The 70,165-nt window shown below is 33.5% G+C and overlaps 4 protein-coding genes across 7 annotated transcripts in view; 2 read left to right on the forward strand and 2 right to left on the reverse strand.

The window, feature by feature from the left end:
* The first annotated feature begins 40,262 nt into the window (after positions 1-40,262).
* On the forward strand, positions 40,263-43,520 carry LOC117691277 (uncharacterized). The gene is made up of 6 exons (XM_066080843.1): positions 40,263-40,810; positions 40,958-41,231; positions 41,483-41,681; positions 41,813-41,874; positions 42,675-42,750; positions 42,844-43,520. The coding sequence occupies exons 2-6, from the start codon at positions 41,202-41,204 to the stop codon at positions 43,092-43,094; spliced, it is 618 nt and encodes a 205-aa protein (XP_065936915.1). The 5' UTR covers positions 40,263-40,810; positions 40,958-41,201; the 3' UTR covers positions 43,095-43,520.
* A 3,332-nt stretch (positions 43,521-46,852) lies between these two features.
* Positions 46,853-50,172, forward strand: LOC117691224 (piggyBac transposable element-derived protein 4). Of its 2 annotated transcripts, XM_066080725.1 has the most exons (5): positions 46,853-47,612; positions 48,090-48,204; positions 48,610-48,772; positions 49,387-49,541; positions 49,990-50,172. In XM_066080725.1, the coding sequence occupies exons 1-5, from the start codon at positions 47,105-47,107 to the stop codon at positions 50,009-50,011; spliced, it is 963 nt and encodes a 320-aa protein (XP_065936797.1). In that variant the 5' UTR covers positions 46,853-47,104; the 3' UTR covers positions 50,012-50,172. The 2 variants fall into 2 exon arrangements, with proteins under 2 accessions (XP_065936797.1, XP_065936854.1); XM_066080782.1 differs by lacking the exon at positions 49,990-50,172 and having other exon boundaries at positions 49,297-49,426.
* A 4,690-nt stretch (positions 50,173-54,862) lies between these two features.
* Positions 54,863-56,396, reverse strand: LOC105324036 (uncharacterized). Its single transcript, XM_066087253.1, has 5 exons — positions 56,073-56,396; positions 55,865-55,945; positions 55,589-55,648; positions 55,381-55,461; positions 54,863-54,877 (listed from the first exon to the last, which is right to left on the reverse strand). Exons 1-5 carry the CDS (start codon positions 56,394-56,396, stop codon positions 54,863-54,865), a joined length of 561 nt encoding a protein of 186 aa, XP_065943325.1.
* A 12,176-nt stretch (positions 56,397-68,572) lies between these two features.
* Positions 68,573-70,165, reverse strand: part of LOC117689029 (uncharacterized) — a 7,661-nt gene continuing 6,068 nt past the window's right edge. For all 3 annotated transcript variants that reach the window (XR_010712671.1, XM_066080930.1, XM_066080897.1), the window contains one exon: positions 68,573-70,033. The gene's annotated coding sequence lies outside the window, so the exon portion shown is untranslated. The remainder of the gene's footprint in view (positions 70,034-70,165) is intronic.

The raw sequence follows: 70,165 nt of genomic DNA on the forward strand, positions 1-70,165 counted from the left end.
ATAGTTATGAACAGAATAATTTATAATATACTATAATTGAAAGTTGGAAGTCAAACTTTGACACGTTGAGGAGAAAATGTTACAACCTTTTACTTGAAGTTGTGTATTATGAGGTTGTAATGCAACTAAATTTACTTACAAGGTTAGCTACAGCCAGTGGAATACTAATTTTAGGTGAACAATGAATACCCAATATATTAAAATACAAGATAAATAGTTTCCAGAACTATAATACTATGCATGTGTATATTAAGGTTGCACCCTCATTTGTATGGCTGTAGGTGAGGAGGTAAAGCTGTATCGATATACATACAATGTATGACTGCACATACGGATTCCGGACCGTGGCTACAGACGATACACATGATAGTATTTTAATACATCAATGCGCAGTTTGATCTAGAAACTGACCAGTTTCATAACTTCTTCGAATTTCTCTAACACGGACTGTCTAATTCCTTCCCAGAATTCCAATTTACGCAAGCGCAATTGAAGTTTTTTTTTCAATTTTATAAATCAACCCACTGACATAAAAATAAAGATTTTGCATATTATTACATCGTCGAGAGGGGTAATATTCATTTCTGTAAATAAGGTTATTTGATTCACGTTACATAGCGGTGTCTCTATGAAACAGCACCATCTGGTGTAAAATTTAGATGCTCGCTTTTGCATAAATTCTCCCTCTTGTCTTTTTATGCTGATTATATTTTATTTTGAATGTCCAAGTCTACTCGTATCATTAAAAAATATCAGACGACACACATTTCCCTATAGAAAAGTTCAGAGATGCCATCAATTTTGACTAATTACTAAATTTTGTCAGCACGTAACAATTCTAAACTTGCACATAGTCTTCCAAAATTTAGAAAGATTTAAATAAATAAGTTATCTTAGAGAAAAGGTTACGTGTTTTGTAGGCGTGTTCGATTTAGAAAAAAATACAATTCTTAACATGAATCATGAGTACATACTGTTTATAACAATGCTTGCTACCCTTTGAAAATTTAACTCGCCATTTAACATCTCATTTTTTAAAGAATTTTTGAAACGATTACACAAACTGTGTTCGACAAATAGTTTTCCTAAAACATTTTCTTCCTTTCTTTTTCAAAACATGTTTTATATACAGGCTTTCAATCACAACACGTTTTTATAACAAAAGCAGAACTGAAAGTTTAGTCATTACAATCGTTTGACACCATATCACATATATTTTCAACCCACAGCAACAACGGAAGACCTACTCGTGGCTTTGCCACGAGCTCTGCTCTAGTTATTACTCCTACTGTACATGTGATCCTTGATTGTGCTTGTGTTCATTGGTATAAACTGATTTTGAACCTCAAATACCAGTGAAATGGTCTTGAGTGAATAAAAGAATTGAAAATCTTAGGCCATTCTTTTTTTCCGTTTTAAATGCTGAATAGGAAATACCAAGTTAGAAATCTTAAGCTGAATGTAATAAACTCATGTGAACAAAATATGACTCAAACCTAGGCGAACTGTGAGCTCTGCATCTTGCTCATAATTCTACGATTGACGCTGAAATTTTGGTTGAACATTAGAATTTCTATATGAATTAGAGTATGTTAATTACTTGTACATTGTACAAACAAAAGAAACGAATGATATTCTGTATATACCTACTCTCTGGGGCCCCCTCTTTATACAATTAATAATGTGAAATCTACATCAATTTTGATAGTTTTTCAGACACGAGTAAATAAAAACGACATCTTTAAAACAGTTTCCATAGCTCTGACACATTTCTGTTGCGGGGAGAAAGTATAATTATCGCTATTCCTAAGAAAATATCACAGCGGAAAATTATCCTGGTTTGTACGCAAAGTAAATAACAGTCATTTAATTATAATGGAAAAGACAATTAAATGTTTGAATGTTTTAAATTTGAGAAAATGAGCACATTGAGGTACAATTTTCTTCTTCACATCTATACATGTAGGATTTTTTAAATAAAAAACAATAACTATTATATATATATTTTTTTTAATTCAATTATTAGTAAGTAGTTGATGCAAAAAATGTACCTATATGCTCTCATATATTTTGATCGCTTTACAAAGAGGAGGGGTAGGGGGCAGAACGAAAATATAGGGAATTGGAAGTTAACAACTTAACAGTGTACCCCTACCAAATGTTTAGTTTTATATCTTGCGTAGGATTTTCTTATTCTGGTAAAAAATAGTATTTCATGAAGGTTCAATGTCAAAGATTACGTGTATGCAAAAATAAGTGTTAAATTCGAATACTTTACAATATTTATTTTTGGTAATTCTACCGATGGACCATATGGCACAATATCTTTTGAACGCCCATTGTTGCTAAGGTGAGCGATGTGGCCCCATGGGCCTCTTGTGTTAAGGAATATACGTAAGCTATTTATAGTTGTCACGTGATAATGCACCAATGTGGCAGTTATGTATTACCCGATTTTATTGCACTGACATCCATTTTAAAGAATAATACTAAGTTTTTGTTCTTATTAAAAAAAATTATCTAATTTCACGATTTTGAATATAACAGTCAAAATAAGACGCTAAATTGCCCATATGCTTCCTTAAAACCCCCGCGTAGATCAATAATCCTACAAAGATTGAATGCCCAAGTCTTGATCATTATTGAGACCTCAATGTCACAAGCTTTTTGTCGCAGGACAGGAAACGGACGACAGGAAATGAACTTTGGAAAAGATGAAATACATTCCTAAGGATGTAATTTTGTTCTATCACTCCTGCAAATTTCAAGAAAATCTATCGAGCCATCTCTGAGAAATCTTAGGGACAAAAAATGGGGATAAAAATTCGTACCCAATTTTTGAGCCCAAGTAATCTCCTAAGAATGGCGCCACTGGCGTAAAACAAAAACAATAGACTCAACTTCATACGATGGTCTACCTATCCTGAACATTTCATATTCATGTCTATGATAGTGTCAGAGTTTTAGTGTGCACAAAATAGGTCGTAAAAATGAACAAAATGGCTGATAAATTGGTACCGGAAGTGACGACAAAAAATTATTAAAAATGTATTAAAGTTCATATCAAGTCTAATCATCTGTGAAAAAATAGTGGAAATCGGTCGAATAATTTTCGAGAAATCGCCTGCACAAAATTTTTGGAAAAAAAAATTAAAATACAAAGAAACATTACGAAAAATATAAGGTCTTCCGTTGGAAACGGAAGATTTTAATAAGAAACAGTTCGAAAACTATAGGGTCTTCCGTTGGAAACGGAATACTTAAAATGTCTGATCCTGCACATTCAACGAGATTTTAAAAATTTTATTTTGCATAATGTATATGTATAAGCCATGAACCTCTTGTTAAAAAAATAGTGAAATACATGTATGTTGGGGGAGGGGGTCCAAACAACCCCGCTGAATTCATCACTTCATTCATTACCTCACTCATTCGCAGAAAGGACATATTTCATTGTATAGTATATAATTGTACTCTGAAGGTTGGGTTATGTAGAAATAATTATTTTTTCCAACGTGTGTTTAGACAAGTACGTGCATGTATTCCCATTTTGTTTGTGTTTGATCCGTGCCCGTGTGTTCAACGCATTTATATATCCACAAGCACCGTATTCGTGACGAAGTTATCAGGAAGTGACGTTATCAAATATGGTGTAAATATTCGAAGGTGGAATGATCATTATGATGTGAATGAGATAAAAAATATTATAACGCTACATTCTGCATAGCACCGGTACATATCACATGTATGAATAAATCACGCATGCAGGCAGTGTCATCAGTATACATGTGAAATTAAGATAAACATAAGGCTGCCTTGTCAGTAGAGGATACCGATTATGGGTGAAGCCTTTCTCGCTAGTTATAGATAGGGGGTATTTTCCTGGTTATATTAAAATGACTTCTATTTACATGTATGGACACCTGTTCATATAGTAAGGAGTAGAGACCTGGGCTGCGTTTTATAAAAGAAATTACGACAAAGTCATAAATATTTTTAAACACATGAAATGATAAATAAAGAACAAAACTTAAACAAACTCTATTTATACAACAACTCTGATGTCCAAAATAATATTCTACAGCCATGAGAATAAAACATTGATTAGTTTGTGATATATTAGCACTCATTAATTTGGTCGCAAGTTCTTTTGCAAAACGCAGCACAGCCTTCTTCGGCAAAGTTTTTATATATTTCTTTTTTTGATTAAATTTTTTGGGAAAAATTGCCAATGCAAAGCATAAAAAATACACACAATACTTTGAGTCAATAGCCAACGATTTATAAAAACCGACAGACATGAGTGCAGTGATGCAGTGGAGAGGAGGTGATGCAAGCAATCGACGGGCCCCTGGTTTAATTCTAGTCTTGGGTGTTTTGATTTTTTTCATTTTATTTTTTTTGAGAAAAACCGTTTTCAATACCTTTAATGTCTTGGAGTCATTGAAACTTGCGACAGAATATATATTATTTACTTATCTACCGTACATGTTCATGTATAATTTCTCCTGTTAAAATGTTGCGTTGTGTGTATAGACATGCTTTTCTATCTTTGTGTACATCTAATTAAAATCTATTGTTTGTTAAACCTCAGAAAAACCCTGGAACTAACACAGAATATACAGGATATACACAACAGGATTGATTTTTGTCCCGACGCACGGCCACGCTTTTTAAAAAAATAATTACATCGCATATAGGTTGAATATTTTTTTCATTAATCACAGCTGATTAATTGTTTTAAAGTAATTAAAAACATTTTCTAGGTTAATTAAGCACAATATTTAAATAAGAGGGTTTTTTTTAAATTGCCAAAAGGTGGCTAAAAAGAAGTTTGGACATTACGGACCTAACCGTTGTCCTTAAAAGGTGGCTTAAAGGTCACTTAAAGATAGTCTTTAAGTTAACTTCAAGCCATCTTTACGCACCACATATAGCTTAAAGGTGGCTAAAAGATCGTCATTAAAGCTGACATGAATTCATAAAAGCATTTGATCGCCATATTAGTTTCGATCGCTCCTCTCCTGCCACTGGGGTATATATACCGGTTGAGAAAGTTACGGTCGGTTGCTTTCCGATCGAGGCATTCACGTTGCACGGACTTCTAAATGCATGTACTACACATTGTAATAAAATAAAGTAATAAAGAAAAAAGAAAACAACAATCAATGAAACACAGATATATTTATTCTTTGAAAAGATGTGCAAGGTATCCGTATTATTTTGCACAGACAGTGCTGCCTTACTTCGCATGTACATCGAACACGTGTGTCGTTCATTCAGAGTGCATAACGTCTGCATCTTCTTGAAAACCCAGTCGACACTACATCCAACACAGTAGATAAATGATAGTAAATCCAAGAAAGTAACAACGTTTCCATCCGTTCCTACAAAAACTCCCCGGCGTTTATAAAATCCATGCGATAATTGAGATTGCTCGATCTGCCACAGTGTGTAGTTTGCGCATGTGCGATGTTATAACATACACAGGGAAACGGTCTACAATTATCGAGGAATTTTTGAAGGATCTGCGCCTGGATTTCAGTCTCTCTTGTTTTGTCGTTTATTTGATATATCTTGCCAGTGAAGTGGTTGTCATATTATTTTTGTTCAAAACGCGTTTTTACAAGTCTTTTCGTCCAAGGTAACGTGTTCGGGTACATGAAATTCATGAATGCGGTGAAGCAAGACGAGGGCTCTCGGCCTTATATAGGGGGTGTGTAGCGATGAGCAGAACAATAGAAATCGACAACTAATATGGCGGTAGTCGGAGATAAAAGGGAAATAATGCGTAATTATGAATTCATGTCAGCTTTAAGCTACTTTTAAGCATCTTTTAACTATCTGTAAGAAGAACGTAAATATGGTATTGCATCCTGGGTACGAATCAATAAAAATCCGAACGATTTAATGAACGTAATAACAATAAAATATGCCGAATTAGTTTTAATGCGATCTATTAATTTCTTTAATTTGTAAGCTTTAGTTTGAACTGTAAATTATTTTCTTAACACAGACCGCGGACTTTTTTTTTTTCGAGAACTCGATTGATAAAAACCTCGATATCTTTGAAATGTATTGTTTAAATTTAAAACAGATTTCCTATCTGAACTCGGCATGATATTGTTCAGATAGATAACAACGAAAAGAACGTTTTTTTTTTCGCTTTAATAATTATTGTTAATTTTTGCGCAGTAGATATATAATAAAAAGCTTTAGAGCCCTCCTGGCTCCTTATTTTAGGGATCAGCCACTTTTCGCGATATCAAATGAAAGTCTTGAATATATTAACATAATTTGTTCAACCAGTGTTCAGTAATTGTTTACGGTTCTATGGATATCTGAACAAAAGTGAAATAGAGCCGGCCCTTTAAATACTAGGTAGGGCCATGAACAAACGACTTTAATGTAGAATATTGTTAAGTACAGCATTTTGAGCAACTTTTGTTCTAAAATGCTGTTCAAAACATTTCTTTTTTTTTAAGATATATCTTATCAAAGTTTTGGACATCTGCCCCTTGAAACCCCTTTAACATTTTTTTTCTATGGATCATTATAGATAGAGAGCTATATAATGAACATTTTTGCTCCTATAATCTTGAACAAATAATTGCTCAGTAAAGTGTTATAGTAAAAAAAGAGCCCTACTGGCCCGTAGTTTAAGGACCCAGTCCCTTTGTTTGACATTAGATGGAAGGTCCCGTAAATATGCACATTTTTAGTTCAACACGTACTAGAGATTTCTAAACAACTGAATTTTAAGACCTGACCTTATAAATCTTATCTGATGCCAAGATTAAAAATATTATGCTAGCATATTGTTTACTAAGTACACTATATTCTAAGCAACATGTGTTCCACGTCGCTTTTAAAAATATTCTTTTTTCCTTCTCTTGATTTTAGTGATACAACTTTGGAAATGTTGACCCCTAAAACCCTTACTTATATAACTTAATATTAATAAATTTAGGTAATGTATAGGTAATAAGCTGTACAATGAAACTTTATTAATTTGTAACAAATTATTACTCAATAAAGAGTTATAATAGGAAGACTTAAAAGACTTAGGCCTCCAGACTAAAGAATCGACCCCTAATTCTATAAATCAAATCAAAGGCTGGTTTGATCAGTTATTGCTAACATATTTTTACATGAAAAGACAAGACAAAATCATGTTTCAATATGTATGAAAAAGGAAGATAATTAGCAAGCGGATATAAACTTTCCGACAAAAAGTTGGTTGCAAAGAGAGAGTCATTGATAAGGGCATGGTCACGATTTTGGTAAAAAAAAAGTGTGTCCGATTTTAATGTTCACAACGCTTTATTTAGACATTCCGAATAGGCAACCACAATTTGAGAGTCATTCGGTGAGTTTTAGCTAGTTACAGAGCTTACAATTCTTTGCTATGTAAACAAAGCTTTTGTATACATTTTCGATGTTGAAGTCAACACTCCAGTTTTAGACCTAACATAGATACGTTAATCGTTAAGGACATTTTGTCCTCCGCCGCAACGCGGTGCGGGGACATAGAAATGCCGGGCGTCCGTCCGTGCGTCCGTGTGTCCGTCCGTCACACTTTTTTTGTAAGCGCTCTCATGCCTACAAATTTTGACGGATTTTCATTAAATTTATACCAAATGTTTATACCACTATTACCTTGGTCAAGTTCGAAAATCAGCATTGGTCGATACTTTTTGTTGGAGTTATGAGACTTTGACCACAATAATGACTGTTTTATCCAAAATTGACCTCGTAAGCGCTCTCATGCCTACAAATTTTGACGGATTTTCATTAAATTTATACCAAATGTTTATACTACTATTACCTTGGTCAAGTTTGAAAATCAGCATTGGTCGATACTTTTTGTTGGAGTTATGGGACTTTGACCGCAATAAAGACTCCGTTTTATCCAAAAATTGACCTTGTAAGCGCTCTCATGCTAACAAATTTTGTCGCATTTTCATTAAAATTATACCAAATGTTTATACCACTAATACTTTGGTCAAGTTCGAAAATCAGCATTGGTCGATACTTTTTGTTGGAGTTATGGGACTTTGACCGCAATAAAGACTCCGTTTTATCCAAAAATTGACCTTGTGAGCGCTCTCATGCCTACAAATTTTGACAGATTTTCATTAAATTTATACCAAATGTTTATACCACTAATACTTTGGTCAAGTTCGAAAATCAGCATTGGTCGATAGACGCGATACTAGTATACTGCTTGACCGGCGGGGGACCCAGGAATTCTACTCTTGTTATACTTAAAATGAATGAGAAGATGAACAAATAAGCTTGAAAAAGATTTTGTACCAGTATATTAAACTAATGTACACAATAACAGATCATGAGTCTTTTTTTATATGAGAAAGATTTGTGAGTCCTGTATCTTGCTTAAACTTTGGGACTGACTCTCAAATTTCATTTGATCGTTAGAAAGGCATTCCTAAAGCATTGTAATGAATGTGTTAATCGTTATGATATGTTTCTTCTGTTTTTTTCTGCTTAAAATGAATAAGAAGATAGACAAGATCAGCTTGAAAAATGTTTTGTACCGGTATATTAAACCAATGTACACAAAAACAGGGCACGAACCTTATTTATATGAAGAAGAATTGCGAGCCCTTTACCTTGCTTTAAACTCAACGACTGGCACCCAAATTTCGATTAATCATTAAAAATGCATTCGTAAAGCATTAAAAATAACACAAAGGGAAAATAAAATTTGACCAAAACCGTTACCATGCCCCTTTAGGACATCATTCCTTTAAAACATATCAAAATCGACGGAGAAATGGTTGAGAAAATAAGGGTGACTCCCAAGAACGATAAAAATAGTATAGAGAAAAATGAGAAACAGTAAAAAACAGAAATGTCTTCTGCTGAAGACGCAAGACCTTAAAAAGAAAAGCGACAAACACAATATGTCTCCCGTTGGAAATGGGAGACATAATAAGGAATTGTTTTTGTGAAACATAGTTAAATTTGAAAGATTTTTAAGTCTTATTGTAAATTCCTACAATGTGAGATTTACGACATGTTCATATTTGATGACCAACTTGTGATGACAAGAATCAATCCTTAACATTGAGATTCTCATATCATAAATAGATGAATAATGTTTCAATTTATATTGCTATTGCGCATAACTGAGATAAAATTGATTTTGTAGATCCATGTGGTACCTTTCCATCTACAGGGCGCAACCAAACCATTAGTCATTAAATTTTATGATATTCCAGGCATTGGTCGACATAATGATGTTCGACAAGAAGAAATAGAAATGATATTGAACGGTGAATTAAAACCAGGATTTAAGGTATTTAATTATGTCATATTTAAAAATTAAAAGAGTCTACTCAAAGGGCCATTTAGGAGGCCGTTTCTCGGGGGGTGGGGGGGGGGGGTGTTCATAAAGATCACAAAAACGACATTGACTATTTTTTTTAAGATATGGAACTTTAATATTTTGGGAAGTTTAATTACATCTACCATGTGGCTCTCTTTAGGGACCATATCGAAATACAGGTGCAATTACAATAGGAAAATTTAGAAAACTGTCATTTCTTCGAAGCAAAAAAAAAAACAAAACCCTTAAATATCAATGAACCTCAAATTGTAAAAATAATTTTCAACCTTTCATTTAAAAAAAAATACCAAAATCCTTTCAAAAGTTTAAAATGCATGAAATTTACAATATATCTTTAGTAATGCAAGTGAAAATTGGTACAAACAGTCATTCAAAAATTACAAATATAACCCTGATGATAGCATTATTTTATGAGTACATTTCAAGGATGTAGATTTCTGATATCTTATGAAAAAAATACCAACTATTCAACTTAGTCATTTTCACGCAATGAAGTGCATATAGTGTACCCCCTTTTTACAGATAACTCCTCCTACAGTTAACAAGATAGGAAGTTGGTTGCTCTTTTGAAAATCAATTGTACATATATCAGAGATGTGCATATTGCTAGGATTTCGTTTTCTAATAATTTATTGAAAAATACCAGCTTTTGAACTTAGTCATTTTTTGGTCAAATATTGCATACATGATACTCTCATTGTACGAATATCTCCTCAAACAGTTTTCAAGATAGGTAGTTGTTCTTTTGCAGATAAATGTAAATTTCACTAGAGGTGTGCGTTTTTCTAGGATTTTGATTTGTGAATTTTTTTTTTAAAAACCCAGCTTTTAACTTTGTCATTTTTTGGCAAAATATTGCATGTAGGGTACCCTCATTGTACGGATTACTTCTCCTACAGCTTTCAAAATAGGAAGTTGTTTTTGCATATCAATTGTACAATTAACGGATATGTGCATAATGCTGGGATTTGGTTTACTTATAGTTTATACAAAAACATCTTCGCTAGCCAAGGATTTTCGGTCCACTCTGTTCCCCATAAACCCTTGGCGGATTTCATTACGAAAACTCGGTGATGTGGTGGCGCTATCTAGCGAGCAACTTGAGTTGCGCCCCTTGCATATTTACATTTTAATCGAATTAAACAACGGGTTATATACACACTGCGGCATTATATTTGACCAAAAACAAAATAGGAAATGTGCAATCTTTATAATTACACAAAATACAAACGTCTTCCTGATTATTCTAAACATGATTTGTCAACGCACAAACATAATTCAAACGTATTGAACGATTTTCCAGAATGTAAGACTCGCTTCTTTGCAAACACTGAAACGTTTTAATCACTAAAACCAAAGTTCATCTTCATGTATTTCCACAATTGACTTTCCATCTCTTTGGTAAGACTCCTTGATTCGATCAAGACGCCTTATCCTTGACCCGTCGCTTTGGGAAGCTTGCTCTACTTGTTTACAAGGAAGAGTCTGAGTACTTTTGTCTACTCCATTGGAAGGGAAGGATGCCTGCACGCAGCGATCCTGCATACTAGTAGGAACCGATGGAACATTCTCCTTCACAGTTGTCATGGGATGGTTGAAAGGAGTTGGTGCAACTGGCATCATAGAGCGCTTGTTCAACAGCTTAGATTTTAGAGTGTGGACGGGATCGGGTCTCGTTGGTTTCCCCTGTGTCATCTCTGGAGAAGTTGCAGAAGCTGTTTCACCCACAACATCCGAAAGAGTCCCGGGATCCAACTGTTCCCAGTCTTCGTCACTCTCGCTGTCAGCTTTAGCGTATCCGCCATGGCGCGTCCGGCAGTGCCTGTCCATGTCGCTCTTCTTGTTGGTTGCATATTTACAATGACTGCACTCAAACCGCTTTTGTCTCCGTTTTCTTTCACACTCAACCACGTGCTTATCCCACTCTGATTCTTTTTGAATCCGCAATGAACGCATGGGGCAGAGATGTCCTTCTTTTCTTTTTATGGTTTTGGTGTTTGCCATGATCTACAAAATACAACAATCAATAATCATCACAAATATTTTCTGAAACTCAAATAAAAACGATAAGTCTCTGCTTAAAAACAATAATATCAAGATCAAACAGCCTAACACTTATACTCTACAATATAATCATCATGCCATGTAGGTGCATCTTTAGTGCGCTTTGGTCTATCTAAAACGCTATCGCTCTTGTTTACACTGATTTCAGTGTAATCTTCATTTTTATGAACTTCAAACATTTCTGGAATTTCATATTCCTCACTGTTTTCACTCTAATATATCAACATCATTTTCCCGTTACAGTGTCTGCGCTTTACACTTCCGCATGCGATCGCAATGAATTACAGTGCTTTTCCCTTTTGTTCCGCATGCAACCTAATATAGGACGTCAGACAATTTTTCTTCAATTAAGGTAGGCCCTTTCCAAAACGATGTCAATTTAGGAGAACATCCACTCTTTCTTGTGGAAAAGAACACATATACCATTTCTCCGGGTTTAAAGGAGGACCGTGACAGTTTTGTGTCATGGTATCTTTTCTGGCGCAACATTTCACCTTGTATGTTTTCTCTGACCAGCTTATGCGCTGACTCTAATCGTTCTCGTAAAACCCAAACCCACTGACTAGCTGATATATCTTTTATGTCGGGAGGCATTTCATACATTACATTTAATGGAGGGGTCTCTTCGCGTCCCAGCATGAGCATATTTTGTGAGAATCTAGTGGTCTCGTGCTCAGTAGAACGATAGGTCATAAGTATATAAGGAAGTTGCAGATCCCAATCACGTTGGTTTTTTTGTACATAAGTGCTTAGCATGGAGAGCAACGTGCGGTTAAAACGCTCCACCATCCCGTCGGATTTTGGGTGTTAGGGTGTTGTACGGGTCTTCTTGATCTCTAACAGCCGACACATCTCTAGGAAGAGTTTGCTCTCATATTGCCTTCCTTGGTCCGAATGAATGTTGAAGGGGATACCAAACCTTACAAAAACGTCCTCAACAATAGTGCGACCAATTGTCTCAGCTTCCATATTTGGCAGAGCAAATGCCTCTGTCTACTTTGTTAAGTAGTCAGACACAATCAAAATGTGGCGATTGCCTCTATCAGTCTCAGGAAGTTCACACAATATATCGGTCGCAATTCTTTCCATTGGCACACCTGATCCAGTAATCTGCATTGATGCTTTATGACTTGGATTTTTACGCCTAGTGCATTTGTCACAACCTGTAACATACTGATATACGTCCTTCTGAAGTCCTGGCCAGTAATACCTTTGGCGTATCTTAGCCAACGTTTTTGTCACTCCCAAGTGCCCTGAGGTCTGATTGTCATGACACATTTCCAAAACGCGTGTGCGCTCTTGGTCAGATATAATGGCTTGATGAGTTTCTTTAATTGAGGGGAGCAAAGACCACTTGCGCATTAACAGACCATCTTTCATAACGAGTTTAGGAAATTGATTCCACAGAGACTTTACTACATAGCCATACATAGAGATATCACCGTATTTTGGGCGCTCACCTTTTCCGACCCAATCTTTTACAAGCTTAATGTCTCTATTCTGCTCTTGCGCTTCCTGCAGACAGATATCAATCTGGTCGCATTTCATCTTTGATTTCTGCACAGTTCTCATGGAAGATTCAATTGTCAGTGTATGGTTTTCTGAAGAAGGGTCAAAACCACATTGAGCGCATGGCACTCTACTGAATGCATCCGCATTACGATGCTTTTTACCGGGTCTATGTTTTATTACCATATCGTAAGTACTAATGACTTCCAGCCACCTGGCTAACTGATCCTCCGGATTTTTAAACTTTAAAAGCCATTTCAATGATCCATGATCTGTGCGGAGGAGAAACCTTTTACGTCTGTTCACTTGCCTCGTATAGTCTTATAAACACCATCACCAGTCCCGTTAATTCATGTGGTGCACTTTGTTTATATGTAAACATGGCGACTCTCGATCTCGATGTAAATTCAACGTACTTGATTTCCGAGGTCGGTAGCGTGTTTCTATGAAAGTCTGAGGCAAATAAAGAGGCGATATCAGTGGTAAATTGCATGAAGAATTTAATGGTACTAATTGTTTTCACAGAATTTGCGTATAAATAAGGTAAATCAGTCGAAAACTAGTGCACGTTTTTCTGCGCAATAAATATACATTTTTGTTCAATGGGTGGCCCTGTAGCTCTCCGGTCTGTCAATATTTTTTTTCCCTGAGAGCTACAGTTCTGCAGCTACCATCAATGTTTTGAGACAAAACGGCACCTATTGCCTCATTGCTAGCATCCGTATCTAATACAAATCGTTTTGTAATATCCGGAAGAGCTAGAATTGGCGCTGTTATAAGTTTATTGCGCAAAACCTCGAACGCTTCTTGTGCCTCTTTATTCCAAAGAAATTTCCTACCTTTCTCTGTGAGTCGACGCAGTGGTTTTGCAACTGCGGCAAAATTCTGTATAAAACGCCTATAATAACTACAAAGACCTAAGAAAGATCATAATTCAGTGACAGTAGCCGGAACTGGCTACTCAGCCACTGCTCTCACTTTCTCTGGATCCGTCGAAATGCCATCCTTTGATATAATATGTCCGAGATGGATACCCTTGTAGCAAACACATTACATTTCTTTGCCTTTAATTTTAGACCGGCCTGTTGCAATCTTTGAAAAACGTGTTGTAGGTTTTCAATCATATTTTCAAATGATTTGCCAACAACAATAATGTCATCAAGGTATACGAGACATTAATCCCACTAGGGTCCTGCAAGCACAGTTTCCATGAGTCTCTCAAACGTAGCAGGCGCACAGCACAAGCCAAAAGGCATTACCTTAAACTGATATAACCCTTGCCGAGTTACGAATGCAGTTTTAGGCTTATCGCTCTCCTTAATGCTAACTTGCCAGTATCCGCTGTTTAGATCAAGGGTAGAAAACATCTCGTGTCCTGACAAATGATCAAACGCCTCGTCAATTTTTGGCAGAGGATAAGCGTCCTTTATGGTTACATCATTCAGTCGACGATAGTCTACACAAAAGCGCATTGAACCGTCTTTCTTGCGTACTAGGACTACTGGCGATGCCCAGGGACTGTTTGAGTGTTCTATTACATTTTTCTCGTGCATTTCCTTTACTTGGGCATCAACCTCTTGAGTCGTATGAATAGGAATTCTCCTAGGAGCTTGCTTAATGGGTTGTTTGGCCTGTTCTGTGTTGATCTTGTGGCGCACTACATTTGTCTGTCCTAAATCGTAGTTAGCAGCTGCAAATAAATAATGATTTCTGCGCAGAAACTCCTCAACCTTTGACACTTGTTCAGGCAAAAGGTTAATTATACTTCGATTAAGCAGATATTTTAAATCACTGCGCAGTTCCCCGCTTGACTGCCCAGCAAAAGTTGTCAAATTTAGATTTTCCTCGACTGCGGTCATTTTACCTATCAAAGTTCCTCGGTAAATCTTCTGCACATCATATGTGACGTTCATCAGCCGAAGAGGAACCTTATCATTACCTTTCACAAGAGTGCGACCTACCAATGCACGCCCTGATTCTAAAAATTTAGGTTCTGGTTCTACCAGATAGTCCGCTCTTCCGTAATTATTCTTTTCTGTCACACTGGCAGGATTAAAAATCCCACTTCTTGGTGGAATGCAACTGTCATCTGCTGCCGTAACCCTGTAACATCTTAATGTGCCTTCCCAGGAAAATGCACATTCTTCATCATTCAATCGAAGCGAACTCGCCTGCAGATCTATATTTCCATTACATTTCCTAAGAAAGTCAAGCCCAATTATTCCGTCAACAGATATATCTGCAACGATTGCGTTTAAAACTTGACTCGCTTTCCCAATCTGAAAAGAAAATGTTCCTTTGCCATTGTGAGACACCACAGAACCACTTGCATTTAATATTCGCTGCGCACTCTCTGTTAACTCGGGTCTTTCCTCATTTTGCAATTTGTCATAAAATCTCCTTGAAACAAGAGTAAGAGATGCCCCGGTATCAATCACAATTTTTGCACTGCTCCCATTCAAGTTTCCCTGAACAAATATTCCAGCTTCATCGCATAAATTGTTTGCACCAACTTGACCTTTGATATAATTACTCTTTCTTCTGCGCCTACTGCGGATCTGACATGCGCTTCCGTTATCTTTCTTTGTTGAATTGCCCCTTTTCTCTTTTTCCTTATCTCTGTTCTTCAATTTTGGGCAATTCTTTCTAATGTGCCCCTCCATGACAGTAGTAGCATTTCACACTGTTACTTCTTCGCCCTCTTTGATGATTTTGATAATTACTCTGAAAAGGTTCTCTGTTAAATTTAGTATGTCTCTGAACCTGTTTCTTCAAGTTTTCTAGTTTGTTTTGCATGTTCTGCATCAGCGCATATAAATCATCAGAATTTGCAGTCTCCGTATCCGCTTGTTCTTAAGATTCAAATGCCCGAATGTGGCTTCTTTTCTCTGTCTTGTAGTAAGCGTCGAGCTCTACTGCCAAGCGTATAGCTTCATTAAGACTCTGAGGCCGACTCTGTTTTATGCGCAGTCTCATATCGGAGTCAATCAAGCCATCTATGAAAGCTTCTTTACCAAGGGTTTCTTTTACTTCGGCCGGTGCTGAAGGATTGGCAAGATATGTTAATCTTCGCACCGCTTGGCCTAACTCGAACAATGTTTCTGATGCGCGTTGCCGCCTTTCTTTTAGTTGTGCACGGTATAACTCTGTTTGATTAGGTGGCGCAAACCTATCGTCAAGCGCTTTGACTAGCAAGTCATACTGTTGTCCGGTTTCTGAAGACATGTTTCCTAATATCCCTTGTGCCGCTCCTCTTAACGACACAGCTAGGTATAAACCCTTTTCCTTATAATTCCAGTTATTGAGAGACGCGCTCACATCAAAATGGGATTTATAATCTAACCATGAATGAGTCCCATCAAACGTTGCAGGCTTAATATTACATTTGGCTGTAGTTTTTTTTATCTTGGCATCTCTTTTCATTATAATTATCCTCAATGCGGTCTATCCGCCGATGTAATGCGCTCTCTGCATCAGCGTTTACTTCAAACCTCTTTGTCCGTTCTAACGGCCTGTGTGCATGCTAAGTTAACAATAAGTTTAATTTATTCGTGTTTAATGAAATTAACTCATAACGTAACGATAAATTTCTTGTGAAATAACAGAATTCGATGAATAACAAATGTGTACCACTCTTCCCAGCAGGAAAAATATTAAAAATATTAATTTTTTTTTATATTTTGAATTAAACTCATGACACTCATGTTCAATTAAATATGAATTACTTCACTGTTCTGTAGATAACAAAAGCCTCTGAGATGAAAAAAAATACGGATTTGTTAAGATGTGACCCAGATCAAAGGCATACAATACACTGCATTTTGTATGTAGTAAGAGCCACAACTAATACGTCCATTGAGATGACGGAAAGTTTGAAAATTATGCAACAAATTCGAAAAAGCAAAAACTTGGAAGGTAATTATATTAATTGATCAACTGAAACAAAACTACATGTAGCACTACAACAAAACTATGAAACTAGCATTATACAGTACCGATCAGACCCAACCTAACCGAAAGTTACCCTAACTAAACCCTGTGTTTACTCTGGCTTTACTCCGGGTTTACAGGAGTGAACCTAGAGTGGAATTAGGGAGTAAACTCCGATCAGAAGTATACCCCTGAAAGCAGACGCTACATAAGTATTCGAAATTTAGAAGAGGCAGGAATTACAAACAGTAAGATGGTACGATAAAATACCGATCTGCCTTACACTTTAGTAAGTACATTTGACTCCAAAGGTAATTCTCGAGTAAACCCAAAGAAAAAAGCCCGAATGGACCCAAATCTTTCAAAAGCAAACTCGGAATAAAACCAAAGTAAACCCGGGGTTTAGTTTAGGTAAACTCTGGTGTTAAGTTGTGTCTGATTGTTATTGTAATTAGATTTGTTTTTAAATACTTTATTGAATGGAAAATCCAGCCAAAACTGCGGAAAACTGTATGTAAACTTGTTGACATTTGCCGGTACGTTTAAGCACCGAACCTTCAGGTTTTATTAACATTTTGTGTTTATATTTTATCAGAGCAGCATGGAATAAAATAAATATTTCTTTCTGTATCCACGACGCAATAGTTTTCATAGTAATTTTTTCTGGTAGTAAGGTTAATTTGAGGTATTCCATCCTTATTAGGACCTACGTTTTCTAATCATGAATATCTATAATGAATTGAATACTCTGATATTAATCAAAAAACATTGTGGCTATAAATAGCTACGGTCTATTGCTACGGTCCTGATAGGAAGAGTATTTCTCACGGGGACCCTAGCAGATAAGGAACGATAACTCTGTTCGGTATGCAGTGTTACACGCAATGTTTTATCTATATGTCGATTTCAGTATGAGAACTAATTTTAATCTTATCAGATATTTTAAGCATTAAAGCTGCTAATCATTTTGTACCTATATTTAAATATTTTCACAATAATCGCTTCTTGTTTTTTTTTATGATGTAAACAATTGTCAGAAACACACTATTTAAACAGTTTTGCCATTTCATATTTCAGCAATTATGCTTCATCGATAAATTCAGTCATTTTCAACGCATTAATTTTAGTTGAGGCAGAATATTTTTTTGTTGTTGTAGCTTATTCTTAAGAATTCACAACAGATACTGACAATGAATATTACATAAACTACATTTTATTGAACTTAAACCGATCAATGGCACACTTTCTTCTACAAGTGTCCATGTGTTTTTAAACATACAAAAAGCTTGAAATTTATGATACAAATGTGTTTAATTTTGGTCTGACCTGTGATTTACCTAATTTTGTAACCCACTCAGTCTGTAGGAACATTAATTTTATTACAGGCACCTCAATATTCATCAGAAAATATTTACTACTGATGTTGACGCTTTACTTGCTGCTGACTTTCTCTCAAACACGCTAATCGATCGGCCTCGGATTGTAAAATTCTCGTGCAAATCAAGTCGCCATTTTACAATTTTACATGTATACATGAATAAACAAACCACATTTTACGATGTTTCAAAGATTTTAAGTTCAGATTTTTTTGTTAGCAGATAAGGGATTAAAGACATGCTGTAAAACGTCTTATGGATTTCTCGGCGTGTCAGCTCGTGTATCTCTAATTTGCAGCAAACGCTAGCTTTTTGTGAGAAAAAACAATCGGTTAAACTCATGCAATATTCCATATACATTTATGGTACATTGTGAACGGTAATGTAAGATATTATAATTTTGTTCACTTAACAGTTTCTGATGAATTGTTCACAGTAAACTGAATAACGCAATTCGATGAGCGAAGTACAATTCGGACTTTAATCCATATGCGCCCATCTCTGCTTTTAGATAACCTTTTCTTTGGTTTTGGGGGATTGTGTCGCTAACAGATAACATTATTACACATGTATGTAAATATCGCCCCTTTTGTTCTCAAATAATTTTTAACTCGCGAGTACAACTCTATTATGAGCTATCTTAGACATTTGTTTTCATTTATAAATAGGCGGGCCTATATAAATGCGTCAGTTTGCAATCGAAATACACACCTGTCATCACTCAACGAAATGCTACATCGGCCGTAGCGTATACATCCATGCTATATTTGCGATAAATAATGAAACATGAAGGTAAAAAATGTGCTTCATAGATGACTTAAGTATTCTGCTGAGCTACAGAACTATGTAGCTTTCCGAAAATATTGCCGGGATTTGCAAACCCTAGATCTATTGTATACATGCAAAGAAAAAAATGAAATGTATATACACAGCTGTACGGTCAGAAAAACATGCGTTCAACTTGGATTTTGTTTGTTTGGTGTTTTTAAAAACTAATTTTGAATAATTAATCGATATTTGTTATAAGTTTACTAGAAAAGTTTAATGTAGCAAGTAAATTATGCGTGTTAAGTGTACTGAGAAGCGATAAGATGTGACTTTCCCAAATTCGTTCAAATGATTTGAATAAATCTATAGCTAAATACAATAAAACAAATGTACTTTAAAACGTGGATTAATGAAACTGCCGCGAGTGAATATTGTATGATTTTTTTTAATTTTTATTCACTTTCGTTGCGAGCAAATGGAAATAATCCACTTAAGTCCAAGATAAAATATTGATTGACTCTTCTGTTTCATGATGACGTGCATTCCAGAAGCAATACCAGTTTTCTCAAACAGGTTCATCGTTTCTGTACACCTAAATTTATTAACTGACTATGAGAACAAAAGCAAGTGTGATGCACATGGTCCACAAGCAAGTGTGATGATGCAACTTTTTCCCCGTGAAGAAATTGAGGAAAAATGCTGTCGAGAGGGACAATAACCGTACTACATGTATGCCCAAATAGTTAGTAAAAACCTGATCAGTATTTTATCATACCAAAGTTTTATTTGTTCTCGTTATTTTGAGAAATCTTTAATATCTTTAAAGCACAATAGTCCAATCCACAATTTTCAACCAAAAGGTCAAAAGGAAAAAACCCAAAAACTCCCCTTCTTTATACAATCAAATATTTGGGCGTATACTGTGATAAAATCGCTTTGGATTGGAATTAATCATTTGATATGTGGTGGCAACCCACATATTTAATGAGTCATTTTGGGGCAATCAAAATACGTACATGTAGTACATGGTTAACCGAAAATGTGGTTTTAATGTCAACTGATATAGATACAAACATATAGATACAAACTTCTATACTACAAAGGCTACTATGATAAATCTATAGGTTTTCCCCTAAAGATGACCATAAAGAGACACAACATTTGTAAAGTGTGGATTGTGATCACAACTACGATTTACACAGAATTATCCACGTAGGAAACTCACGACCAGTTCTGCGAGTAAGCGTTAAGTATTAGTACACGTATGAGATGCTGGCTGTGGATTTTCGACAACAATAATTATCATACATGTAATATGCCACTTTCAAACGGCGCCACCGTCTAACAGTACTTTCAGTACTTTGATTAATGAAGATTGTATTGAGGTATCTGGGGACAATAGCTTAAAAAAAAAAAGAAAATAGTAAGCGGTAGAAAGATGTATTTTATCATAAGGAATACAAAAACTATAAAATATAAATTTTCTACCGAAAAACAGTTTTTTTTTATAGTTTGTTTTTTTCCCACTTCGAAGAAGAGAGCGCATATTGCTTTGCTGCTGTCGGTCGTTCGGTCCACCAACAGTTTCCGCTCATTTTCTTCGCAGAGGGTGAACATATTAAAATTAAATTTCGTATACAGGTTTATCATGATAATATCTAAGTCATATCTGCAGTTTCCGCTAATTTTCTTCGCAGAGGATGAACATATTAAAATTAAATTTAGTATACATGTTTATCACGATAATATCTAGGACAAGTTAATATTAGGAACGATCAAGCAATTTTTGACAGAGTTATGGTATTTAGCTCATTTATTCATATGCATTTCAGTTTTTGGTTTCTGTATTGCGAAAACAATCAAGACTAAAGTATCTACTGACTTCATGTTAAACCAAACGAATAGTTGCTGAATCGAAATACTGCAGAATCATAAGATTAATTTTAATGAAATTCGTTGGCACATCTCGTTCATTAATAAACAAGCTAGAGTTATAGAATCATAATTTATTTGTAGGTATAAATGACTATACAATATAAAGAAACTTCAGGAATACTCGAAAATTGGTCCAACAAATTTTTGCTCTCGAGCGTTAGCAAATACGTTACTCTTTTTCACTGTAATACGCATGCTCGACTCCATAGTAGGTGATTCTAGGAATACTGTACTACTGTAGATAAACTGTACCATTTGAATTTCGTTTTATCATCTTCACATGAAGTTTTGTGTTTGATTGAAAATGTCAAAAAGTAACAATAGCATAGGTCGTATAATGCATAGTTATTTTAAATATTGGAATAAATAGCTAACTTTATCGTAAATTTATTGAAGTTAGGAAAACAACCTCGGATATGTTTTTCGAGCTTGCCGGAAAGGCCCGAGAAGATACGATTGCTACAAAACAGAGCTAATGGTACTTGAAAATTTTCACCTCGAAATTGAAATATAATGATTAAGGCACAGCCAATATGATATGCCATTGCCAATGTGATGCCCACTCTATATCGATATCCCACTCCAGCACAATTTCAGTAGACAACTGCGCCTTTTTATTGTAAATTAATCGATTCAGGAATATAAACCAAAGTCTTAGAAATCTGCTTCTATGTTTTAGGATGGCTACGGCGCTAGCTCACCCATCTTTTTTTAAAGATAAGCTTGTAACGATTTTACAGGAATGGTTTCAGCATTTTGGAAACAATACATGTAACTTTAATTTCAATTTTAACAATATTTCATATGGTTTCTTTTCTTTTTAAACTATATTTTCATCCTGTGATTACATTAAGTAAGTCCATAGGAGGGTCTTGAACAATTCTTCATATATCTATAAATATTCAAAATTACAAATGTAAAAATTGTATTTGATAAGTTTAATTTGTATCCATACCGCTCATGCAACCTTTTTTGTAGATGATGTCAGACAATTTGCGTTAGTAACAGCAATTGATGAAATCGGGGTCCCAAATGACGATATGGAGAATGCTTACATATACCCGTGCATAACAACCATCTGCGAGAAAGTATGTACTGTTCTTGATCTTGATCAGCGACACGTCTTTCCCGTGTCAAATTATTTTGAAGAAGAAACGTCAACATCAGAAAAGAACGCAATGTCTCTATTAGCATTTTGGCGAATTTGTAGCTCTGGAAGAGATTATATTAATCGAAAATGGGGCAAAAGAGAAAGTTTTGACGATTTTGAAAATTAGATTTTCAAAAATACCTGACTTTATGTATATAGATATAATCAAGTTAAAACTAAAATAAAACTTTTTATTAAGTTGTTTTAGGTGAATACACTTTTAAGATTTGTAATAACAAAGCAAAATAAATTTTTAAATGTAGGAATTATTACCCAACCTTACACTGTTTTTGCAAAAACTGATATTTTAAATATTTAAGATATAGTTTTCAACCATACTTTGTATTTGTCAACATACGTTTCGAATGAAAAATAGCACTTATGTATTCCTTACTTAAATTATAATAAACACTCAATAAATACTTTTTTTTAAAGTTTTCGTCTGGACTTATCCCTACATATGTTCTTGCATTATTTTTGACATGCTTAAGTACATTTAAACATTGAGATGAAATTTTTTATATATGCTTTTTTTTTTTTATTGCAAATAGTCATTTAGAGGTCTTAAATATTAAAATAACTTCGCTGTTTTTTTTTAATTTGATCTATACAGTATACCTTTTCCTTAAAGAATATACAGGAAGAATCGTATTCCACTCTTGTAAGACTTTAGGAGATTGTTCATGTATTTTCATACATTTTAAGGGCTTACCTAAACCATACTTTACCATAATTTTCATGATCTGTAGGTGCTGCATCATTTTTTATCGCCATGCAACATAGAATTCAGATATAATGCAAGGTCAATATGAATGTAAGCTAGGTTAATTTCTCGCATATTGAATGAAGTGGACTTTTCATATTCAGTAGATGGTTTTTTAGAGGTGTGTCTAATGGCAATAATTTTATATTCGTCTAATGTTTTCATTATAACCCTTAAAATATACTTTTAAATCTGTCACTCTAATATTTAATATTTGCTACCGTCTTCTATGGCTTAAAGAAACCGGTCATACGTTATTAAACATAATACTTAAGGTTAAGGTAGACCATTTTTGAACAACTTCCGGATTTTTTAGCTTATTCAGTTACTACTTATAACATGGTTTTTGATATCTTTCTATGTAGCAGGCGGGTTGATTACATCTGAAAAATTATTGTACAATCCATTCATTCGTCGATACATATATGAAAATTAAATCGTCTCGATATTTGCGCTTTTTGCGTTTAATGTAAATATTAAAGACCAGAGACTTTATAAAGGTCTATTCTTGAAGAGCTCGTTTTAACTGATTGAAAAGAAAAATTAAAACATAGGTAATTACAGATTACAAAGCTGAACGAGACGAGGCATCACCTGTATGAGACCACTTTTATCATATTATATGAAAATCAAAGTTGATTATATTGGATATACATTGATACTGTTTTGACACAATATCGTATTACAATATCATATCTTAAAATGTTTTATGATAATCGTATGTTTATGTCATACGGTATTATAAGATACAATGCTTATCAATACAATAATATAAAAACACGATAAAACATCCTATGATTCTCACAATATTTATCATAAAATACAATAAAATACTGTAATAGAATAATGAGGCAATATAACTTTAAAAAATGATAGGACATTGTATATTGTTATACATGTACATTATTGTATTTGATCATATAATACAATATCATACTTTAAATGATACAATATAGTATTTTATTAAACAATATCATATTCACATAATACATCACAATATTGTATCATATTTGATACATAATATGATATTGAATTATATGATACACTATAATTTGATACAACATTGTATCATGTCATATTATATAAATAGTGCCTGTTTGGGAGGGTAACAGTTGAAATTGACACCCCGAGAAAACCATTGTCAACCGACGCGAAGCGGTGGTTGACAATGGTTTTCGAGGGGTGTCAATTTCAACTATTATCCTCCCAAACAGGCACTATTTATTTTGTTATACTTAATGTCTTAATTTTTAAGAAAATTTTACTGCTTTTATATAGGAATAACGTGAATTCTACGGCGAACCGTACGCGCATAATTTTCGCGCATGTAACATTTTTTAATGTTACCCGTTGCTAAGTGCGTTGCTAACGCTGAGGGTAATAGAAAATATTATTAACTGCGTCTTAACCAATCAGATTTCAGTATTTAACATGAAAGTATAACAAGATAAAATATCATGTGATATAGTAAAACGTTTTATAATTCAATATCATATTATACAATGATATTATATTATACAATATCATATTGTATGAAACAATATTTAATTATTTTTATAATAAAGAATTATAAGCTCTGTATCTTGTTGAAAACTTTGACACTCAAATTTATTTGATCAGTAAAATGCATTACTATATCCGTGTAAAAAATAAAAATAAAAAGAAATTTGACCAAAATCGTGGCCATGCGCTCTGTTAACTGTACAATATCAACACTTTATAGATACATTTACAGAACTGCCAATGGAGGGCAAGGACAATTAGTAGACTAATTGTACATGGTAAATGAAAAGCCCTACACCTTTTCAAAATAGATTAAAAAGTTCCCAAAACGTCGACAAAAGTCTAAAATGAATGATGGACAATCATGTATTTCAGCTCAGTGGTAGACAATAAACTGAGAGGAAACGTAAACTTAAATCAAATGAAATCGGGTTCATGCTTTCCAACTCTGCAGTGCATTTTAATGTAATATTTTAGACGATATATAAAAATGGACAATTTGTTATTCCTTACAGAAAATCAAGGAATGTTGCTATTGTCACTGATTTTTAGTCAATTCAAATTCAATTTGTAACCACCCTCTATTTATTTGCCATGTAAAAATATATATGTGGGATGGGGAATTTAGAAATTTATAAAAAAAAAAAAAAACCATAAAAACTATGGCATGTCAAACGTTGCAATATTCGATATTTTCGATTTGTAATGTGTAAATATTCATTTGTATTGGCTTTCAGCTCAACGTTCACGTATATTGACGACGTGTTATCAATTAACAATTGTTATTTCCATACTTACGTCAACTCGATATATCCCAGTGAACTTGAAAAAAGATACCACAGAATCTTCGTCATCTGTTTCATATCTGGATGTTTTACTGGAAATGGACATTGAAAGTAACCTAACAGCTAAACTTGATGATAAAAGCAATTTCTCTATAGTCATCTTTTCTAACTAATTTAGCAATATACCTTAATCACCTGCATATGGTGTTTTTGTCTCTCCGTTGATTCGATACGCAAGGGCATGCTCTTCGTATGAACGGTTTCTAAGTCGAAGCAAGCTACTGACAAACAAGTTGATAAAACAGGACATCAACAGTCTCGTTTAAAGTCATCTTTTCGTAAGTTCTAAGGTCGATACAACGACCTTGTCAGCAAATACAATCTTCTACTGGGTCGCATGCTGACTGTCGTTGTCATACTAATTGTAAGTCCATAATTAATAACCTTAATGTCTACGGACTTTCCCGTTTTTCCCCCCGATTACGACAAAGAGCACACGGCGGGTGTAACCGGTCAGCAGAGGATGCTCACTCCTCCTAGGCACCTGACCTACCTTTATCTATTTGGCGGTCCGTGTTGCTCTTCTTTGAATTTGTATTTGGTTTAATGGATTTTTGAGATGGTTTACGGTTCGTTATTGTATAATTTTCCATTTGTATTCTATAATTTTCCATTTGTATTGTAAAAAAATTCATTTGTATTGTATAATTTTCCATTTGTATTCAATAATTTTCCATGCGCTTTGTAAAAATTTCATTTGTATTGTGTAATGTTCTATTTGTATTGTATAATTTTCCATTTGTAATGTATAATTTTCCATTTATATTTTATATAATTTTTTATTTGTATTGAATATGAGGGTCAATCAAAAAAATACGAAGACAATGTGACTGTCTATCATATATCTTTTATGTAAGTGATACTTAACAGATTATTATGTGCACCAACACTTATGTTATTTATATTCGAAGTTTTAGTCCATTTGATGAAACGGTATTCTTGTTACCCCTTTTTTAAAACAACATGTTTTGTCACCACGGGGCACGGTAACGTTTAAAACATGACGTCAACATTAAACACGCACAGTTTATAGATATACCCCATCTTTATATCACGCTGATCAATTATTTACAGATATTCTACTCTCTTTCGGACTAATTATATTCAAAATACAATTACCACCACCCCCACAAAATCTATTACAGTTAAACACAGACTTGCAAATAATTATTGACTTATTTTTGTACCATTGAGCATTTTTACAGCTTGTATCAGCTTTTTCCTGAGTTAAATCCATTCTGTTTATACTTCTCGTTGCTCCGTGACGTCCGGTGACGTCGATGTTTTAGTCAATACTAAAGAGGACTATCTGTCTTTAGTTACTAATATATGTTAGACAAAACAATATATCCCGTCATTATTTGGTACATAGAATACCATGACTATACCTAATTTGAGGTTTCAATATTATTTGATTTTAAGCCCAATTTATAGAGATATTACTTTTAAACATTAAATGGTTTATTTTTGACATTACACACATTTTGACTGTACGCCGTGACCTCATTTTAGCAGGATTATATTCTTAATTATTTTAAGAAATAAAGGATTTTATTAACATTTTTCCTTGCAAATCGTTTGAAACTATTGCTAAATTATGTCTACCAAATTTAGTAATGATATGACGTTAAGTAACATAATAATGACAAAAGTCTTCGTATTTTTTGATTGACCCTCGTAATTTTCCATTTATATTCTATAATTATGTCTCCCCTTTCAAAGGGGAGACATATTGTTTTTGTCGACTTTCTTATTAGGGTCTTCCGTTTCCAACGGAAGACCCTCTTGTTATTTTTCGGTTTCTTTTTATTATAATACTTTTTTTTTTACTCCTTTTCGGCTTCATTACTAAAAAAGAATTAACCGATTTTTATGAAACTTTCAGAGATAATGTGCAATTACAATGCCTCAAAGATGTTAAAGTTTCTATAGCAACGTCACTTCCGTTTTTACGTTACGTCATTTTTAAAAATGTCAAAAAGTCATTTTTTCCGCGGCATCATTAAGCCCTTCGGGCTTTATTGGATTTGATCACGCCCCGACCAAAATTTTCACCTTATAATACTCAAAGAATGATGCCTTATATATTACCACAAGTCGAATATGTTCCCTCCCACTGGTTTCTATTGACACTGTGCTGTTATATGTGACCCTCCCCCCCCCCCTCCTATATTATTTGTTGTACGGTGATTTTTCTGCCTAACTTCCCTCTTTATTCTACCAAAATAACTTTTAAATACCCCCTCCCTTTAACTCATAGCAATAACATGGTGCAACACTAACACTGTAATATCGGTCTGCGTCATTAATTAAATACATTAAACTAATAACATTAATGACCATTTTGATTCCTTTCTTTATTCTAAAACAACTTCTGTCCGTGTACTTAATTTCACTGAAACTCTTATAAAACATTCCGTTTTCAGCTACTGCCTCTAAAACTTCTGTAAGATGAGTCGATTTCTATATAGCCCAAGTCGTACTCCATTACTTGAATGCACTTAATCTCAGATATGTTTTTTAATTATTTCGAAGTCATAAAAAACCACAGCACAGATAATACAGTTAGTACAATAAAGTGCTTTGTCGTGTGGATGCATTTAGTCTCACACATTTCAATTATATATTGAAGCTGTCATCGTAAATTTTAATGATATTTCAAAACCAGTCATAAACAGTAACATCTATTTCATATCAGGATTAAATATTTATATTTAAACACAGGAAAAGCTAATTCCATAATAAGACAGCTCATCTTTAATTCATATCTCATTTCTATGCACATTGTGGGTCATATTGACACCAATCATCGTCTGGGGCTATATCTAATAACCCTCCCCCTTTACCAATCATAGTCTGGGGCTATATCTGATAACCCTCCCCTTTCTTTCATCTTGATGACGTAAAATTGGCCCCGCCCCCTGTATTCCTAGGGGGCTATACAGACACTATTGCAGCACTTGGGTCATCCTACCAACAGTCAGAGCATGATCCTATAACACATTCAAGAAACCGTGGCTATCGACAGTAGATTTGCATAGCAACAATGCATTATTATACCTAAATTAAGAAAACGGATTTGGGACAAGTACACTTGAGGTCACCTTAGTTTGCATAGCAACAGTTAAAGAAAATAAATTAAAAAAATTGCCGGTATCTTTTTTTTGCTATTAAAAGGCCTAGTTTTGAGATACTGTTTACAACCATCCCATGCAATCAAAAGATTCAAGTCAACTGAGTTAGTAAATATTATTTTATTATCATTTTATCACAAAATATGAACACAACTTTGCGGATATTTCAGAGACATAAGTTGTACATGTATCAATTATCAAGTCTAAATTAACATATTAATGTATAAACTACAGCTAATTTTTGTGATTCAACGGTAATGACGGTATTTAAATTTTTTCATAAAGTCCTGAATATAATTAACTATCATCGAAGTTTGTAACAGGTCCATTTGGATACTGTCCACAAGCTCATTTAGGGCGTTCAGTTCCTCTTTAAGAGGAAACTGGGTGGGTATTTTACAAACTCCTGCTGCTTCGATCTTCGGGAGTCCCGACGTTTGAGTTCGGGTGGTTAGAGGGATGTCCAGTGGAGATGCTGGGCTGTAATCCAGCAGTGTTTGGGTGGGCAGAGAGATGTGCAGTGGAGATGCTAGGCTGTAAACCGGCATGGAGTCGGTTGGTGCTTATGTCTCTTGACACATCGTTGTAGATGTGCGTTTCTATGTCAGTGAAGATTCTTGGAAAATAACGTTCGCTTTACCAATCTTTTGTATTTTGTAGGGTTTTCCTCTCTGTTTCAAAGAAAGTACATGTAATGGTATCTACATAAACAACCATATCATAGAATTTAACCTGTTAATAGATTAACAATGAAAATAACAAAAACTAGACACGATCAACGAGGAGGTCTTCCGTCCGATTTTTAGAATATGGAATGACCTTACGCTTGATCTTCGTCAACGGAGCGTATCCGGAAAATGAGGCGGGATCTATGAGTGATGGGTGACTATCTATCCCTTTGATGTTCCTTATTTGAGATATCAGCTCCTTTTCATTCAGTTTAGTCAAAAGGTATTATTGTGTACCACTAATAAGTGTTGAGAAATTGGTTACCGTTTTTGAGATATCTGGGAAAAATCGTTTTGATATCCGGTCCTAAAACTCCTTTTAGGGTCCAGATAACAAACAATATATGGTTGTACATTGTTAAGTTCAATATTTTAAGCATCTTTTGTTCAATATAATTCAAAAGTTTTCCTCCATTTTGAGATATGAAGCATCAAAGTTTCTGGCCCCTTAAAATCCCTAATTATGTAACATAAGAGTAAATGATTGCAATGTATAGGTAAATAACATTAGAATGAACATAATTGCTTCTATAACGTATCACAAAATATTTCACAGTAAAAAGTTATCATCAAAAGACTTTAGAGCCCCCTCAGCCCCTTATTTGAAGGACCAGCCCCTTTTCATGATTTCAAATGAAAGCTCTTGTCAATTCAAACACTTTTGTTCAACAAGTTATTACAAATTTTGTACCGTTCTCGAGATATCTGGAGAGGGTTGTTTTAGGGGCCGACCCTGTAACTACTTTTAGGGACCGCATAACAAAGAAATTATGGTTGCAGATTGTTAAGCTCATTATTTTTACCATCTTTTGTTCAATATTGCTTATCCAAAAGTTTCTCATTTTGAGATATTGAGCATCAAAGTTTTAGACTTCTGGCCCCTTAAAATCCCTAATTGCGTAACATAGGAGTAAATGATTGCCATGTGTAGGTGAATAACGTTAGAATAAACATAATCGCTTCTATAACGTATCACAAAATATTTCACAGATAAAAGTTATCAATAAAAAACTTTAGAGCCTTATTGGCCCCTAATTTAAAGGGCCAGCCCCTTTTTCTTGATCTCAAATGAAAGCTCTTGATTTAATTAAGTTCTTTTGTTCTACTTGTTTTAACAAAATGCTTTCGAGAAAAGAGATATTCAAAGAAAACCAATAAAAATCACGACACCTTTTTAATCTTAATTTTCAAGCTCGGGCGAGCTTCGGCGCTCTTTGACATAAAGATGATTAATGACCATTAGACACTATTTCAGTATTTCGTCTATCAGCCCTGAAAAGTTCAACATCATATCTTAAATGGTAAAAGAGGAGTTCTCCGTACAAAATACCCCTATAAAAACTGATAAATCCACGATATCTCAAGACAGGAAGTGACGTCATCAACAAAAAACATTTCCAACAAGGTTCAGATCAATACCTATCAGAACGAAAAATTTGACGTAAATCGGTTGAGCCGTTTCCGAGAAATCGCGTGCACAAAATTGGTAAGAAAAAGAATAATAACTAGACACGATCTCGTTGCGAGCAACGAGGAGGTCTTCGGTCTGATTTTAGAAATTGAGATTGATGTTCGATCTTGATTTTGCTATTTAACAGCTAAACATGATTCAGAATAGAAAAACAGGGTCTTAATTCTAAAGGCCAGATACTATATTGTTTCAGGCAGAAGAGCTTTGTTCCACAAGTGTTTAGAAATTCGCCACCGTTCTTGAGATATCTAAGAAAAAAACGTATTAGGGGCCAGTCCCTTATCTCCTTATTGGAGCCGCTGAATCAAAATTTGAAGGTTGCATTTTGTAAAGTACATCATTTTAAGCATCTTTTCTTCTATAATGCATTTTAAAAATATTTTCCTTTTTGAAATATATATGGTCATAGTTTTGGACTCTTGAACCCTAAAAAATCCTTTTTGCATAACACGTGAATAAATCATTACATTAATTGGATACATAACTGAAAAATAAACATATTTGCTTCTATAGCCTTTCATTAAATTTCCCTCAGTGAAGAGCTACAGATAAAAGTCTTTAGAGCCCTTTGGTCCCCTAATTTTAGGGGCCAGCCCCTTTTTCTTGATATTATCTGAAAGGTCATCTAATTCTAAACACATTTTGTTCAACAAGTGTTTAGAAATTCGTTATCGTTCTGGAGATATATGAGAAAGAAGGTTTTAGGGGCCGATCCCTTATCCCCTTATAGGGGCCGTTTGACGAAATTTTGAAGGTTGCAGTTCGTTAAGAACATCATTTTGAACAACTTTTCTTCTTTACTGCATTTCAAAATATTTTTCCTTTCTGAGATATGGATGATCAAATTTTGGAACTTTCTGCCCCTAAAACCCCTTATTACGTAACACATGATAAAATCATTACATTGCTTGGTTACCTAACTGTAAAATAAACATATTTGCTTCTATAGCCTTTCATTAAATTTCCCTCAGTGAAGAGCTACAGATGAAAGATTTTAGAGCCCTTTGATCCCCTTGTTTTAGGAGCGGGCCCCTTTTTATTGATCTCAAATAAAAGGTCATTTAAATCTCAACAGATTTTGTTCAACAACTGTTTAGAAATTCGTTACCGTTCTTGAGATATGTGGGAAAGAACGTTTTAGGGGCTGATCCCTGACCTCCTTATAGGGGCCGTTTAACGAAATTTTGAAAATTGCATATTATTTAATACATCATTCTGAGCATTTTTTCTTCTTTACTGCATTTCAAAATATTTTTCCTTTCTGAGATATATGTGATCAAATTTTGGAATTTTGGCCCCTAAAAACCTCTTATTACGTAACACATGATAAAATCATTACATTGCTTGGATACATAACTGTAAAATAAACATATTTGCTTCTATAACTGTTCACAAAATATCACTCAGTAAATGGCTATAGATAAAAGACTTCAGAGCCATTTGGTCCTCTTATTTGAGGGACCAGCCCCTTTTTCTTGATATCAGTTGAAAGGTCTCGTAATTATAAACATTTTTACATTACACGTCTTAACAAAAAACTTTTCAGAAAAGAGAGATAAACAAAGAAAACCAGAAAAAATAATGACTTTTTTAATCTCAATTTTCGGGTCCAGGCGAGCTTCAACGGTTCTGGCGATCGAAATGATTTTAAACCTTCATGCACAGTTTCAGTCTTCCGTCTACCATCACTGAAAATTTCAAGTTTATATCTGCTATAGTGTAAGAGGAGTACTGCCGACAAGATACCTCTCTGAAAATCGATAAAACGCTTATATCTCAAAACCGGAAGTGATGTCATCAATAAAAAAAATTTGCAATACGGTTAATATCATCATATATTAGATCGCCAAGTTTCATGAAAATCAATTTAGTAGTTTTCGAGATCTCGCGTGCACAAAATTTGTAAGAAAAAAAAAATTATATAGAAGAATAGGGAAAAACATTATGGTCTTCCGTTGGAAACGGAAGACCTTAATAATAATAGGGAAAAAGAAACCTAAGAAAAACAATAAGGTCTTCCGTTGTAAACGGAAGACCTTAAATATAAGGGTGTACATTTAATGTTTTAAGAATTTCAGCTACATTTAATCTGCTCAAGACACCGAATTTATGTTGCATAAAAAACTCTACACTTGTACATAAGATTCAATACCTGAACTGCTTCAACTTTGGGTCCCATTGTTTCACCTGTTGTGTGAACATCCCTGCTGTAATACAAGTACTTTTCCTATATTTTCTCTTATTTAAAATAAGAGAATCTTCAGTATCCTCAATCTTCCTCTTTTTAGATAAAGGGGATTCATGCAGGTCATTTGGAGAAAAAGTAGGTGAATATTAAAAAAAAAATTTCTTTGGTCAAAAAAGACGACTATAAGTAACTTTGAAATATTTTCAGGTTAAATTTTGAGTCATTTTTTATTAAAGAAAAAATATAGTAGTTGAAAAAAAAATTACTTAAATGAAGGAAGAACTGAGGTTGTCGTTGCTTCTGAAAATAGATTATCATCACTCTCTTGAGGAGAAGTCGCCGGTCTTGAAAGAAAGATAAGGGCTTGTTAATATTATAGTTGTATGGCATACGATTGGATTTTAAAAACAATTTTGTTTGCATATTGCAAATTATTTTTATACGTTTGGTCAGTTAACTAAAGAGGATATAGTCAAAGAGAAATAACCATAAACATATCTTATAATTGCCTCAATGAAAAGGACCACTCTGTTTCCAACTGTTCACCCATCTGAACCCACATTTTTTCGAAGTCAGCAAACGAATTGCTTGAGTCTGTTGCATCACTGTCAGGAGAAAAAAAATAAATCCTGTTAAATAGATCTATACTGAATTCTAAAAATTCTATTTCTAGTTCTTCACCCATCAAACGTAGAAAAATGACCTCAAACTATGTAATATATAAGTAAAAAAATGATTATTTTATTGAAATTGCTCTACTTACAGAAAGGCCTTTTTCTGCCATAATCAGATTTATTGTCAATGATAATTTTTGTTTGCAAACATCCTATTCATATATACTTTCGGGTGGACGTTGTGGGTGAGATTAAGTGTTTGGAGTTTCGTAACACTAATTGATGGATTGAGTAATGACCGAGAAGTGTCCACATTGATCAGATTCATCATCTGCACCCCTTTTAGTCACTTTTGAAAATACTGCCCGGTTGTCAGATACCTGCGCAAAGGACCCGACCTAAACTATTTCCTGGTCTTTATAGGCCAGGATGTATGTACTTGTGGTGTGACGAGTGCTCAATCATTAAACACCGCTTTTATACACGTGACCCCAATAATTAACTCGGTTAATGATGTCAGCTTTACGGAATAATATTACACACAAACGCTAGATATATGTGTTATAAATGTAGTTATGAAACAAAATCAGTCATTGTATTTCTGCTGTATATTATACATTCCTTCCTACACTAATTACTAACAAGTAGTTTGTTAAGAAAATAAATATTTAATATGATTCAACTTGTTTTCAGTTAATGTGGCTAACACTACCATAAACCTAAAAGAAAATTTAATAACACTGCAGCTCATTTTAATACAAGATTTGATCTGATATTTAAAAAAAAAAGATTTCTTTTTTACTTATAGAACGTCAAGGAAATCGTCCGCCATTGTTACTGAGTTTTGTTAATAATTCAGTTCGTAATTACCCTTTGATATGTAAAGAATACATATGCCATTGAAAAAACAATATATACGTGAAGGTTGGGGGGGGTGGGCTTAGAAATAACCAAAAAAAAAAAAACCAGAAAAATTTTATTGGGAATAAGATCAGACACATTTGGGTTGGAAATCTGAAACTTGATTAGGTCGCAATAGACGATGTTATAATATCAACTTGACGTATACATGGGGATTATCCTCAGCCAGTGTCAGGGAAGATAAACAATCAAAATAACTTAATGAATTTAAACATTTAGTAAATGAGAAAGAATAAAGATTATTAATAAAAAGTGAAAAGCTCGGGTTGCTGATGGAAAGAACCGCTAAAAAAGGTCGTGGCTAAGAGTTGCAAAGAGAAAGCCGAGCGTGGACATGTTGACCATGCGCGTAAAAAAATACTACTTAAATGAATTAAAAGATTTAGCAGAAAAGATTGATAAGATGCAAAAAACATGGTATGAATTAATAAAAAGTGAAAAAGTCGGGTTGCTAATGGAAACACTCGCTAAAAAAGGTCACGTGCTAAGAGTTGCAGGGAGAAAGGTTGGTGACCTGTGCATGTGGGCAATGCGAGTAAAAAATATGCTAGTTTTTATGGTTATTCTGAAGCTTGGACTGATCTCCGGCTTACCGTGTCAGTATTGCTGGCAGCGAGATCGACAGAGAGAACTTGCCAGTTGTGACAAGGGACCATCGACATGTGTGCAGATGATGGGACCCAAGTTTGGTTTCCAACATTCGCAAAATCCGCGTGTATTAATGTGAAGTCCGAATTCTTGGAATTAACTTAAAATGAATCATGGTGAGAAACCGTCGAGGAATGGAATGAACATGTATGTCAATTATTTTACTCAAGTTCGTAAACTTTGTTAAACAAATACGGAAAGAATAATTTTTCTTGAAAGTTTAACAACATCAAATTTGAATTTAACAAGGCCGGGTCTAATTAGTTCTGCCCTAGATTTTTTAATGAAATTTTTTACCTGAATTTCTACTGTTATAATTATTATTTTGAGATTAAAAAATAAGACATTTACCACACCGTTTGTTTAGGGGGTCATCTCAAAGTTTGTTAATCTTTAACATAGGACCCTATGCGATTTCGCTTTAAATGTATCTATTTTGCAAATTTTTTTAAACTTCTGCCCTAGGGATTTCTTTTTCTGTTCTACATATTAAAGTTACTGCTAAAAGGCATCAAATGGTCAAATAAAAAAAACCTTTTACCTCCTGGTTTGTTCCAGGGGTCTTATCAAAGTTGATTTTTGTAAGCCCAATTTCACAGATTTTTCAGATAATGGCTATTTATTATTTGACAAACGCGGAAAAGGTGATCTTTATAGTATTATTAAAGCATTCAGACATATTTAAGTAATAAAAAAATATATAACATCACATATTAAGGGTCATTAATATAAATTACATGGTTACCGTCTTGAAATATATGAATTAAGCTATAATTAGGCGGGTTAAGAAAACGTGACAGATGGCTAGGCTTGCTGAACCCTCTTCACGTTTTCGACCCGAGCCCAAATATAGCTTATACTTCGAGACAGTTATGTTTATTACGCAATATAACATTAATTTTACGCATTAAACGAGCCATTTTCAACAAATTTCGCTCAACATCTGCAGTTGAAACTATCGCGCCATGGCGTCAACCAAGCAAAAAGATGACGTCACAATACAAATGAAACGCTGCACGAAAGCGTGCGTACTCGTTCTGTACTCGGCCTCGTTAAATCCTGTGTTATTTGCACTTTCATCTTCATTACTAATTGTTACTGTGGATTATTAACAATGGGGGAAGAGAGCAATGATAATGAGATCGGGTTTAAAATGCGTAGAATGTGCACGACTAAATGTAAAATGTGTGTTTTGATATGGTCCGTAGCAAAATTATTTCTCGCGATAAACATTTACCGGAAGTTAATAATGAGATGTTATTTTGTACATGATCGAGTGACAAAGACCAGTCACGTTTCAACAGTTGCAAGCTCTTCTACATACAAAGGTCAGTACAAATGATATGTTAGTGTAAACTCTCTGTCTGATTGAAATTAATTATGTAACATGAAATGAGTACTACAATGTTATGTGTGTATTACATAAGATTAAATACATGTATTTTTGGGGAATCCTATCTTGTTTGTTAGTATATAGGATACATATGTGTGAAGATTGTAAAGATAATCCTTTGCATAACTATATATATATATATATTAATAAGGGGTCTCTTTTTTTCATCATCATTAGTAAGGGGGACAGAGAGCAGTCACTTGACAGTCAATGACGTCATGGGTTTTTCCAAAACCTCACCCAAGCAGGTAACAGAAGTCACAGTCAAGGGGGGAGTCTACAGTAAAGGGAGAGTCTACAGTCAAGGGGGAGTCTACAGTCAAAAGATAGTCTCTAGTCACTCACTCTCATAGATGTCACAGCCTAAGGGGAGTCTACAGTCAAGTGAAGTCTACAGTCAAAGACGTCATGGGTTACCTTGGTGCAACGAGTAAGTCTACAGTCAAGAGGGAGTCTACAGTCACTAACATCATGGGATTTTCCAAACATACCTCAGGGTCAACCTAGTTTGCATAGCAACACTCAAAGGATTAGTCCACATAGCAACAGTTGAAAGATGATACCATAAATATTTACTATCAGGGTCACCTCAGTTTGCATAGCAACAGTTGAAGAGGGATACTATAAATATTTACTACCAGGGTCACTCTAGTTCCCATAGCAACAATTGAAGGATGATGCTATAAATCAAACTTTCGTAACTTTCTTTCTGCTATAAAACGTCACATTTATATTCTTTTCACAATTTGAAGATACAAGTCAACTGAATAAGTAAGTAACAGTTTAATAATATTTTCTATCATATAATTTTTTTTTACAAAGTTTAACATTTACATTTCATTATTTTTTCTATTTAAAAAGGTTTACGATGTTTCAACACTATCATTAAAAAAGACATTAAAATAGTTATATAAGTGTCGAGCACATGCACACACGAAAGATAAACTCAAATACTATAAGTACCGAAAATCAGAGATATGTGTTGGTTTAAGACCCAAGTTTTGTGCTATTACAATGACAACGGTTTAAGACCCAAGTTATGTCTATTCACACACACTTCAAACCGAACTATAAGGTCGTGAACTGAACGCTTTTCTGACAACTCTTTTTTTTTAACACGTTGTTCTCTAGAAAGTTAACAATATTCTTTATTTGTGTGCAATCTTCAATCCTCGTCATCAAGCTCCTTACAGTTTTGAACTGTTCTTTAAAGTCTGGGAGCACTTTTCCTGGCGTACGCATTCTCTTTTCAAGTTGTTCAGTCTTCTCAGGGTTTGTTCTCCTGTTTATGAAAACCATAAAGGGTGTCAGATACCACGTTACAATTTAATCTACATCTTACAAACTGATGATTACCAGTTTTGTTTTAAGAACTTATGTTTACCCTTTTGTAAAAAACATAAGCATATGAGCAAATAAATTGATTATACATTAAATGTTATAATTAAATGATGAACATGAATTGTTATTTTTATTTAAAAAGTTTTGCAATTATTCATCACCTCAGATTAGTCAGAATGGAGTCTTCCACGTGACTAAATCTGCCTTCGTCAGAACTTGGTGATTTTATTGGTGGCCAGTTCGATTCGAGTGCCGGCGAGTAACTGGCAACTGGCGAAAAGGTACTCTGGCTCTCTGGTGTAGGACTTAGGGGTCTAAAAAGGTCCAGAGGGAGGGTGAAAAACACTTTCCCCTATGTTCAAACTAAATTATCGAAATTATTTAAACCTGCTTTTTCTGAAGTTCAAAAGATTTAATTTAATTTTATAAAAATCAGTTAGCTAATAGTTTAGAAATTAAACAATATGAAAATGTGATGACTAAAGATTTTTTTTTAAAGTTATTAAATATACATATAACACATTCTGGTACATTACGTTACACAAGAATCCAATCTACCTTTTTAATGACTCATTTTCTTTGCCAATTGTACTTAATGTCGAATGGTAGTTTGGAGAGGGAGAGGGGGGAATATAACTTCAATAAAAGAGTGAGAGAAAATGTGAAAATAAAATACATAAAGCACTTAAAGGGTTTTTTTCTTTCATATTTTAAATTTTATTTTATTATTAAGGTCTTCCGTTTCCAACGGAAGACCTTATTGTTTTCGTACTGTTTCTTATTATTATTTTTTTCCACAAATTTTGTGCACGCGATTTCTCAAATACTATTCGGCCGATTTTGACAATTTTTCCTCAGATGATTGCCAGAGGTCATAATTCTATATTTTTTTTGAAATTTTGAAATCGTCACTTCCGGTACCGAGTTAAGGCGGATTTTCTATTTTTTTACGACCTATTTTGTGCAGAGCTGATCTCAGAAACTATTAGAGATATGAATACGAAATTTTCGGGATAGGTAGTCTATAGTTTGAAGTTGTGCACTATTGTATTGTTTTACGCCAGTGGCGCCATTTCTTTCTTTTTTGACTGGAACTAACACGTGAAATTGACATGGTTTTAAAAATGTTGACGGTTTGAAGTTGTAATTTCATACTCAGTGCGGGACAAATAGGTCTTTCTGATCTGATAATTTACTGATGACGTTCGTGGTATATTGGGAATAATGTCCGCGGCATCCCTTTGATCTCGGCAATAACTGTAGTAGAATGCACAGTAATTTATGGGTATCGTGCTCCATAAAAGTATAGGTGCAGTACTGTGCACAATGTCCAGGGCTGTCGATACGCCCATCCCCTATTTGTATTTGATTTTGAGTCTTCTGATGAAGAATGGAAACCTAAATCGGATGACTGTATTGATGAATCTGATGAATCTGATGAGGTGTTTTCTGATACAAAATGTATTCGGCCATTCCTATCAAAGGTACAGATAACATACTGTTACTTTAGTGTTCTTATTTTTTCTTTCTTTTCTCATTCTTTTTTTCCCCAGTCTTTGTGTAATTTTTTAGAGACACTTGGTCCATTATTTTGAAACTTGAAGTGATTTGGGGGTGGCGGCAAAATAAGATAATTGCAAAAATGACTGTAATATTGAACACATAGGCATTTTAGTCCGATCTTTTTTAAGGATAGGACATCAAAAGTCAAGATTGTTGCTGAAGGAGATGCATGTGTTAGTGAAACAGGTATGTGAATACTGCATACAGGATTATTTTTTCGCACCATGTTAATTTCGCCTTTTGCCACTTATTCTATCTATTAGTCCGTGACTAAGTGGTTCGACTAAGGTTAGAGTCGAACCCTGGCATGTGTATATAACCTTATCCCTTTCTTCAGGTTTCAGTTGCACCTGTTGTAAAACATGGAACAAAGCGTGTATATGACAAAAGGCATGCTTGTTTCTTTTGTGGTGACACTTTCTCCAAGATATCATCTCATCTGCAAATGAAACATTCAGGAGAAAAATTAGTAGCTGAAATTTTGGCTAAAAAGAAAGGAGGAAAAGATAGAAAATTGCTTTGGAAGAAACTAAGAAATATGGGAGACTTTCATTATAATATAAAAAGAATTACAGAAAAAAAGGACACATGATTGTTGAAAGACGACCAACAACTGAAAAGGATTCAAATGAATTTCTTCCCTGTCTCCATTGTTTGGGTTTTTTTGTAAGAAGTGAACTTTGGAGGCATGCTAAAGAATGTTCTTTTCGATGTCAGAATAATGAAGAAGAAAAGCCTTTGGTCTATTCAGCCCAGATACTGCTTTACTCAAACTTGCATGAAAATTCAGATTTGCAGGAGAACATTCAGGAAATATTAACAGGAATGAAATCTGATGGTGTCTTGAAGGCAATACAGTCTGACAACAGTTTGATGTCCTTTGGATCTGCTATGCTGAAAAGAGTGGGAAATAGGAAGATTACCTAATGTCAGACAAAAGTTTCGACAGCTGGGACGACATTAAGTGTCATTAAGGTGCGTGTCAACAGAGGCAGCTGTATTTACTGATTTCATCAAACCAAAGGAGTTTAACAGAGTAGTAGATGGTGTTTAAAAAATAAGTTCAAACCCTTCATTGCTTACAGAAAAAGGATGTCAGAAATACAGTCTTCCCTCCCTTGCTCTGAAACTTGGACATTCTTTGAAAAGATTAGCTGAGGTAATTAGAGGAAGGGCAATACGAGATGGTGATGATGAGAGACGAACAGATGTAGAAAACTTTATCTTATTGCATGACATTGAATGGGCTGACAACATAAGTAGCCATGCCAGACAAACAATTGCTGAGAGGACGTACAATGAACCAGACATATTGCCATTAACCTGTGACATAGTAAAACTGAAAGACTTCCTTCTTCATGAAATCGTCAGGCTGAGTGAATTACTGTTGAAAGACATAAATGCTGTCAACTGGAGAAACTTGGCAATGGTTGTTTTATGTAGAATTACGATATTTAACAAGCGCCGAGGGGGAGAGACCAGTCAGATGAAACAATCGGCTTACGTAAACAGAAAAACTGGAGAATGGAAGGATGCTGAAAATCTGGAAATAATATCCACTTTATCACCAATTGAAAAGAAACTGATGGACAGGTAAATATGATTATTGAGTGTCTCAATATTTTAAAACAGTTTTGGCTTATTTTTGACAACAATCATTGGACAAACATTTCTACAACATAATTTAACATTTAACGCCTATTGTATTTTTCATTTGTTTTGTTTTTGGATGGATTTCAGGCTACAGCTTGTAGAAATAGTTGGAAAGAAGAACAGAAAAGTCACTGTTTTGCTAACTAAAGACATGTGGAATGCATTAGACTTGCTTAACAGCAAAAGGAATGCCATTGGAGTTCCTCTTCAAAACCCTTTCCTGTTTGCTGCACCATCTTCCAATTCTGGGCACTTGAAATGTTGAGATTCCCTCAAATGGATAACAAACAGAGTGGATTTAAAGAATCCTGAACTTATTACTACAACTAATATGAGAAAATACATTGCAACAGTTTCACAGGTACACTTGTAAATCGCCTCTTGCTCATGAGAACTTTTTTTTGCATAATTATTCAAAATTACTTTGTAACCTTATTTTATTTTCTGACTGGACAAATACTTGTAGTTTACCATTTCCAAAAAAATAAAAATTTAAAAACTTTACCATTATACATGAGAAGATGGCAGGGTATTGTTGTGTGAACTCTGTGTTCATAGTACCTTTAGTGTGTAAGCCTACCAGATGAACCTTTAATGTTATTTTTATTTAAGATAGTTGATCTGGATTCCAAGAACGAGCTAGAATGGCTGGCAAACCATATGGGGCACACCCTTTCCGTACATAGGAAGTACTACAGACTCCAACAACAAACTCTTGAGCACGCAAAGGTCAGCAAATTGTTGATTGCTGCAGATTGTGGAATGATCCATAGATATGCTGGAAAAACTCTGGATGATATCACATTGGAAGGTATACAAAATTTGATTTCGTATTGCTCTGAAATCCCCACATGATTTTAAGAGTGAAGCATAAAATTGATAAGAAGTATTATTTTTATATTTGTCATGACAAATGTTCAAAATAGGCAATTTGTATTTCAGAAATACAGTTAGATAAGTCTGAAGAGGAGGATTGTGATGAGCAAGACTGTTCTTCATTAGAGGTTTGTACAATTTTCTTTAAAATACTGTAACTTTTTTTCATGCCATCAGTATAATATGTTCAACTGTTACCATCAGGATGTCAAAACATATCTTGTAAAATGCAGATCAAGGCCTCTATGGGTTATAATAACCCCAAGATATCAAATGATTAATATATCATGAAAATTACTGAGATCCCCACCCTAAATCATATGCATTATTGTTCCTTGTGTAATGGCAAGTCTTGTTACAATTGCAGTTGAAATTAGAATTCAGTATACATATCTTTAAAAAATATCCAAAACACTATTTACTCAGTTTTCACAATTAAAAAAAACCACTTGATTTTTTAGTGTATTTCAGTAATGGTACAAAATATATTTCCTGACATTTTAAGAAATTTTTAACAGTTTATCAGAGGAAGTTGAATATTGTTGATAAGTATTGCCGATCTGAATTTAGTATTGCTTGGTAGTAGATGGTACAAGCGCATTACCTGGGTTTTTTTTATTTCAACAGTGTTGTCATGGTTGCAAAAAATAGAATTTTTGTTAAAATTTCAAAATGCCAGTAACCCTCTTACAGTTTTTCTCAGATATCAGAATTCAAAATATGTAATCATATTGGGTTTTTGACAAATGATGTTGCCATGGTTATGGAAACAAAAACTTATATTACATTTTTTAAAAAATGTCATTCCTTGTATAGTTTTGGTCTATGTTACATAAGTAGACAATATATAGATGTATCTTTCCTCATTGTAAGTACTGTATACACCTGTAAAGCCACAGTCTCAGCAGATATTTCTTGGTTTTTTAAGGAGTGTCAGGAGAGGACCCCCCAAAAAATAAAGGACAATAAACAAAAGCAGAAGGAACAAAAGCAAATCGAGAAAGGTAAATTCCTAGAAATGCCTTGAAGAAAACTTATATTTCAAATGATATTCTAAATCAGAAAATTATAGTTCGTTTCACTCCTATTTTTTGTAGATACGGAATATGTTTGCAGTAATGCAAAGAAATGTACCAGAAGGCCATGGAAAGAGGAAGATAAACAAGCATTAAGAACACCATTTCATCAAAATTTTACACTATGTTGTCCTCCAAGTAAGAGTGATGTAATGCTACAGGGAAGGAAGTCGGACAGAGTTAGAAAGTTAATCGAAGAGAGAGGGTGGAATGCTGTGAAGTATTATGTTTGGAATCTAGTGCAACAACATAAAAAAGGGGCCAAAATATGACAAATGCCAAGGAACAAAAAAATTAATTGTGTCTCGGGCCAAATTTTGAAATTCTGGTAAAGCAGGCAAAATTTTTTTTTTTACTGGCATCTTATGTTTTCAGTCATCAGCAGGTTGTCAAACTGATGCAATAGTAAGGGTTTTACGTTTTGCTTGGTTTTAACCATACAGTAAAACAGGCAGCCAAGTAGCTGGAACAGATAATTGCTTTTTTGAGCATAATTAATTTTAATCATCAAGTGTTTAATATATTGAAAAGTCAAGGGAAATGAAAATCACTATGCTAAAAGAGTCAAATCATTATTGGAATATTTTACTGTAATTTGACCTCATATACATTTCCATTAGTTTAACTTGCATACTTGGTAATGAAACACCACTTGAACATGTGTTATTAGTATGTTTGAATAAAAAATGTAAATCCAATTTTCAGTTCCATCATTTGATAAGTACGAAAGACATGAACAGTCTATCGAAGAAAATGAGAGAGGGTAAAATTTATTTTATAGTCAAAAGATGACTGAAATTGTTGTAAAATTCCCATTATCTATGTTATTAGATTAAGGATGACGTTTACTCAGAATGAAAAAAAAATCCACTGATGATAATGGAAAACCATCTATTGTGTGTTATAGACCTTTGCTTGTATTGTTATTTTTCACTTTCAGAAAAGTAGGTCAATGACCTACTTTTTGAGTTAATGGCCATTAAATATATATTGAAAAATCATGAAAAATCCCATAAAATTTTATACTATGATTGAGATTTTCTTAATTATAAAAATATTACAAATAATTAAACACTTTAAAAAATAAGATACAGTTTATGAATGGTAGTGGCACTAAATAAGTACACAGCATTAAGATTCCAGCAGCAATTTTAAAAAATAATTCAGTCCGAATTTTCTCTATCAGTTTTCAAATCCCTACCCATATTTGATCCAATTTTACAAAAAATTGAATGATGATAATACAAACACATTTATGATATTGAACTACTTATATTGACCTTATTTTGTTGCCATAAAATTTATATGAGGTCAATGATCAAAATTTTGAGATATGGTGTCTTTTATTGTTTTTAAGCATTTTTCAATATTTTTATTATTCGTGCCATAAGATTATTTTAATGAATAAGTAAGGTAAAACCAACGGAAAATATGCAAAATTGCATAGACTTAAATATAAAATCCTAACTTTTAATATTAGACTAGTGCCAAAAAACTTTTAGCAGAAAACAAAATCTGCAAAATTTAGTCCGAATTTCCTGTTTGGCTAAAAGTCAATTTTTGTTTGAGCCTAATTCCATAATAATGTAAAACTATTGAATGTTTTGTCAATAATTATTCATTTCATAAATACTTTTTTTGTGTTTAGAACAAATTTTACTCATTACATTGCACTTTATAACAATCGGAATTTGAGAACTCAAACCCTGAGTAAACAACACCCTTAATTGCACAGAGTAATTATAACTTGGAAGATTTCTGAGCTGCATTTAACAAAAGAACTTACGACCAAATTAATAAGTGCTAGTTTATCACAAACTAATCAATAGTTTATTCTTATGGCTGAAAAACATAATTATGGGAATTAAAATATTTGTAAACAAATGGTTTATGACAATTTTGTTCATTACAGATCATTTTATGAGACTGTAATTATTTACAACTTTGTCGTAAGTTCTTTTGTAAAATGCAACCCTGAAGTTCAATATGAGGATAAGAGAATGACAAATTGTAACAGAGAATTGAAAATGCATGAGATGCAAGTATCCAGTCATGGAGAAAGAGAGACAGTATTAAGATTATTTAGTTAATGGACAGAGAGGAGGTGCCATTGATAATAGTTTATAACTAGAGTATGCAGAAACGTCAACACTAGTAGAAATTTTCAGAGAGAAAATATTAAACAGAGGGAATACTTGGTGAGAAAATATATATAAACAAGGTCGGGAATATTTAGTGAGAATGGAGAATGTATATGGGGGATATACATTGAGAGAATCACTAAATAAACAGTATAGGGAGTATTAAGTGAGGAAACATGTCAACAGTATGGGAAGTAATAAATAAGAAATTCAGAAAGAAAACATATAATAAGTATGGGGAATATTCCGTGAGAAAATATTGTGGGGAGTATTCAGTGAGAAAATATTGTGGGGAGTAGTCAGTGAGAAAATATATAAAAACAGTATGGGCAATATTCAGTGAGAAAATGAACATAAACAGTATGGGCAATATTCAGTGAGAAAATGTACATAAACAGTATGGGCAATATTCAGTGAGAAAATGTACATAAACAGTATGGGCAATATTCAGTGAGAAAATGTACATAAACAGTATGGGCAATATTCAGTGAGGAAATATATTATAAAACAGTACGGGGAATATTCAGTGAGAAAATATATTATAAAACAGTACGGGGAATATTCAGTGAGAAAATATATAGAAACAGTACGGGGAATATTCAGTGAGAGAATATATTCAGTGAGAAAATATATATAAACAGTATGGGGAATATTCAGTGAGAAAACAGTATGAGGTATAAACCGGGTAAATCGGCGAGATAGTTTGAAAACGGACTTGGATAATGAGAATATTGTAATAGAAGTCTAAAGCAATTTGGAGGATTTAAAAAGAAAAAATGGATGAGAGTGATGTCCAGAACAGTATGAGGAAAGCTTAGTGAGAATGAACGCCTGGATTGCGAGGACCGTAGTTTTTTTCTAAATTAAAATAATTTGATCCAATGTATCTGTTATACCGGCTATATATCTGTAGGAATTTATATATTTAAAAATAAATGAAAATAACATTACAGTAATATAAATAAAATCAAACTATATAAGACACTGAACACTGTTGTGAAAGGATATATGTACTCTATACATTCAGAGGGATTCCGAATTGCATTTCCTCTTTATTCTGTGAGAAAAATTATTTCCCCATATACAAAAACTCCCAAAAGACATTGTTAAAGGCAAGCAATCAAGATATGCAAGAGGTGTTTACATTCATAGACCTTTGTTTAATAATGATATCTTATAATTATTTTAAACAAAATGTAGGAAAGAGGTTTCCCCATATAACTGGTGTATGACCCATTCCTCTTAATACAGGAAAGTCGGGTAAGAGAGAGAGAGAGAGAGAGAGAGAGAGAGAGAGAGAGAGAGAGAGAGAGAGAGAGAAACTCAGAGGTTCCATACACCATTAGACAATCTACTATTGTTTCGTTAAATAAATACCACTTCAATATTTTATAGGTTAGACATAATTCTATTACAAACTTCTTTTATGATTTAGAGAAAAAAAAACGCGTGAGGGGGGGGGGGGGGGGGGTACCCTTTAACCCCTTAACGGCCAAGTGCGCCTTTTGACGCATTTTTATGCGCGCTGAGAGAAAACTGCTGATATGATGTAAAGACTTGGAGTACAATGAAAAAATTGATATATTTGAAAACAAGAGAAAAAAGGGAATTTTTTTCTAACAGAAATTATTTTTGTGTAAGGTCATCTAAATATCAAAAAATATGATTGAAATATGCACGTACGTGCAGAAAAGCAGTCAAACGTCATGAAATATAAGAATTTGGGCTGATTTATAATTAACCAATCTTAATTTTCTGAGCAAATTTTCTAGTTGAAATTACCATATATAAAACGATTAAGATTTTTACTGCAATTTTCGTATGGGACATGATATTGTATGATTAAAAATAAAAAAGATATCCGCGAATGCAAATCGGTTTTTCTGATCGTGGAAAATAGATGATCTAAAAAGCGTGTTCAAAAGAAAATTAAAGGAATTGGATATAGAAAGAAGCAAGCCATTTTGACGTTCTATTAGCTTGGACAAGGCGTTATAAAAAAGAAAGACTAGGCTACAAATAATTGAAAAAAAAATAATACAGATTCCCGACAGGTTCAACAAGGTTCCAGTTTCTAAAAATAAAAATTCACGTCACATGTTGGTTGTATAGCAACAATGTAAACAGCGCGGAAAATTAACATGGCTTCCCGTGACGGCGAAAGTGACAGTGATTCATCTGACGACGATTTGTACAGCAGTTCTGTAGGTTCAGACATTAACATTGATGATTCTTTAGATTCTTTTTCATCTGATACGGATGAGGATGATGATCCGAACTCCCAGTCGTCCTTAGAGACTTTCTCTAGTCAGATCAGCGATTCAGAGGGTCCCGGTTTTTGGTCCAGCGAATTGCATCCCCTGTCGGTCGCACCGTTCTCAGAGGAAACCGGTCCAAGTCACGATTCGACGCCGAATGACAACATTTTGAGCTACTTCTTTTTGATGGTATCAGAGGTTTTCTTTGAGAGAGTGTCCAATGAAACCAACAGGTACGCTGCTCAGGAATTCGAGAAAAGAGGTCACCGTGACGCGGATTGGATTGACACTTCTCCTCAGGAAATCAAGACGTATTTTGGCCTTCACATCCTTATGGGCACCAACCAGCTTCCAAGTGTAGATATGTACTGGTCACAAAACAAGTTCTTAGGTACAGTATAAATCATTAGAACTAATGTAGCAAATTGCATGATGAATTCGAGTAGGCTAATTAGTAGTGTCAGTAAACACGCATGCATAGTATGCATATGTTCTAAACTGCAGAGTAGCAGGTGCGTGTTGAACAAATTACTTCTCATGTGATTTTTTTTTGTAACACAATAACACAAGATACTATTATAAGACAAGAATATGGATTTTATCAATATTAACAGTATGAATACATGTTTTGGTGTTATAATTAATTTTATTAGGCCTATTTATATTATGTAAGAAACACCCTCCTCCAAATAAAAAGAAAAACCAGCTACATGTAGGTTATATCTAAAATGTATCAACTAAGTCGGTTATTCTAATTGAATCATTTTATTTTCTATGCTATTCATTATTGCATGGTAATAGTTATTATAATACTCTTTTGTTTGAGATCATTTATTATGATCTAAATCTGTATATATCTATGTTATAGGAAACCAAGGATTCAAAGACACTATGAGTAGGAGCCGTTTCCGGAGATTGACAGAGTATCTACACTTGAATGACAATACAACTCAAGGCCCTGTGGGATCTCCTGAGTATGACTGGTAAATAAAAGTAACATATTGTAGAATGCAGTTATCATAAAAGTGCATTATCACCAGTGTCAAAAATGTAAAAATGTCATCATTTTAGTGTTGAGACATTAGTTTTTGAAAAATAAAGTTTCGTAAATGCAGTTGTGTAAATACAAATTGAGTAACGCCAGTTACTGTAAATTCCTTATATTACGCGAGTACTTAATTCCGCGATTCAGGTGTTTTGTATCAAATCGCGAGAATATAAAATTGCGATCAGCAATTTTTTGTTATAATTTCCTATAGTTCAAAACTGTCTGAAAAATAGAAGCGAGATTTTAAAATCCATGAGAGTTGCTATCTATAATTCAAAATTTGTTTTACAAAAATATGATTTTGTTCAACAAAACATATTTGGCATTAAATGTCTTACAGTCTTCACAAGATACGCCTATTGATAGAGATGACTCGGAGAAATTTCCAGAGGTATATGATGCCTGGACAGTGTCAGAGCATAGATGAGGGGATGATACGCTACAAAGGTCATTACTTCGCAAAGCAGTATACACCATGCAAACCTATCAAAAGAGGGATGAAGGTATTTTTTCTCAATGATTTCTTTTTTTTGCTATTTCCAAAGATCTATTTTATTATAGTTGAAATAATTTATCTAAATGCAAGAAAACAAAGCATTAAAGAAAAGCATATACAAAATAAAAGACAAGAACATGCAGTTCAATATCAAACAAAAAGGACTAAATTCCATTTGAAATACATGTACAGTGTACCTTGCTTATCATAAATGACCTTGGTTATATTTATGACTGGAAAAGTAAACAGGCAATAGGACATATAGACAAAATATTTTAACCCCCGGCCATCACATTAAAAATACAAAAATTGTTCTACCTAATAGCCTAGGGAGACTTTATTTAATTTACTTTCTTATTCTCTAGAATATAAAGTTTGTCCATTGGGAAGGGGTTGGGGGGGGGGGGTTAATGTAGCCCAAGGACTACTGCCTCCATCTGTCCTAAATCAGTCCTGCTAAGGAAATGCTTTTTATGAAATATCTCTGGGTTAATTTGCTCTGCTCTGGGTTTTTTTTAATTATCATTGTAGACAAATACATGTACTGACTGGCTGATGATGTAATGGGAAAGGTTAGGTGCACATTGTCATGGTCATAAACAACAATGAAATGTCTTGTAGGTCTGGATGAGGTGTGAACCAAACGGATATACCAACGATTATAAAATCTATTTGGGCAAGCATGACGAGATGCAAGGACAGTCTCTTGGAGAACGGGTGGTTAAACATTTATCCAAACCACTTAAATGGAAAGGTCACCACCTTTTCTTTGACAGGTAACAAACTAGTCTTTAATGCTTTTATCTCTATGTATATACTTACTTTACTTACTTGCTCGGGGGGGGGGGGGGGGGGGGTCCTTGCAGCAAACATTTCTCTTAAATTTACATATAAAAAATGTATATGAAGTTGGTCCCCCCACTTTTCTACATTTCAGGGAGCATATAGAAATTGAAAGGAAATTAGCAGTGGGTACAATACGCACCCCCTTCCTTTTTGAGAAGTTGTAATTTTCCAAAATTTCATTTACTTTTGAAAGTGGGGAGTAGGGCAGACAAAGGAAAGTCTTTCCTTTGTCTGCCCTACTCCCCACTTTCAAAAGTGATGCTATGTCCATCAGTTACATGTATACCGGTATATGAAAAAAAAGTAAACCTCAGAATAATGAAATGCATACTGATACAACTTCTGACAATATTGTTATGTGACATTTTCTATTTATAGGTACTTTACATCAATCCCATAGCTTCAAAATCTTGAAGTTAATGGTATTTATGCTTGTGGTACCATCAATACCAATCGCAAAGGTTTCCCTCATGAGCTGAAGAACCCAACTTTTAGTGGTCGTGGTGATACCGAGCAACTGCAACATGACAATTTGGTTGCAACAGCATGGAAAGATGCCAAACCAGTAAGTGACTAATTTAAGAGTGTTGATGGGAGTGTATATTGTTGAAAAAAGCATGTCATCCATTTGGTAAATCATCATTTACTTTACAGGTTCATACTGTTTCAACCACATCAGATCCACTTGGAGATGGTCCAGCACATCGTCGAGTACCTGGGGGTGAGGTCATATTAATACAGCGGCCACCAGCTGTTGCTGCCTACCAGGAGAACTACTATGGTGTTGATTGTGCCATGCAGTATCGCTCCAAGTGTCCCTTTGGTCGACAGTCAAGAAAGTACTGGAAGTACTTTATGAATTTCATCCTGGAAGTGGCCCTGGTCAATACATTTCTCCTTTGGAAGATGACCCCTGGTGTGGTGAAACCAAGGAAACATTATTCGTTAGGTGATCTTCATGTTGATGTTGCCATGAGTCTTATTGAAGATTTTTCTAACAGGAAGCAGCCTAGGCATTTAGGAAAACATCTGATCACAGCAGCAGGTTTGAGTGAGCATCACAGCATGAAGTTAGAACGACCTCGTGGACGGTGTAAATGGTGTGCAAAAGAGGGCAAGAGGAAGGATGTTGTTTATGGATGTGACAAGTGTATGGTACATCTTTGTCAGGGTGCTTGTTTCCAAGCATATCATGTGCAAAATCAGCTTCGAGTTTTGTAATGAATGCATATGATGATCAAAGTTTGCATATTACAGTATTCATTGTTACTGTCATTTGTATCTTTATTGTATGTCACATAAGTAACTGTATTTTTTATTTGTTATAGTTCTCCTTTAGAAGCAATTTACTTATTAGAAATTAAGAGAGAGAAAGAAAGAGAGAAAAAGAGAGCGAGAGATTTTTGATTATAACTTCTAATCTGAAAATGTTAGAACATAATTTAGTGATACCTGTATTATATGGGATATACGGTAGTTGATTGGCAAATAAACAAGAATGTATTTTGAGGGTAATTGCTGTCTTTGAATGGATTTTATAAAAACGAATTATCATAAACATTTCAAGATTTAGTACATTCATGTTAGGGTTACATTTTACTAAATATTACATGTACACATGTATATAAACATTTGAATACTTTAGATTTGGAGTCGCTGTGAATTTCAAACAATTCAATGTATTTGTTAATTTTTTGTTTACTATCATTATACCATATCACATTTTTTTCTCATCAAATTTGTTTTAGTTGAATGTATCAATGTCTGCAAATTGTCCATGAAATACAGCATTATAATCATGAATGTATTTTAAAGGTTTCCTTTATTACTTGATAATTATTTGTCTGTCTTCTAAAGAAATACACTGGTATATCACTATATGCGTTTAGGCTCATACATTGACATAAATTTGAATTAGTGCTGGTATTTAATGTGTGTGTAATTGATTCCATTTACATGTAGTTAAGAAGTTATTTTTTTGCATATAAAGTGATCACACCTAATATAGAATTGATTAGACTAGTGTATACAATGAACTAACAGTTTTTATAGGTTTCCAAATGTTAATTCCTGCTTTGTTAGATACGCTTACTTTGACTGTATGAGCTTACTCTCCACATGAAACCATTGTCTATTCTTGTCCAAGCTAAGATACTTCAGAGGTTACCTTTGATGTTTTGTGACATGTAAAAATGATGCCATCTTCTTGCTATTACCACCCTTTGTGTAAAGTTTGATGGCTGGTAAACAGTGTGTTCTTGAAATATTGTTCGTTATTTGATATGGACAGAATTATATGTAATAATGTAATAATACATGGAAATTAACCTTTGACCTTTTAAAATTAATGATATTTGGAGAGAGCAGAGGTATCAACTTATAATCGAAGTTTTATAATTATCAATAGACTTGCAAGATATCAGATGGTCAGTTAGATATATTTTACTATTAATAACCATTTAGAATACATATTTCTGTTATCATTTTTAACGGCGCCAACGGTAAAAAAGGAAAGCATTTAGATGCTAAATGGGTAGATTCAAAGGTTAAAAAATACTATAACTAAATTTTTTTAGCACACAACATGGATAATTGCATAAATAATTGATAAAGTTTCTTTTATAAAGTATTTAACATTAACGCATGTTAAATCATGTCAAAAACACTCAAAATACATCAAATGTTGTGTTCGTGACCATATTGTGTTGCCATGGTTACCATAAGGTTGTGAAACACAACATAGTATGAACCCTTGGTATCTGACCTTTCATAATATATATGAGTTACCTTATGTAAAGTCTTTCAGAAAATGTCATAAATTTCATTTTAAAATTGTTTGCTAAATTCATGCAAAAACTGTCAAAACGGCGGCCGTTAAAGGGTTAATGTCGTCAACCAAAATGAAAAAATAAAAATTAATAAAACGACGATCTTAATTTTTTTAGTAGTAATAGTATGCTGATACTAGCACACTTTAGATCCACCCATTCCACTCTATAAGTCTACCAAATATATAAATATAGCAGAAAGCTTGGAGACTATCCCTACCCACTGTCACTCCACCCATTCCACTCTATAAGTCTACCAAATATGTAAATATAGCAGAAGGCTTGGAGACTATCCCTGCCCACTGTCACTTTAGATCCACCCATTCCACTCTATAAGTCTACCAAATGTAAATATAGCAGAAGGCTTGGAGACTATCCCTGCCCACTGCACTGTTAAATATATGTACCAAATATGCAAATAAAGGTAAGGCTCAAATTCATTTACTTATGTTCTTACAGAAGGCATAAGATCTGACTCCACCCATATAGATCCACCCATTCCACTATATAAGTCTACCAAATATGTAAATATAGCAGAAGGCTTGGAGACTATCCCTACCCACTGTACTGTTTAATATATACCAAATATGCAAATAAAGTTAAGGCTCAAATTCGTTTACTTATGTTCTTACAGAAGGCTCAAGATCTGACTACACCCATATGATAATAAGCAGAAGGTTAAAAAATCACACACTATATTTTACAGAAAGCTTGGGAATTTAATGATTCCAGAATTTTCCATTGAACTATATTCTTAATATCATCATTATATAAATAGGACATTAATTTTAATTTATTCATTCCATTTGTAAATACCATCAGGGCATTGACTCGAATTTAACAATTATTTATTGACTGGAATTTAAAAAAAAAAATTAAAAAAAAAAGAACAGACATTTATATTTATTGTTTAATAAAGTCAACAAAAATCATTTTTAAAAAGTCTAATTATTTTTGGCACATATATCATGGATATAAAAAAATAATAAAAACAAAAAATCAAGAACATGTATGTATCTTTGTGATACGTACCTTATGTATATTAAGACAAAAATATAATAATCAATAACAATTACAATTTACATCAAATGATTGTTATCATGATTGGCCATACATTTTTGACACATGTAAAATAAAAAATAAAAAGTAATTTACATCAAATGATAGAGTATATAAAATCCAAATTCTTTTTGGCACATACTTCATGTATATTTATAAAAAACAAAACATTAACAATAAATAATCAATAACAATTACAATTTACATCAAATGATTATTATCATGTTCGTTCAAAACTTTTTTTGGCACATGTATGTATCTCATGTAAAAATAAAAAATCAAAAGTAATAAATAATTATCAATTTACATCAAATGATTGCATATAAAATCCAAATTCCTTTTGGCACATATCTCATGCATATATAAAAAGAAAACATCAACAATTACAATTGTACATCAAATGATTGCCTATTACATCACACAACATCTAAATATATTTGAATTATTTCTCAAATTGAGATATCCTTCTTGCCTCAGTAACTTTTTCTTAAACATTAAATAATCATAATCCATGAAGTTCTTTGTAAATGTATTAACCTTCATAATTAACCAAAAAAGATTGCACTAGTTCTACAAGGAAAAATAAGACTGTATTGTACTCAATAGAATCAAATAAAGTTTTCATCATAAAAAAGAGTTTCAATAAACCTTTACTGACATGTTTTTATGACATTTATTAAAGATAGATACCTAAGGAAAATATTAGCTAAACCACTCATCACACACATACATTTGTAAACAAGAGGCCCTGGAATCACTTTGCTCACTCGGCTAACATTATCACGTATATCAAGTATAATCAGCTAGCAGCATCATTAGGAATGAAGAATGACCAAGAAGATAAAAATATGAACGTTTATGATGCTCACTTGAACCTCAATCTCAGAAGAGCTAAAAATTATAAATCCACCCATGTAAACATGCCATCAAGATGAAAATATTTAGAATAAATGAATGATAATGAAAATGCAAAAATCACTACATTATGATTTAAATGATGAGGTAGTACAAAGATTAAATTTTACAGAATGTAGTTGAAATAATATCTAATATTCAAAGAAAAGCAAACACTCTTTAAAAAATCTTAACCCTTACATCAAAACAAATTCAGAATTCAAAATTGTATTAAATTATAGAACATTATACATATTCGTCATAGCCATACATTTGGGGGGGGGGCCTCCTTTGTCTAGGTGGCAATTCTCGTTTTTTAATAATTTGAGGTTTTGAAAGTACCTTTCTTTTCTGATTTTTGTTTTTTGTTAGCCAAAGTTGCTTAATATGTTGATAAATGTCTTTACAAAAATGAACAGCATTCTCTAAAGTTCTTATAAGTTTATCTAGAAGTTGACACAAAACAGATATTATCCCGACCAAACCTGTAAAAGATTAAAAAAAACCAATTTTAACAATCATGTTCGGTGGACAGTCTTCTCTGATTACACCTTCTCCAGCATGAGGCATATACACTGCAAAAAATTAAGCATCCAATACTTCCGGAGGATAGAATAAGGGAGATGACTGAAAGTGAAAAAAAAAATCTATAATTCATCCACCTCATCATGAATCGCATGGATTTTATCTAGAATTCTTTGTGCTTCGGCAAATTGTTCTTTCATGCTAATCTTATTGCTTAATTTCTTGAGACTCCTTAGTCTTTTCCTTCTTGCATTAAATGCGCGTGTGCAGCAGAAAGTTATTATTGACAGAGTGATGAATGAGAATATAAATGAAAATACTGAAATAAAGTAGAAAGATGATATGTAAAACAGGATGCATGATTTGATATGGTTTACTTATTAATGTGAACATGATATTTCAAACAATGATAATAAAGCCTTGAAATGAAATCAAATGATATAATATTAATGTACTTACTAACGAGAATGGTGAGCGTTTTTCCATCAAACTCGACATTGTCTGTTTCACTGGGTTTACTTGACACAGACGTTGTGGGATGCACCTATAAAATTGCTAGTGTGCTTATTGGAGAATTTTCTTTTACTTAAGATCATCACTCATATGTGGGAAAATCATAAGTTAAATAATGAGTTAATAAAATCAGTTAATTTCTTTTTTAGTGTACTTACTTCTTCGCTTTTAGCACTTGGAGAGGTCATTTTGAAGGATGTCAATTTTTCATCAGCATTCTGCAATGAAAAGTGCAAACTAGACAGAAAGTCAAAGCTTTGAAATTTAAATTCACCCAAAATCTTTCACAAGATCATTGTCTTTTTTATCCAATAATGCTTATATTGTGGGAAACACTTAAAAAGAGACATGCTGCAAAAATGTTATTAAAAAAATTGTCTAACTGTTTCTATATTTATTAGTTACCTTAAAAATGTTCTTTTCATATTAATTACCTTCTTACTACTCTCTGTGGTCAGTAGGCCGGAAGTCGGATGAGGGGTCCTTGATGTCTCAGGTGAGGGTGGTGAGATGTGCTGTAAAATTGTTATTCGGGATTAGTCAACCTCTATCATCTTTATTATAGTTACCACAAAGAAAAGAAATGCTATATCCCCCCCTCCCGCAACATTATTTCAGAACGATATTGATAACTAATCTTACACATTCAGTTTGCGATTCTCCAAGATAAATGGTGACAGCAGTATGTGTGATTACATGTGCCTTCTTATCTGCGCATGTGAGTGTGCTGCTCTCGATTGATAGCACCTGTACTTCACTACATCGTAGGTCCAAAAGACCGCCATCGTTGAACTGATTGAATGTGAGCACAGGAATGTCGCTCACACAGCCCCTATACCACCCACTTCCATGCCATGTACATCGGCCGTTGGAGTCGCAGATAGCGTCCAAGGGTGGAGGTTGTGCTTGTGTACAGCAACACAATAACCATGATAACCCGAGAGTGACAAAGACCTGACCAGCCATTGCTAAGATCGCGCTCTTTCATCAACGGATATGTGTTGAATTTCGAGCCCGATTCTTTTGTTTCAAAATAAAAAAAAAAACATTTATTTTGATTTTCACTATTAAGACCTTATATGCTTTGTTTGAATATTATTATTGCACACATACAGAACTAAATTCATGATCTTTTAATTACTGCGATAAGCTTTAATTATTATGATTAGCTTGAATGACATCATTTAATGTAAAAATACAAATAAACGTCACAATCAATGAGGAAATTTCTCGATATGCTAAGTCATCAAAATCAATATTATTCAGTCAAAACAAGTTTTAAACAGTGTTGCGTTTACAAGGACGAGTCATTGCCCAAGAAGTTATTGTACACATTAAAATGTGAATTTGTAAAAATATCTATGATATCAAATTTACATCAGTTGTAATTTATAAATATAAAAAGTTGGGAGTCTGATATTAACATAAAGATTCACTAACCTATGAACTATATACCTTGGTTAGGACATTGCAAAAAAGAAAGTGGTTCACGTTTACATAATTTTTAATGAAAGAAAAGAAGAAAACGTAACGAACATCAAGAAATTTGTTTGGCACTTGCTTACATATGCTGAGTAATCAATATCAAGAGTCCAAAATCAAGACCATGGTTGTTTACTTCTTTACAAGACAATAGTTGTTTGCTATATTTGAACTGTTCAACTTGTTTTGATTATATTTTATTACTTTGTGAGGGGTATATATAACAGATTGGGGTTACAACTCAACTCAAACAACACTATGGCATACAAATCTGCGCAACCCCACTTTACTCAGTCGTTTGAGGACGACGGTGAAACGCCTATGTTCGTCGTTGAAAGAAATGATGATTACAAAATAAGGAAGGCTCAATATTCCATCAAAATGTCGTTTTTTAATCGGAAAGTTTATTTTCACATCCAAAGTAAGTTATGCCTTTATTTAATTTTATATTTTTGTCCGTAAATTTTAAATTATTTACAAAAGACTTTAAAAATTGTTAAAACTAATTATTAAATGTAAAAGCATTTAACTATACACAAGTGAAAAAAATTTATCTAAGCCGAATTGTTTAACAACGAATAATTTTTGCTTAAATATTTTAAACCCTTGTAAATTGTAGAGCGGTAAACTTGTCTAGTGTTTTTTCTCCACCGTATTAATGTGTTCATTTTCCTTTGACAGACACGATTTGAGATAAAAAAAATTATCTTTATTTTTTATGTATAAAATGGTTCATTGGGTGCATTTTAAATGATTGACCGAAATATTAAATGTTAAAATCAAGTTACAAGCGAGATACAGAGGTAATGTAAACAGAGCTCGAGTCTTATAGTTGTTTACAAAAAATGTAATGTAGAGAATTACCCTTTCTTAGACAAAATGCCATGTAAGAAACAATTTAAACTCATTCAATATCTTCTTAAATACTATTATCAACAAAAGAAAGTTACATTTGATTAAAATTTATACCAATAAAACGAATATGTAAAAAATGACAATATTCGAGCTTTCTAAATTATCTGCCGCAGGTAATATAATTAATCCCAGGGGATTAAGTGTTCTACTCTCTCATCCTTTTCTTGTAAATTTACAGTAAGTTTTTTTTCAGAAATGACAGAATGGGGTTATGATCTGATTACCTGTTAAAATTAACAGCATTAAAGCAGAAAAAAATAAAATAAATAATTAAAAAATAAAATAGTGAAAAAGGATATCTTAATATATATCTCGATTTTAGAATTCAATAAAATTATCAATATAAATCATTGTGTACGGTATTTTAACCAAAATAAAGTATGAATATTATATTTTAAATCCATATTTCAAAGAATGCACACAATATTACACATCATTCAAAATTGACCTTAACTTCAAAACAAAGTTCAGTTGCAGACACAGGCAGTGCAGTAATTAATCTCAATGTGGCAGATGAAGATAAAGCTTAGGTTTTTCTTTCTGTGGAAGGTTAATTAATCCCAAAGGACAAATATTGCACAGCCTTCCAAGTATACAATGGTAACATTCTCAGCAGTTATCTCTCTTTGCCCATTCATTCTTATGCATAGTTAAGGAATCTACCCCACCACCCCAGCTCCAAACCAGAAGACATAGAGAACCAAACTTAGATCAAAATATGTATTTCTGCCTACTGAACAACCATACCAAATTAGAACTTGATTGGGCAACCATAAAAAAGATTATTAGAAAAAACCCAGAAAATCTGTGGACGGAAGAGTGACAGACGGACGGACAGACAGAGTGATTAATATAGGGCACCAGCAAATCCTTGCGGGCCCTAATAAGCAGATTTCTCCACGTTTAATTTACACGCCCATGTTTGACTATTTATCTCCCCTACTTAGCTAACACAACTTAGTATGTACTATAGACAAACCCTACAAAGCCAGCAAAAAACGTGTGGCAAAACGCCAGATGTTCATAGACAGCGCGCGACCGAGCCAGGCAGGCAGTATTAGAAGTTACGCCAGCACCCCACTCTAAAACACACAACTCTTGCACCACCAATAATGTTGACAAATCAAAAACTAGCATAAACAAGATACAATGAGTACATGACTGTAAAAGTACCCCTACGTTACAGACCAGTGCTGTGCGATTACAGCAGACGTTCTTTCAAATCTATTTCATGTCTTAATCAGCACCGAAGACAGCAACGATGCAGAACCATATAGATGTACGAATCTTTCTGAGCAAATTTAATCTTAAAAGACACTTTTTATCAACAAGGGAGGACGAAAATGACACTAAAGAAAAAGACTTGTAAGAGAGGAATACGAAAAACACCCCGCGAAAACCTGTCATTTGTACGATGACATCTCAAGCGTAGAAGAAAAGAAAAAGTTTGTAAACCGTTAACCCATCTAAATTTTATTGTAGTGTAATTGTCATAAAATATAATATCTATTTAAATTATATAATATATATATATATATATATATATATATATATATATATATATATATATATATATATATATTATATTCATTCCACGTTGAACTTAAGAAACTATAATTTATAAAGATTTGAATTTTTTTTAAGTATTATTAGCAAAAAGCACTTGTTATTCTTCAGCGATCAACATCGCCAAAGTTAGGCAGGTCTTGTGGCAGGTGCGTTTGTTCTGATTAAAAAATATTATTTAAAATTAGTAATGTACATACACGTGTATTGAAAACATGGTAATGATTATCCAATATAAACGCATTATGAATTCGTTTAGCCGAACACCACAAATATTAAAGCTCATCGGAAACATGTATAACAACTGTACGAAAAATTAAAATGAATTGAAATCTAAGACTTAAATAATTATTAGTCGTGCAAGTGCTGTATACCCTGCTCTCATGGCTACCATATCGTCGTATGCAGGCATTTGAGTAGCAAATGTTGACACCACGGCATGTGCACTGTCATTTTCGCTAGCCAAGGGTTTTAATTTCATTTCATTAAAATATGTTACAGGGTGCAATATGGACAGTCATCCATTTTGTTTAGCATATGCCCTGGCCAGTTCCACTAAATTGCTGATGTTCATTGTGTCATCATCCACGATTCCGTAATGGAGAAGATAAAGAAGGAAACTTTCTTTCTGATAACTATCTACCAGTTCCTGGATGATGGGACAATAAGGCTCACAAAAGAGACAAAAATATTTTTTTTTATAATTAGTTAATATTGTGTACCCACTAACAATTAAGACCTACTTAGCATTACTAGGAAATAATTTGCTTTGTGCTTTTTAGTTACCTAAGTCAAAGACTCAAATTATTTTTCTGTTGTCTTTCATTATTGTTGTTGTCTTCTTAAATATTCCAAAAAAGGAAAAAAATACTATCTTGAAAAATGACAAAAACAAACTTTCAACCATCTCTTAAATTCATAAATCAAAATACAAATTCAATGCAGCCAACACAGACCTCTACAAAGATAGAGGTAGGATAAAGCGCCTAGGAGGAGTGAGCATCCTCTGCTGACCGGTCACACCCGCCGTGTGCTCTTTTTCGTAATTGGGGAAAAAAAGAAAAAAGTCCGTAAACAATTAGGTGATTACGTATGAAAATAATCCTCAATTGAAGTAGATATTAAAGCAAAAACAATTGAAAATGTAAATAGTTCACTTAATTTCATCAATTTACATTAAACTTTTTCTTATCTAGACAACAAAACAAGGAAATAAATAACATATATCATAATACCTTCAAGTTTTGGCCAAAAAGGGCTGTGTAAGATGAAGATAGATCGTTTTCGTGAATGACGGAATTTTTGCCTGCGGATATCTGAGTTACCTTTTTCTTCCTAAACACAGTCTTAGAGAGATTCCGCTTCATATACTCTTCAAACTGGAATATTATAACTGTTATCTCCTTACGGTAATTAATAACTTTTCCCACTTTTGAGAAACATTTCGTGCGAACACCGTCTGTATTGTCCGGAATTAATGTAACTTGAAAGATTGCTGCACCCTTTTCTTCGCTTAGACGCTTAGACGGAGTTTTAACTTCGATAACTTCTTTACAGTTGTATAAGAAAATCCAAACAGGCAGTATATGTTTGTGGAGCTGTTTTTTTTCGCGGTGTCATGGACGCCGCCATCTTTAATTTGACGCAGCCGACAGTCGCACCGAACATTTTATAGACGATAAGCTGATTGGTTGGAGCAAAAGGTCACCAGAACGTGACCTAATCGAGGTTGCGTTAGATCCTTTTACGAGCGGTTAACATACATAACCGAGAGCGAGATGAATGGTCTAATTTTAATTAGATTGTTTATTTCACTTTGGCCACAAACATCACTTTTGTCGGATTTGAGAAAGTTATTCAAATTAGAGATCGCTATGTTTTCATGTAAATTGGAAATTGTGTCCGCAATTTCAGACTTCGTTTTGTCCGATACTAGTATCAGACGTTTTCCCTCCCTCTTTCCTTTGTTACATACACCGAATCCTGAACGTTGTCGTACACATTTAAACCCAGAATAATCGCTTCCTTGAATTTTCTGCCAGGTTTATGTCTAAAAAAGAGTAGTCTACCTCCTCAGCCATCAAAGAAACGTGATTCATGGATCCATTTGGTCTGGTCAAAATAGTCTGCGCCGTCAGGTGGAAACAAGCTCTTTTAAGTCTTCATGTCTGTACCCTTGGACTTGCGAGTTTAGTGCGATGACGTGCTACCCATATCCACTTCTGCTTTGGAAGTAATCTGAAAAGGGACACGTATTCATTATTCATGATATATCTACCCGTATGTCTGATTGATTTACATAATGCACCTAAGTTAGGTTGTACATGTAATTATACAAGTAGTAAAACAGAAAAAACACCGTAAAAACAGGTTTATGTATAATATATTATGCATGGTAAATCATATACAACAGTACCTAGCATTTCAAATATGAGTAGCAGTCGTTATATGAAACTGATATATGAAAAAGTTGCAGTCATAAGGAAGAAATGGCTAGAAAAGTTTGAGCATAACACATAATTATACCCGTGGATCTCTAAGTCGAATAAAAGGTTGGCTTGGTTTTGTATCTATGTATTATCCAATAAATACGTTATCAAATGTATTTTTATCAGTGGAGTGCAGTGTATGACCAGTTATCTGGGAATGAGACAAGAAATCTATTCAAAGAACTTTCAACATTTATGCCCAAGGTAATACTTAAGGTCAGTGACCTTTAAACACGAAGGCACCATAGGAAGAACAGACCACCATCGCCATCTGAAAAAGAGGACCCAAATTGGTGTGTGTGTGCACCCATTGCACACAAATAAATAGTGCTGCTGAAAGGATGTGTTGTGAAATGAGACCCGAGCTTTGTTTAAGCCGAATACTAGTAAGTTAATACCGATACCTATTACACATTAGCATACTTATTACACATAAGCAACTAAGAAATTTTGTATAAATGACTGATATTAAAAGATCATACATACAATACACGTGTAAGCATAAAGGGTAGAACTGACATTACAATTTGAACATTAGATATTGAAAACAAACATAAAATTGCGTGAATTTGAAACTGCACTTGATTTCATAGAAAATTTATAATCCTAATTTCTTTTAACAGGACATTTTAAATACATTTTGTTTTAAGGAGACAGTTTTTCACAATAATGAAAATTTCCTTTTTTAAACAGCGTGGAGTCTACCACATTTGTCTTTGTAACCATTTTCATATTTATTCCTTGTTCTTACATGTACAAAATTTAGTGTTAAAAAAAAAATACTACACTGCTTCAAGTACAACGTTGTAAATTATATAACTTTGTTCTTTTCAATTGGTTGCCACATCTTTAGTATATTAAAATAATAATTTGGTTTATATTATTCAACTATTGGAAAACTAATTAAAATTTTCACATTATCTATCTTTTTATTGATCATGCAAATAAACAATATTGATTTATCTGAGACTTAATTTGATTTCCATTACATTTATTATAATCAATCAATATCTTATCTTACATTAACAAACAGTATCTTTCAGGAATACTAAGGAAATTAAAGTGACACATCAAGTGCCTGACTATGATAATACGAGCGGCCTTAAATGCGATTTTTTTTTAGAATTGATTGGAGAATGTTTGCCTATTCTGTTATTTCAGGAGTTCCAACGTAAAGTTAAAAACGCTTTAACTAAATCCACAGACGATGAAACTAAATGCTACGTGAACTTGCACAGTACAGAGAAATCAATCTGACATGCAAACTACCTTACGCAGTATAAGAAATACCTATCCGGATTCACACCAGGAGGTGTTCTTCAACATACCAGTCTTCAAATCCCGCAATTTTCAAAGGAAACCCTTTTATACCCCGGTCCTATTTTCCCCTACAATGCAATTACTAAAAGCAATACTGCACAGCAGTTTAAAAATGAAATGAGATCATTGTGCCTTTTCGGTCTAGGAGAAACCAAACATGAAAAACCACAAGGAGGGGGGGGGGATTGATTTTTACATTCATCAAGCAATCAACCAAAGATATGCCTCTGGAAAACATTATTCAGACGACAAATTCCCTCAGTACATGTAGGTTGGGTATAGATATTAAAGACAACGAGGAATAATTCATCAGCAACTCAAAAAACGCCCCCCCCCCCTCCCAACTAAAAAGAACAAACTTCAATTTGTCAAAAGCATTCCAAACCAGAAAGTAGATTTGTAAAGTGAACATTTTGATGTTTATTGTACATGACCTTTCAAGTGATTAACATTCAAGTAAAATACAACATTATTGGGAACTCGATCTAGTTCCTAAATATCGAGTTTACATAATAAAATAAGTGTTTAGTGTTGTTTTTATTCAAACATTAGATCATAAATGTTTCTTGAATTTTATTTCATAAATGCATCGTTCGTGCACACATATTTAGTTGTACAAAGTGTTTTGCAGAAATGAGATAAAACAATCAAAGTCGTCAACTTAATTTGTCATAAAATGGGTAAAGTCGACACATTGTCAACATTATTAAGTATCCGATGTCGACGATGGTGTGTGTGTGTATATATATATATATATATATATATATATATATATATATATATATATATATATAAAATCCAAAATGAGTAAAGTTAATCCACACAAGTATTAAATAATAAAAAATAACAGAAAGCCGATTTAAAACTCTACCGGTTTCATTATAATCTTCAGGAGTTTTTCCTGAGTCACAAAGCAAAAAGGCGCTAAAAAAATAATAATCGCAAATATTACAAATGATTTAATTATACCACATGCATATAATAAATTATTCACTAAGATTATTTTTTTAAGCGCCTTTTTGCTTTGTGACTTTAACTTTCCACTAATTTAACGTTATTATGACGTCACAATGAACTTTTGCTTATTGACGTTACTACGTTACATATTAGTCGTTTGTACATAACTGCCTGAAGAGCCAGGAATGGCGAAAACGTTTGCGGTTAATAGGATCAATTTGTGATTTTATTCTGGATATTTATTATTTCTAATATATATATATATATATATATAACTATATATATATGCATTTGGTAGACCGATTGTAATTTTTTATCTTTATTAGGGAGACCAGTGGATTAGGGAGACATATTTTGGTCTCCGTATTATTTTGACCTTGTCTAAAATGTAATTGGCTTATCTTTAATTGAATGAACGGTGTGCTTATGCCTAAAATGCATCAATGTGTCTAGTAGCTGGCATTCAATAGTTGCCTTTTGTCTATATTTTTCCGTAAAAAGGAGTTCAAGCTGCCTCCATCGTATAGTTAGCAAAGATTATTTTTCTGCATTTAGGAGACCAACGAAAACTTGCAATATTGCAAAAAATCTAACATATATAATTTGTTTAGCCTTTTAATTATTCTAAATGAACTTGTTTTCAAAATACTTTTTCACTTTTTATGTATAAAGCCTCACTAGAAAAAAAGTCGTTAATTTCTTGACCATGTTGAACATTTGGCAAGTGCTCTCCGCCATTTGTTCCGAGTACTCTCGGAACGTCTCGGGTTAAAACAATGGACCTTTTAACGCTAGCGTGTTGCCTTTTGGGAATCAAAGCCATTTTATGGTAAGTACTTTTGATAATCCTACTACAATTAAACAAAGTTATGTTTTTATGAAGTTTTTTTTAAATATTCAACTAAATTAGGGCGATAATGTGTGCAACTTGTCTATTTTACACCAATTGTTGATTAATTTTCGAGGACATTCGAAATTAAGTTAACAATAAAAGCTTGATTTTCAATTCCACTGTACGTTTGATGTAGTATGTAATTCAAGGATTTATCAGTACCTTCTCCGGAGCAAAAGTCGTCCCCATTCCCAAATTGGAAATAGGTTCACTTTAGCAACTGTCCAAATTCTATAGTATAGCAGTAATTTCCCCCGACTGGTAAATATAGTTCTTATGTTTATTTCTTATCAAAAAATACTTCGTAAAATTACCCGAATGTCCAAAAATGTTCACTATTAACAAATGATTAAACCCATTTAGCAAAACTGCAGTCATAAAAGTTTCAAAACACGCTGTAAACATCGCCAACTTTTAATCCGATTTTCCTCTGTTTTTCTAAAACATCGTAATTTTGTGGTCTACAGTACTGTAAATGAGACATGTTTTTTTTACACAAGGTAAGTGTTATGAAATATTTCAAACATAAAAATACATTCTCAATTTAAAAGGGGATGTTGATAAATTCTTAATTAATGCAATACTTAAAATTATGACCAGTGTTGAAGGTGTTTATTTTAGGAAAAAAGACTTGTTCTTATAACTAAATATAGGAATATTATACATATATCTACATTGTGAAGTTAATTAGATTCTATTTAATTAAAGTCTAGCTCGTTGATTTACCATACACAATTCAGAAATCATGATGTATGCAACATATGATTTCTCCAAACTTCATGAAATTGTCGATAAAATTTTCCCAATTCCATAAAAATGGCATTTTCAAAATTAAAAAAAGGCTGAAAAATCCTTGTAATTATATAGTTTATTGAAAATGGACAGAAAAGATAACCGAAGAATGTCGCTTTATGTAAATAGATCGACATGAAGAATTTTCTATATTAGTTATATGTACCAGTAATATTGTTTTAACGATGCCGGGTCTAATTTGTTCTGCCCTAGATTTTTGGATGAAACTTTTTACATGAATTTCTACTGATATAATTATTATTTTAAGTTTAAAAATAAGACATTTACCACACCGTTTGTTTAGGGGGTCATCTCAAAGTTTGTTAATCTTTAACATAGGACCCTATGGGATTTTGCTTGAAATGTATCAATTTTGCATATTTTTTACATTTTTTCAAAACTTCTGCCCTAGGGATTTCTTTTTCTGTTCTACATATTAAAGTTATTGCTAAAAGGCATCAAATGGTCAAATAAAAAAAACCGTTTACCTCCTGGTTTGTTCCAAGGGTCTTATCAAAGTTGATTTTTGTATGCCCAATTTCCCAGATTCGTCAGATAATGGCTATTTTTTTTATTTGACAAAGGCGGAAAAGGTGATCTATATAGTATTATTAAAACATTCAGACATATTTAAGTAATAAAAAAATATATAACATCACATATTAAGGGTCATTAATATAAAATACATGGTTACTGTCTTGAAATATATGAATTAAGCTATATTTAGGCGGGTTTAGAAAACGTGACAGAGGGCTAGGCTTGCTGAACCCTCTTCACATTTTCGACCCGAGCCCAAATATAGCTTACACTTTGAGACATTTATGTGTATTCCACAATATAACATTATTTTTACGCATCAAACGATATATTTTCAACAATTTTCGCTGAATATCTGCAGTTGAAACTATCACGCCATGGCGTCAAACAAGCAAAAAGATGACGTCACAATACAAATGAAACGCTGCGCGAAAGCGAGCGTACTCGTTCTGTACTCGGCCTCGTTAAATTAATTATGTACGTAATGTAGATATATGTACATGTACCCCTTGTTCCCTAAATAAATTAAAAGCAAATTAAGATCAGTTGCTCTTTTTCACTTGTATAGTGGAAAGATAGCCGACTATTCTATGTACGAATTGACTTATTATAGGTAAAATAGTCAGGCCTCCATGTTTACAACCGAGATGCTCACCCCACATTTACAAATGTGACACCATAGTATCACTCTCGTTTGGCTTTTCGGATATTATTAGGTTTGTAAAATTTTTGGCTTTTGATGATTAATAATAATGTAAACAATGTGTCTGCAGATTCCTAGTTGGCTGAGTGTGATCTGTTGACCAGGCAAAACATGTATGTCTTGATTACACAGCGTTGTGCACAATGTGCTCTCAAGAACATTCAATCCAGAAGCATGACCAATGTAGCAACACTTTTAAAACTACATTTTAATACTTGTATTAATTTTAATGTTTGTGCGCACCCGGGGCGCCCTTCCCCCCGTAATTGTTGATTTATTAGAATAACATGACATGTTTCATACATAGAAATGATCGATGGTTTGAAAATATTTTGTTGTTTACTAATTTAATGTATGTTCTCACTAGAACATGCACATATGATATAATATATATTAGACTATTATCACGTTCAACTCTCTCTCTACAGCAGCGATTCATCTTACGGCCTTTTAAAATCGTGCACCACTGTTGCGAGTATACAAAATGTTGTAAAATGTTTGTACTATACACAGGCACTTGTTTCTGAGAAAAAAAAATTTACCCTATGGTATAATAATAACACAAGGTATCTAACTCCGAATGAGGTAAACCACCCCCTCCCGTGTGTTGCAGTCGTTTTCGCTTTTATACGAAATGCAATGCAAAAGTGTTTAGTACCATTTTCTTCTACAATAAATTATCTAAACAACCATAGACTCCAATTGAACCGTAGGCACTGACATGATAGTATCGCAGAGAATAAAAAAAATAAAATAACGTGATTTAAAAAACATTTTCAGTGTCTAAAATTTGCAAAAAAATCAATGATGTTTAAATCAAATAAAATATTGCAAAATAAACGTTTCGCTAATTAAATATGAATTGATGATCAGCCACTGCTAGCTGCTATTTTTAGCTATTGGTGAATTCCAAGGTTTTCGGTATACCTCGGGAATTTTCATTGCGTTCAAAGAAAGAAGAAGACAATCACCGGATAGTGGATTTTGAAAACATTTCAGGCGGTAGAATTTGAAACACAATGGAGCATGAAGGATTTTGTTCATGGTATGAATTAAATACAACATTTAACTATGAATTAAATGAATAACTATATAATAGACAGCTTACACATATAAAGAAAAGTACAAAAACATTTTTTTTCAATATAGTTAATGTTAACGTTACATAGTTTACAATGAGCTGTGTGTATTTTGCAATTTAAAAAATCACAGCCACTCGGTTCTGACTTTACTAAAAAAAAAACCTACAGCATACGATGCTTATAATTCTGTATAATACCAAGGAGGGTTTTTTTTTTAATCCCAGTGCCTGTCAATCTCACTGACAATTAACTGACTCTGTGAAAAAAAAGTTTGCCACATATATAAGTTTAATGGTATTCCTAAATAATTTAAATAAACTTTGGGCAAACTTTTTTTTTTTACAGAAACTGGGGGGGGGGGGGGGTTTAACACCAAGATCCAGAGCCCCCCCCCCCCCCCTTATTTGGTTGGGGTTGGGGTGAAACAAACTAATTAATTAATATCAGGTATACATATCCATGGGCTTCTTATTTACGCAAATGTATTGAGCTGAGAAGGACCTCTTGAATGATTCAAAATGGGTAAAATTCATCTTATAAATTAGTTATCTTTTTAAAGTGAATTAGGAATACTGGACATTAATCATCACTAATTTGAACTTTTTTCATTTAATATAACTGTTTAAAATACATGTAATGTGTCGAAAATAGATGTATGCATACTTTGCCCATAGACTCTAATCACAGGCACTTGTTATTGAAAACAAGTGACTGTGACTCCAATGTTTAAATTAAATAGTCAATAAATTACAAATGAAACACAATTTAAAAAAAAAAAAATTCAAATGGTTCACTATACTTCTATAACTTTAATAAGTACATCTCTATAAAAGCCAGCAATCAAATTCATGTACTATGACAACTTGTGATGCATTGAAAAACTCAAATGACAAGAAAAAATGATTGTGCTACCTATAAATTTAAAAAAAGCAATTACAAAAAGGAAGATTATGAACCATAATACTTGTACTAAATTAAATTAAAAAATGTTCATTTTTTTTTTATTCACAAGAAGGAAATTTATATATTAATTTTAATAAAAAAAAACAGCCAATTTTTATTCAAAGAAAAATTGAAATTGCAAATAAAAATACTTAACGCTGTCATTTTAATGTTTTTGCTGGGGTGGTGGGTGGAGGGGGTTCCAAACTTCACCCACTTGATTTGTGCATGCAGTTATATAACAAATAGTAGTAGTAAATGGATTACCTATAAGCTTAATATTTTTTAGCATAACAGTTTATTATGACACCAGTATTTAACATTCATCACATTTAATTTTAGGCTAGCTGAGAATTTGGCAGAAGACAGAAGTAGATCACTACAGTTAATCAACATCTCACTCGAACAAATATTTACTGAAGCTATTTGTGTTTTTCCATCTGTCAAAGACATATGCACTGTAGAATTATTGTTTAAGATGTTAAAAGCAATGTTTCCAAGCATTAAAAAGTCTATGGTGGCTGAAAAGGGAAACAATGAAATTAAAAGGAAAACAAGTGTTATAGGCTTAACATTTGAAGTGAGACCAAAGACTCCTATAAATTTCACTGATTTACAAACACTGATTCCAGCCCAGTGGAAATTACTGCAGAAAACAAATGAAATGCTAAAATTAGGGTTAATTTCCTTAGAGAAGTTTAACGGAAATTCTGTTATTACTGAACTAATTATTAACAATACAGGTTTTGTCCAAGTTCTTGTTGCTGGTAAATCAGTAGATCTGTCAGAGTTCCTGATATCCAACCATATAAAGTTCAACACAACAGCAGTGGATGGCCTATTCAGAACACTTAATACATTCTCTCTTTGTCATGGAGCGCCCCTGAATCCTGGTGAAGTGGACATTTTCTCCAGTGGCAGAAAGTCTGTAAAGGAAAGAGTCGAATGCAATGAGACCTCAAAAACTGTTATTAGGCATATTGATTGCATAAGGGTTGTTTCTTTGAACTCAAAAACTGGCATATGTTTAAAATGTTCCCAGTGCAAAAAATCTAGGA

This window comes from Magallana gigas, chromosome 1 (genome assembly GCF_963853765.1).
Source record: "Magallana gigas chromosome 1, xbMagGiga1.1, whole genome shotgun sequence".
In the NCBI taxonomy this organism is placed as follows: domain Eukaryota; kingdom Metazoa; phylum Mollusca; class Bivalvia; order Ostreida; family Ostreidae; genus Magallana; species Magallana gigas.

Bases quoted from the DNA above. Each gene is read 5' to 3' on its own strand.
- LOC105324036 (XM_066087253.1), bottom strand. From the start codon at position 56,396: ATGGCTGGTCAGGTCTTTGTCACTCTCGGGTTATCATGGTTATTGTGT. The intron at 55,946-56,072 runs GTAAGATTAGTT...ACAATTTTACAG, and splicing joins GAGAATCGCAAACTGAATGT to CACATCTCACCACCCTCACC. The intron at 55,649-55,864 runs GTAATTAATATG...TTTTCATTGCAG, and splicing joins CCACAGAGAGTAGTAAGAAG to AATGCTGATGAAAAATTGAC.
- LOC117691224 (XM_066080725.1), top strand. From the start codon at position 47,105: ATGGCTTCCCGTGACGGCGAAAGTGACAGTGATTCATCTGACGACGAT. The intron at 47,613-48,089 runs GTACAGTATAAA...TCTATGTTATAG, and splicing joins GTCACAAAACAAGTTCTTAG to GAAACCAAGGATTCAAAGAC. The intron at 48,773-49,386 runs GTATTTTTTCTC...AATGTCTTGTAG, and splicing joins CTATCAAAAGAGGGATGAAG to GTCTGGATGAGGTGTGAACC.
- LOC117691277 (XM_066080843.1), top strand. From the start codon at position 41,202: ATGAGAAAATACATTGCAACAGTTTCACAG. The intron at 41,232-41,482 runs GTACACTTGTAA...TTTTTATTTAAG, and splicing joins ACATTGCAACAGTTTCACAG to ATAGTTGATCTGGATTCCAA. The intron at 42,751-42,843 runs GTAAATTCCTAG...TATTTTTTGTAG, and splicing joins ACAAAAGCAAATCGAGAAAG to ATACGGAATATGTTTGCAGT.